Below are 72,089 nucleotides of genomic sequence, written 5' to 3' on the forward strand. Positions count from 1 at the left end.
CTGAAATCTCCTAGCCGGTTTTTTTTTGGGGGGGTTTAATGTTCAGCAGCGGCAGATGACAGCTGGGCGGACCGCCCAGCTAAAAGGCCCTAGGGAGAACACTGGAGAGGAAGGCTGATCGGCCCGTAGATCAGGACGGCAACACGAGTGCGATCGACTCGAGTTGCCTTCCTGAGCTACTGGTCGATCGCGATCGACGCGTTGGGCACCCCTGGTGTAGACTATCTGAAGTACTAATATATATTTTTTCCTCCTCTGCATTTGTTTTAGAGACATGTTGTAAATAATATGTATTGTATTTATAATATCTTTATAATCTAAAACAAACTGCAATATATCCTTAACATAAATCTTAGATAACTCCCTTGCAAAGAGAAAACGAGTAACTGGAAAGATCAGTCATGTCAAATTAACTGTCCCAGATGCATTCTCTAGCATCTTCATTTGTATATGAATCATCAAATTGTCTTTCACAGACTTTACTAAAACAGATTGACAAGTTTTAATATGAAATTCACATTTTCCAAGATTCTTCTTTATAGAGGCTATCCTCTTATCTTGTTCAATGAATTTTGTAGATACTTCCTCTGTAAACTTACTGACAGGTATTAAATTATTTTGCAATGGTTGATCCATCTTTGTTATAGCCAGCAACATGTTTTTTTAATGAGATCTCCTGTGGAATAGAGGAAGAGTCATGAATAGATTGATAAGTAAATTTAACAGGTGTTGGCACCTTAACTATCCTGTTTACTGCTTTTTCACTCATCTGAAGTAAGGGAGGATCTTGGCCCAAAGTAGTTTCCTGTAGATTCATTATGCTCTCATTCCTAGGAGTATGATTCTCTTCTCCAGGTTGCGGTGGAGGGTTAGGACACCTGAAGATAAGGAAGTGTCAGGGTGGGAGGGTAATTCTGCCACCAGCATGGAAGCAACTAAAATATATTTGTCCATAGGGCCTCTCACCACCACTGGAACATACATTCACTTCAACCCCCCTTTCCTCTTCCCCATTGGAGCAGAGCAGAGCTCTATTCTCCTCAGTGCTCCAGAGGACCAGTTGGAGGACCCCCTCTGATGTCACTGGGGATTTTGGTGTCTCCATGGAGGCCTGTTCCAACTAGCACACTCTTCCTTGGAGCACCTGCCAAACTGAGGAGCAAGCACACTGAAGAATCAGCTGAAGAGGACTCTTTCTGATGTAATCGGGGGTTCTGGTGTCTCCACAGGTACCTGTTCCAAATAAGACTGGACTATTGTAGTATCATTTACTCTGGTATAAATATCTCTTAAACAGATTCAAACATTCCAAAATATGGTGCGTCACAGGTAGGGGGCGTGTGTCCTGGTATCTGTTCCAAGATTCAGTCTACTATAGTGTCCCACAAACATTTTGGCTGGCAGCACACTAAACCCAGTGCCCAGGTCGGAAGGCACTTGTAAGTGTGCAGATGTCGATGCGATGATGTCATTTGCATGTGTGATATCATCACATCAATGTCCACGCATGCACAGAGGTTCTCTGGCTGTGACCCTGAAGCTATCACTTCGATGGTGGATCCTGGAGGAGGGGAGGTGGGAGAGGAGGAGAGCCATCGGTGAGACGTACGCAGTAAGCCAGTGCCGGCACCTCTCCTCCTTACTGACATTTCATTGGAGCATACCTGGAATCTTCTGCGGCACACAGTTTGTGATACACTGCTCTACTAGCTGGGCAACAATATCCTATACTGAAGCTAACATCACCCAGGGAGATGCTGCCTGAAGAGGGAGCTGTCTGTACTGCATCCTGCCTCCCCCTGCAGTGGTAGGTCCTCCCTCTTTTCTCCTCTCGCTACTACTCCAGAAGCTTCTTTGGAACTCAATAAAAGACCATGCTCTTAGCTTCAAAGATTCACCTTTTTATTCAGCTCAGATCAAAATCACAAACCTCTCTCTTTCACTCGGGTGTAAACATAAATTCCTTTTAGAAACAGTATTGACTCCTTCTATACCATTAAAAACATTTAACATAGAAACATGAAGGCAGATAAAGGCCAAATGGCCGGTCCAGTAGGCCCATTCATAGCATCCACTATCTCCTCCTCTCCCTAAGAGATCCCACATGCTTGTCCCACACTTTCTTGAATACAGGCACATCTTTGTTTTCATCACCTCTAACGGGAGACTATTCCAAGCATCTACCACCATGTTTGTAAAAAAGTATTTCCTTAGATTACTTCTGAGCCTTTTACCTCTTAAACTTCATACTATGCCCTCTCATTCCAGAGCTTCCTTTCAAATGAAAGAGACTTGCCTCATTCACATTTATGCCATATAGGTATTTAAATGTCTCCATCATATCTTCCCTCTCCCACCTTTCCTTTAAGTCTATTCCCATACATCTTATGATGAGGACCACACACCATTTTAGTAGGCTTACTCTGGACCGACTCCATCCTGTTTATATTTTTTTGAAGGTGTAGTCTCCAGAATTGTACACAATATTCTAAATGAGGTCTCACCAGAGTCTTATATAGGGACATCAATACCTTCTTTTTCCTACTGGCCATACCCCTCCCTATGCACCCTAGCATCTCTCTAGTTTTTGACATTGACTTTTCAACCTGTTTGGCCACCTTAAGGTCATCACATACTATTACACCCAAGTCCTGCTCTTCTGTCATGTACATAAGTTCTTCACCCCCTAAACTGTACCGTTCCCTCTGATTTTTGCAGCCCAAATGCATGGCCTTGCATTTCTTAGCATTAAATCTTAGCAGCCAAATTTCAGACCATTCTTCAAGCTTTGCTAGGTCTTTATTCATGTTATTCACACCATCCAGAGTGTCTACTCTATTGCAGATTTTGGTATCATAGGCAAAGAGGCAAATTTTACCTGACTGCCCTTCAGCAATATCATTTACAAAAATGTTAAAAAGAACATGCCCAAGAGCCAAACCTTAAGGCACACCACCAATTATATCTCTTCCCTCAGAGTGATTTCCATTGACCACTGCCCTCTGTTGCCTTCCACTCAACCAGTTCCTGACCCAGTCTGTCATTCTGGGGCCCATCCTGAGGGCACTCAGTTTATATATTAGATACCTGTGTGGAACATTGTCAAAGGTTTTGCTAAAATCTAAATATACCACATCTAGCACACTCCCTCTATCTGATTCTCTGGTCATCCAAATAAATTTATCAGATTTGTCTGAAAAGACCTGCTTCAAGTAGATCCATGTTGCCTTGAGTCCTGTCATCCACATGATTTCAGAATCATCACTATTCTCTTTTTTTAAAACTGTATCCATTAATTTACTTACCACAGAAGTCAAAAGCATAGCCAAACACCCCTCATGTGAACTTCCAATTAATCTTAGAATTCTCTAAGTTTTTTAGTTTGAACAGCAAGGCATGTATATAATAAACAGCACTAAACATTTTTTTTACCTAATTGCTCCAACATTAATGGTTTTACAACCCTTCATCCCTTTTCCCCTGTAACCTTGCCTCCAGATTTTAACTTGTAATAGGAGCTACTCTTCTTTCCAGAACCTCATTTCAAAATCACAAAGTTGCCCCCATTCATATACTTCCCTAGCCCAGGGTTTATCAGTGATTCTCATCTCATTTTTAGTAGGGCTTATCAGTGAATCTTTTTTCCTTCTTACAAGGGCTGAACCCCCACCTTTCAAGGACTCCGTGTAAGCTCCTGCTGGATTCTTTCTTTGCATAAAGTCAAACTCTATAAAAGGTACTCTTCCTTGCCAGCTTCCTCTGTACTGTAAGGATTAGCTTCCTCTAAACCAGAGCTGCTTAATTCTGGTTCCTTAGGCAGGCCATGTTTTCAGAATATCACCAATGAATATGCATTAGAGAGATTTGCATACCAAGGAGGCAGTGCATGCAAATCTCTCCAATGCATACTCATTGTGGATATCCTAAAAACCTGGCCTGTCTGTTGACCTCAAGGACCTGAAATGAGTACCCTGCTCTAAGCCCTTCTCCCTTTTTCTGTGCAATCAGAACACTTTTCTCTAAATATACATGGTTCCAACTTCATCAGGTTGTACCTTCCTTCTAGAGAATGACATGAGGACAAATTTTTTCCCATCCCCACAGGAACTCAATTTCCACGTCCCGCCCCTATAAGTTTTGTTGCTGTCCCTGTCCTTGCCCCATTCCTGTAAGCTCTGCCTTAACCGCACAAGCTTTGAATACTTATGATTTTAAAGTGTTTGAGGCTTGTGCAGATGAGGACAGAGCTTGCAGGAATGGGGCAGGGACAGAAAAAGAACTCTCCAAGATGGGATGGGAAAATGAGTTCCCGCAGGGACAGGGAAAAATTTGTCCCCGTGTCACTCTGTACTTCCTTCCCTCTGCCTTTGCCTCTGTGTAACTTCCTGGGGATTAGCTTCTCCTTCAAGCCATCTTCCCATTATGCAATGTATCTGTCAGTTTTTCCTGGCTTTCTGCAAACAACTTCATGTGGCCTGGTTCCCAATACTCTTCAGGCTGCACCTTTCTTCCCACTGCCTTTGCCTCTGTGTAGCTTCCTGGGGACTAGCTTCTCCTTCAAGCTCTCCTCCTCCTATACAAACAGTGTACCTGCCAGCTTTTTCTGGCTTTCAGCACACATCTGCTTCCTGGGGCCAGCTTCTCCTCTAAATCTCCTCCTTTAACATGCAGGATGCTTTACATCTCCTAGGACAGTGTTTCTCAACTCGGTCCTGGAGTACCTCATTGCCAGTCAGGTTTTCAGGATATCTACGATGAATATGAAATTTGCATACACTGCCTCCATTATATACAAATTTCTCTCATGTACCTGACTGGCAAAGGGGTACTCCAGGACCAAGTTGAGAAACACTGTCCTAGGATTCCTGCCTTCTGTGTGTCTCCTGCTCTCAAATACTGCTGGCTTTATGAACAATGTCTACTACGCCCCTTTCCCTCCCTGCAAACCAGGTAAGGACTCATTGTCACACCTGTAAGACAAAGTCCCTGCTAATACGGTTCTGAGGATCCTAATCTGCCTAAATTTGCCGCCACTGCCTTCGGGCCCGATGCTGCCCACCCCATCCTCACAAATATGGCAGGAGGGATGCCAACTCCCTCCTGCCATCGCGAACTCGCCATTGGCCCACCCTTCCCCGTACCTTACTCGGACTCTTTAAAATTATGGCAGGAGGGTTCCCATTCCCTCCTGCCATATCTACAACTACTAACCCTCCTTCTCAACAAGTACCCCTAACCCCCCTCCATCCAAGCCCTCCCCCCAAAAAATTGCCCTGTAGCCGCATTGAAAAAAATTATGGCAGGAGGGTTCCCACTCCCTCCTGCCATCGGTCCCACCCAAAAACTAACATAACAGCAGGAGGGATGCCATCTCCCTGATGCCACCCCCCGGATGCCCCCTCCCCACCCCTGGTCCCCTCCCCAACCCCCTCCCCATACTTTTAACTGAGCAGGAGGGGTGCTCAATCCCTCTTGCTCCAATGCCTCCCGCGAAGAGTCTGAGGCCTTAGGCCATGCCCTGGTGCATCATGTGATGCATGGCATGGAGCCTAAGGCCCTGATTGGCTGAGGTACCTCAGGCTCCTCCCTTGGGACTTCCTTAGGAAGGAGTCTAAGGAAATCCCTGATTGGCCAATCAGGGAATTCCTTAGTAACTCACTTACTGTTTCTCCTGTCACAACTGTCAGGGCTTTAGCGATCCATGCAATCAGTTGGAGGCGTGCCTCCTATGGCCCCCATTTGCATGCAGATGGTTGGCAAATTGGTCGGCCTGCTTCCAATCGCACACGGATCACACACGGATCGGAGGGTTAGTGAATGTAGCCCAAAGTGCCTTTTTCTGCTTATTGTCATTCCATTGGAACACCCTTCTAGCATCTATGAATTTAGAAGCCTCTTTCTTTAGATTCAAGCCTCCTCTTAAGATTTTTCGACCAAACCGTTGTTGCCTACTTGGAGAGTTGGATGATTCTAGCCTATGCCTGTGCCTGTACATATCTTTCTTTCCTTTTTTTCCCCACTCCTTGATTATCTTTTTTTCTTTTTATCCTCTGTCTTCACAGTTCCATGTAAAATGGAGTTCTTTTCCTCCTTTTTTTTTTTTCAAATTTTAATTATATACCACTTTGCCGACATGTCATGAAAGGTGGTTATCAACTTAAATAAACATAAACATTACTTTTACTGAGTAAAATTGAATGACAATCTGCTGGGAATATTTCAAAATTAAAACCATGGATGAATCAAGACCTTATTTAAGGGGTGATTCTATTCATATATTTAGTAGATTCCAGCTTTCAATTCATCTGTCTAGCTTCTTGTTACAAGCATATTTCCTTAACACATTTTCTTCGGCTTTACTGATGCTCAGATTCATTTAGAAAACTTTCATAGAATTTACTTAATATCTCATTAGGATATTGGACTTTTTTTAAGCTTTCCAGGGAATTGGTTGAATGATTAAACATCACATTCTGTCTTCATCATCATGATATATTTCACCTTACTTTGCCTGATTAATGTTCTCATTATTTTTAATGTATTTGAATGTTTCTTTCAGCGTATCACTGATAATGATGCAGAACCTTTGTACACTGTAACAGCTTCATGAAAAATGATCTATTTTCTTTGACTTGACAACAGGTGTTAGAGTTAGATAAATTTAAGATGCTATTTATGCAGAGCTTATTTGGCTGTTACGATTTAAAAAAAAAATCAACCACCCAAAAAACAAATCCTTATATGACTGTTTCTTTTTGTTTTCTGTTTCACTGATGAGGAAAGTATATGCTTTTAAGCATAAAGACACATTTTGCTGAGTGAGTGGATGGCTGGGGTGTGAGCATGTGATTAGGGAGCTAGAGAGTGCCTGGAAGGGAGAAGTGGTGGTGTGAGTAGCTGGGAGGATGGGGGCGGAGAGGGGGGGTGATGTATGAGTAGCTTGCAATGGCAAAGCGAGGGAGAGAGGCATCTGAGGCAGTGGCGCCCGGCATCACCATGACTTGCTCCCCCTTCCCCACATACATTTTTACCTGTCACTCAAGCACCCTCCCGCGTCCATCTTGAAATGTTCACCAGAGCGAGCAGCATCGTCCACCTCTTGCTCAGGCCGGCTTTGGCTGCATTCTGTCATGTCCTGGTCCCCAGGGGGGGAGGGGCGTGAGGAGGAGAGGTATGGGTGCTGGTGCCAGCCCCTTACTACGCCACTGGTGGCTGGAAGTGGGTGGCAAGTGAGAAACTATAGAGATGGCTGTTTATGTGTGGAAGTGGGTTGTGCATGAAAACAAGTCCTAGCCCCAAAGCAGAGAGGCCGCTGAGAAAAAAGCTCCTCTATGAATCCTTGAGAAAGCCCTTTTGGGCAAAACGGGTCCCGTCGGGGCATGCTAGAGACACTAAATAAAAGGATAAGTAATAAATGAAATATTGGCTATTTTGAGTCTTGCTTTTTGCTTTTTGAAAAAGAAAAAAAGACTAAGGTTTAACAGCAGTAAGCATACTAGCTACATTTAATCAGAAGGCTAGGATATGAGCCCAAGAAGAATAGTTACAATGAGTTGATGTACTGAGGGCAAGTGTGCCATTCTGAAAATGAACCCTAACCAGTGAGGTCTATATTCATTGTGGGAATTTCCAATTTGCCTCACATTTTCATCTTCACTATCTTTTAGTGTTTGATAATGCACATAGGCCTAAATTCTATATATGGTGCCACAAAATTGGCAAACTTCTCTTGCGGCAGTCACTTTTTCACTATTGAGACTGCCAGGCAGGAGCATAGAGGGATCGCTCCTACCCTGCCTCACTGGCAGGAGCGATTCCTTTATGCTCAGAATCATTCTTTGATGGTTCATAATAAAAAGCATGCGCCGACAAAGGCATGCCGAGACAATTGAGCGCAAGGCGGAAGCCCGTGCCGAAGAAAAACAGTGTTTTAAGGGACTCCGACGGGGGGTGTTGGTGGGGAACCCCTCCACTTTACTGAATACAGATTGCGCCAGTGTTGTGCGGCATTGTGGGAGGTTATCCCTGTTTTTTAGGGAAAAAGTGAAATTTCAGTATAATGTGGGGGGTTACAACCCCCCAAACCCTCCCCAACGCCGGCGCGATCTGTATTCAGTAAAGTGTGTGTGTGTGGGGGGGGGGTTTCCCCCTCACACACCCCGTCGGAGCCCCTTAAAACACTGTTTTTCTTCGGTGCGGGCTTCTGCCTTGCGCTCAGTTATCTCGGCGCGCCTTTGTCGGCGCGCGCTTTTGACCTGTCATCTTCTTTGATAGTCAACTTAATTTGAAATGGACACACAAAGAAATAATGTTTCTATATGCTTTGATGTCAGCCGTGCTTTTATTGTTAAGACACTACAAAGCTCCATTCTATTTTGTCTATTTGTTAATCAGAGAGTTTTAAGGACTTCTGATTCAGGCTCTGTGGCTGAAACAGTTTGTGGCGGGTCTGGTTTCATGTTCTGTTTTATATCATTGGCATTAAAGTACCATTTTTAGATTTGAAGATCTGGTTTTCTCTGCTCAGGGCCTTTTCTCTTTCGAGCAGAGGAGATTGAGAGGGGACATGATCGAAACATTCAAGATACTGAAGGGGATAGACTTAGTAGATAAGGACAGGTTGTTCACTCTCTCCAAGGTAGGGAGAACGAGAGGGCACTCTCTAAAGTTGAAAGGGGATAGATTCCGTACAAACGTAAGGAAGTTCTTCTTCACCCAGAGAGTGGTGAAAAACTGGAACACTCTTTGGCAGCGGTGTCACGGGTCAGTTGGGGGGGGGGGGCGATCAGGGGCTTGTGGGAGGCGGTCATTGGGGGGGTTGTGTCAAGGGCAGGTGGGCCTGGGATCCCTCCTGCCCGTATTGTAATGGGGGCAGGGGGTAGGGGGTCTGCCTGGGCAGGAGGGGTTGGCTCCCTCCTGTCCGGTCTTATAGGGGGTGGGGGCGAGAGGCCAGGAGGGCTTGGGCTTGGGCTCCCTCCTGCCCCAAAGTCGTCAGGGAGCTTGAGGGTGCCCGGGGCAGGAGGGCTTGGGCTCCTTCCTGCCCCGAATGTAATCGGAAAGTTGGGGTGCCACCGGATCAAGAGGGCTTGGGCTCCCTCTTGCCCCGAATGTAATTGGGGAGTCAGGGTGCCGCTTGTGCTCCCTCTTGCCCTGATCGATGTTGGGGGGGAGGGGAAGGGTGGATCGCAGCAGGGGAGATGAGCCATCTCTCCTGCTGCGATCATTGCTGTAGGGGGTAAACAGGTTGCTGGGGCCACTGAGCTGATCGCAGCAGCCATGATCAGCTCAGCGGCCACTTTTTTGGCACTTATACCTGTTTTGACTTAGTCTAAGTCAAAACGTATAAGTGCCGACTAGGCAACCTGTCAAATGTTTTGGTTATACCTGCTGCACGCCTAGGTCTAGGTCGGCTCACCTCCCGCCCTTTCCCCTCTTCTAAACACGCCTCTTTTCTCTCTGTGCATTTAGAGGCAGGGGAAAGGCCTAAGCTGGTTTTAGATACATCTAAAACCAGCTTTGATTATGGGTACTTAGACGATCAGGCTTTTTGATCATCCAAGTAGCCATTTAGGCTACTTTTTAGACGTTTTTTTCTTTTGATTATGAGCCCCATAGTGTTAATGTAAATCTCTATAGGAAGTAAATTCTAAATTGTTGCAGAGTCAAATTTTATTTTTCCTTTCCAGTCCAAACCTTGATCTTATATACCGATTCTTCCCAACAATGGGGCTCGATTCGGTTTACAAAAGATTATATAGGACAAAGAAAATCATGATAATAAAGCACAGGAATCCTTATTTGTTATCCTTATTTATATCGAAGAGCCTGTTAAGAATTTCTGAAATGTATGTACTTTATGAAGATTTTGTATGCACTTCTCTTCTTTTGTGAATCCATTCAGAAAATGTATGCACAGTTTATTAACAGAGGGATCTGGATAGTCCCTGCTGTCATCCATACACACACCCACTCTTTCACCAAAACGGTAAAGAAAAAACTGCCCTGGAGGACCCTAGAAAAATGAGTCCTCCAATGTCCCAAGTTTACAAACTAACCTGCGCCGTCAATCATCCCACTGGCTCAATCCTTTACATGCCTTTTGGCGTGCCGTGAACCACTCCCTCCCTATTTCTTCCTTAGCTCTCCCCTACAACTGTCAGTGCCCCCAACTTGCCTCATGGGTGACAGAGGGGCCTCCCAACCCCGGGTTACAATTCGCCCATCGAGACAAGCTCTCGGGCTACTTTAAATCATCTCAATAACAATTCCATATGTTATTTTTTTTCTTTGAAAAATTGAGCAAATAGATGATTTTCCTTAGGGAAATGTAATTAAATTTCCTTCAGGAATATCATGCAAATTATCTAGAACTTTGAGGAAAACATCTTCAAGCTTCAGACCAGTTTAGCAAAGACTTTTACAGGCACTAGGTAGCCCACATTAATGACCTCCCCCTTTAGTCTATTGGGAATATAGACATGAAACAGAATTCAATTACAATACCAGCAAAAATGGAATGGACTTTGTAATATTCACTGCAAACTGCATTAAATGCTTTTTTTTTTTTTTTATTACAGAATTAGAAACTAAAGCTGATTTATTTTTCTTCATTTACATTAACTCCTAAAAAATTAAATTAAATTGCAAGTTCATTTTTGAGTCAGTCTCCTAGGATACAATTTCTGAATTAAACAAAAAAGAAAAAGACAAGAAAGGGAGAAGGAAATCTCCTTTGTGTACTGATTTTTCCTATGTTGAATTACTGTCTTCCAATTCTAATTGTCAAATGGATACAACCTTAGCAAGTAGCAAGGCTACACTTTGGCAGATGCAGTCAGAAGAAACAATGTCTTGGCTGAATAAGAGAACAGTTTTGACACAGCGTTGATTAAATGTAGCTTTATGTTGTGCACCGACTAAAAGTACTGTCACAGTATGAGTATTTAATTCCCAACATGTTTTATCGTTGGAAAAGCAGATATTCATACAGCAAGGGTTTGCTGTGCATGATAAATATGGCCAAAAGTCAGGATCTGTTGGAAGGATGATAATTTTAGTTGTAGTGCTCTGACTACAAAGTAACATTTGCCTGTTTATATTCATTGCTTTTGCTTGAAATACCTCTTTTGGGACCTTGATGAACTATTTTGGAATGCATTTTCTGAGGTAATTTAGCTTTGCCAGAAATTTCCCTCAACTCAACAACACTTCAAGTTACTTCAGCTTGTGCAAATAATATGTTTTCTTTACAGCACAGTATTTAACGGTGCACCTAATATCTAACTTTTGCTTCTCAGACAACTTAATATTTCATACTGAAGTGATGTGTTAACTGTCCTGTCACGTTTTTATCTTCTACCCTAGCATTGGCCTGTTGGAAAACATTACTGTGACAGAGTAGGTATATCCTGTGGAACTCATAAAACTTAAACACGTCTAAAAACCCACCAAAGTCGGCACTTGGACGACCTAAAAGACAGATTGTTCAAGTGCTGACAATCAAACCGAATTTCTGGTCATATCCAGGGACATTTTTGGCCTCTGAATGCCGCTGTGTACCCAGAGCTAAAAGGGGTATATCTAGAGGAGTGGTTAGGGTGGTATATGGGGCAGGATGGGGGTTGACCAAGACTTAGGGCTCCTTTTATGAAGCCGCGTTAGTGGTTTTAGTGCACGCAGCTTTTTAGCGTGCGCTAAACCCGCGCTACGCTGCTAGAAATAATGCCAGCTCAATGCTGGTGTTAGCGTCTAGCACGGCCGTCAGTTTAGCGCGCGCTATTACGTGCGTTAAACAGCTAATGCGGCTTCGTAAAAGGAGCCCTTAGTCATCCTGCAGGGATAATCGAATGTTTCAGAAGACTTCCTGGATGAAACGTATACATTGTGAGTTAGACGATGTAAAAGCAAGTATAAGTGCCAAAAAGATATCTAAACTGACCAGAGAAACCACTGTAGAGACAATGTAAAGACCCCCCACACACTCCCCCAGTGATCACTGATCCCCTCACACCATCACAAATATCAGAATAAAAACGTATATACCTGTCTCCGGAACATCAGCACCTGCTATAGGAAAGCCTAGTAGAGCTGCATATAAGCAACACAGGAAAACACCTACAAATGTGAACAGTAATTGTAGTATGAATTTTTCAGAAATGCTAGCATCAACACACATACAGTAGATGTAAGATTTCAATCTATTCATCTGTGTTCTGATGGGTTTAGTCTGAATTTCTTCAAAAAACACTGACCTATCACAATGTTTACACAGAAAAATGCTTTCAAGTAAACAAAATTTTACTGAAGAACACTGGGAAATAAAATAGACCTTTATAGCCTTAGTTTCCTTAGCACACTTGCGAGATCTATAACTTCTGACTGGGTGTTCACAAACTTTTACTCCCCACTGTAGGTGTCTTAAGTAGCCTGGGGGGTGGGCTAGTGAACCATAGAGAGGAGGACCCAGACCCATAAGCCACTCTAACCAATATATTCATGGTGGAACATGTGACCCCTCCCCAAACTCCCCAAACCCTATTGCACTGTCATATAGGTGGCACCTGCAGACATAATGGCTATTAGGGTAGTAGACAGGTGGGTATAGTGGTTTCTTGGGGGGGGGGGGGAGGGAAATCACCATAACCAAAAAGGGAGTTCTGGCAAGATGTTTATGTGGCACCCTTTTTGTGAAGTTCATATCAGTGCCCTGTAAGGTGCTCCACTGCTCTGTTGCCATGTTTGGGTGGCCAGTACATCACAATGCTGGCCCCTTCCACATTCAAATGGTCTTTTTCTGGGCATTTGGGACTTAGACAAATTTATGGTTCAAAATGTGGTATAATACTGGTGGTCTGGATGCTCAATGGCGTGGAAGACCAGATAAACGATTTTTGAAATAAACATATTCTAGACATATTTTTCGAGAATGGACATTTTTCCACTACTGACTTTGGGCGTCTAGAATAGGACTTTGTTTTGATTATGCCCTTCCATGTCTTCAAGCCTGCACTCTAAGGGGTTAAATGAGTAATTGCTATGAGTTTACTGAAGATGCAATGTGTGCAAAAAGATGATTAATAATCCTAGGAAGAAGAAATCCAAGAAGAAGCAACGTTTTATTCATGCTGATTTATTGGTTTCCATATCACCCATTTTATGTGCATTTTTTAAAAAAGAAAGCTCCTGTTTTTGCTGGCATGTGTGCCCAAAGGGAATAGATTCTGAAAACTAGGCTGGGGGATGGACTGAGAAATCCGTTCTGATTTAAAGCCTCATGAGTGAGGATGCATATAAAATTATACAACATATGTGAAAGATATTGAAGAAGCAGCAGTAGATAGACTACCTGTATATGGTGTGTGCGAATGAAAGACAGTGGTACTTAGGACTAGATTTACTGAAGTACATTGCTAGAAATATAGGTTCAATTCCACAAATGGGACCTGTGGTAAATATAGCAATATTGTGTTAACAAATACTGTGAGGGCAAAACACAAAATATTATCAAATATACCTCAAAAATGTTGTCTGATCATGGCACTGAAGGACTTCCCTCTTCCAACCCAGCATGCACCAAAAAATAAAGGGAGAAAAAAGCCTCAGATTAATATAGCAGTGCAGGACAGAAGAGAAACTGCTTTCAGTACTTTCACAGGCAAAAAAACACTTCCTCACACAACAGCACAGGTTAAGAACATAAGAATTGCCGCTGCTGGGTCAGACCAGTGGTCCATCATGCCCAGCAGTCCACTCATGCGGCGGCCCTCTGGTCAAAGACCAGCGCCCTGACTGAGACTAATCCTACCAGCGTATGTCCTTGTTCAGCAGGAACTTTGTCTAACTTTGTCTTGAATCCCTTGAATCTTCCAGAGTCTATGACAGCCTCCGGAAGAGCGTTCCAGTTTTCCACCACTCTCTGTGTGAAGAAGAACTTCCTTACATTTGTACAGAATCTATCCACTTTCAACTTTAGAGAGTGCCCTCTCATTCTCCCTACCTTGGAGAGGGTGAACAACCTGTCCTTATCTACTAAGTCTATCCCCTTCAGTACCTTGAATGTTTCTATCATGTCCCCTCTCAATCTCCTCTGTTCAAGGGAGAAGAGGCCCAGTTTCTCTAATCTTTCACTGTACGGCAGCTCCTCCAACCCCTTAACCATCTTAGTCGCTCTTCTCTGGACTCTTTCAAGTAGTACTGTGTCCTTCTTCATGTACAGCGACCAGTGCTGTACGCAGTAGTCCAGGTGAGGGCGCACCATGGCCCGGTACAGCGGCATGATAACCTTCTCCGATCTGTTCATGATCCCCTTCTTTATCATTCCTAGCATTCTGTTCGCATATTGCGTGGACAGCTTCATCGACTTGTCAATCAGAACTCCCAAGTCCCTTTTCTGGGAGGTCTCTCCAAGTACTGCCCCGGACATCCTGTATTTGTGCATGAGATTTTTGCAACCAACATGCATCACTTTACACTTGTCCACATTGAACCTCATCTGCCATGTTATAGCCCATTCCTCGAGCCTGATAATGTGACGTTGTAGATCTTCGAAATCCCCCTGCATCTTCACTACTCTGAAAAAGGACAAAGCCACCCAGAAGCACGTTCAAGGACTTATCTGATAGAGATGACTTGCATTCCAACGCTGTCAGATCTCAACCATCATCCCAACAAACGACCTTGTTTCATCAACATTTCTGAAATATAGTAATATGCATTAATGTGTATTTTAGTGTTACTACTATTAATTATTTCGATAGCGCTACCAGATGTACGCAGTACTGTACAGAGTCACAAAGAAGACAGTCTCTGCTTGAAAGAGCTTACAATCTAAACAGACAAGACATACAAACCGTTAAGGGGAACGGTTAGGGTTGCCAGATTTTCCGGAATGAAAATCCAGACCCATTGCCCCAACTCCAGTCCTCCCAGTTCTGCCCAGCCCCACCCCATTCCACCCGATTCACGCTTTGTTTCTCCCCCCAACCCCACCCCTCAACCTGTTTGCTTGTTGGGAGGGCATCTGTGCATGAAATGGTGAGATGTGATGATGTCACTGATATATGGTAAAACAACAAAAATTTGAATGGTACTATATTGACAAAATACACAAATACCAAAAACCATTCACAAAAGTCAAAAAAGGAACACCGATTCCAAAACTACTTATTAAAATTTAATATAAACCTTAAATCTTATAAATATTTAGATACTCAATGATTTAAATTATTAATTAATTAATGCGGGGACAAGCCTCAGACTTAGGAGTAAATCTTCCCAGCTGGGACTCATTCAAGAGAAAAATGAATTAATCTCTTGCTTCCTTATAACATCACTAGCTAGTTCCCCATCTTCCTACCAAAATATTTATTTTATTACTTCAATTAAATAACATAACTTTTAATCTAATTTAAATTAATTTAGTTACCACTATTTAAATAATTTACTTCAGTTAAAACTTATTCTTAAATTAGAAAACTAAATTCTTTATTGCTAACATATTTAGGTATGGGATTCACATATAATTGAGAGAATTAGCATATCATTTTTTTTGAAACTCGAGACCAACTAATGTTAAAGTATCAATTTATCTATCTTCTTGCATTTCATTTTGTTTCATTCTGTTTCGAATATATCTTAATTCCTTATTTTAAATTTATCAATCCTTCATTTCGTTCAAGTTCATCAAAGTTGAAAGTGCTATAGCACTAAGGCATAGATTCTATAAAGTGCGCCTAACTTTAGGCGTGTTTTAGGCATCCATTTTAAGTGGATAATGAGTGATTTAAGGGTCTTAACAAGCGTTAATTGGAACTTAGACAGACTTAGCCGTCCTTTGAGCACAGACGTGAAATAGGCGCAGATTTAGGGAATAGTCGCATCTAAGTTTGTTGACATGGGCATGGTTAAGGATATGCACCACATAGATGCTAGTTAGTGAGTTTGAATATGGTTTTTTTTTCTTTCTTCTTTTTCCCTCCTAATAGATTTAATAAGCCACCATATCAATAGAGCACATCAATATAAACATAGTACTTTTCTGTTCAAATAGTAATATGATTTACTCATTACACCACCTTTGGCTTTACTGCTTAAAAAGAACCCCCTTTTTTCTCAACAGTGCTGCAATCAGCTCTTTCTTGAAAGCAAAGAAAGAACATGAAAAACATATCATTATTGCACACATCACTTCATTTCTCAGCGCTTAAAAAGAGAAAAACTAGATACAGACCTTAACATGCATTTTCCCTCATTGCAAAACGGAGCTCTTCAGCTACACAAAGCTGACCTCATTGTGAGATCATCAAGCTGCACCTTCAAGGTAGTATGCCACAATTAAAAGATGCACTGGGTGTTGAACTCACAACCTCTGTATGATTAGTACAGGACTTTAACCCGTAGAGCTATATCAACTTCTACTCAGGTGGATCTTAGTGCCCTTTCATATAATAGTTGACTGACCTGCATATGTATCATCTGATTAGCTACCATATCACAATCACCACAAAAAAAGCATTTCTGGCTCACCAGGTTAATGTGCCTTGTTGAACTCTGTCTATCTCAAACTTCCTGGTTCAAATCCCAACTTTCTAACAGCTTCCTATTAGCTGTCATAAGAGGGTCTAGAAGGTGGACTTTGCCATTTTTAGCAGCACATTTCTCTTTCCAGGCAAACTTATTTTCTCCTTTCCATGGCTAGGACATCCTAAGCTGTCTTGGGACGAAACATCTTTTCTGACAGAAAGATGCCATTTATGGCTCACCAGGTTAATGTGCCTTGTTGCACCTTATCCATCTTCTGAAGCTCCTTGGTTCAAATCCTACCCTCACCTTTACTCATTTGAACAGCATCTTAACAGCACTCATAAGTGGTGGACTTTGCTGTTTTTCATTAGCATTCTGCGGTTTGCAGGCACAGGTGCATCAGATACATTCATTTTCTCTCTGCTACAAGCCATTGTGGTAGGAATGGATTTCTTTCTATGCAATATCTGCACAGGGCAACAGATAGAAGAGTTTACTAAAAGTTCAGAGGGCTTGGACAGGTATTGAAGGAAGGTACATGTTTTTGAGATGTACCCTAGAAACATTCCTGTTGGTATATTCAACTTGGATGTTTGTGGTTTCATGCTTGAGGAGTGTGTGTTGGGGTGGCAGAGGGGGATTTAGGAAGAGAGAACAGGGGAAGGACAGAAAGGGAGGCAATGGTTCCCACAACAGGGGGAGGGCAGAGAGGGAGGAGATGGTGCACATGGATGGAGAAGAGGGTGAAAAAATGGAAAAGTAGACAGATTGAGAAGGAAGCAGAAAAATGTAAGAATATTTAATGGTAAAAGTTAATGCCAAAGATGGATATAGGGGCAGAAAATGATGGAGAGATAAAAAGCAACTGGATAAGAATGTCCTGGAAACAGTTAAGAACACAGACAGAAGGAAGTGCAGTCATAGCCTTGGAAAATGATTAAAAAACAACAACAATAAAATCACCAGAAAACAAAGGTTGGAAAATTGTTTTATTTTCAATTCAGTGATTGAAATGTGTCAGTTTTGAGAATTTACATCTGCTGTCTATATTTTGCACTGTTCATTGAAGAAATGTAAGTACAGTGGTACCTTGGAATCTGAACTTAATCTAGTCCAGAACCCCATTCGAGTTCCAAAATGTTTGAGTTCCAAGACAATTTTTCCCATTGAAAATAATAGAAACTGGATTAATCCGTTCCTTGATACCACAAATTCAGACAGCAAGACCGGCAAAGTCAACAAGATCAGGACCCCCACTGGCATAGGCAGCAAAAACGGGATGCTCACCAGCACAGACAGCAAGATCAGGACCTCCACCAGTGCAAACAGCAAGATTGGGACCCCTACCGGCATAGAAAGCAAAATAGGGACCCCCACTGGCACAGGCAGTAAGATTGGGACCCCTACCAGCACAGACAGCAAGATCAGGACCCCCACCAGCACAGGCAGCAAGATCGGGACCCCCACCGGCACAGACAGCAAGATCAGGATCTCCACCGGTATAGACAGCAAGATGAGGACCCCTACCGGCACAGACAGCAAGATCGGGACCCCCACCAGCACAGGCAATATGATTGGGACCCCACTAGCACAGACAGCAAGATCAGGACCTCCACTGGGGCAGACAGGAAGATTGGAACCCCACCGGCACAGGCAGCAAGATCAGGACCTCCACCGGCACAGACAGCAAGATCAGGACCCCACTGGCACAGACAGCAAGATCAGGACCTCCACCGGCACAGACAGCAAGATCAGGACCTCCACCGGCACAGACAGCAAGATCAGGACCCCCACCAGCACAGACAGCAAGATCGGCAATGGCAACTGCAAGCCCAAAGCTTCCTTCCCAGGCGGAAGCAAGAAGCTGCATAGAGGGGAAGCTTTGGGCTGAGCACTGCTTGCAGTTCGGATTCCAAAGCAGCGTTCGGATTCTGGGGAAAAAATTAAGGAAAAAGAAAACCAGTTTGGATTCCAAGGCGTTTGAGTTCTGGGGCGTTTGAATTCCAAGGTACCACCTGTATTGTTGACATGTACTGTATAGGCTATAGCACATGTGGGCAGGTGCATGAAGGAGGCAACATGTATGAACTTACAGGACTCTGCAGGCCTGTCTAAAACAGATAACAGCGGAAGAAAAGATTAGCTCTGGGCTGCAATGCTAGATAGACTGTGAGAATGATATCTGCAGATTGCAGCCTAGATCCCCTGTAGCTGACTCCCACAGAGTGGTGATGGAATGAGAGCTAAAGTAAAGCATGTACTTATCTAAAAGCCAGGCATTTGAAACTGCTCATGAGCAAAGTCCCTAGTAAGTCCAGACTATATAAGTGCATAAGCATCGCAGCAGGAGTCAACACGTCTGTTATTATACTCTTAATGCTGCATATTCATTGAGTGAAAAATCCTTCCTGTTCCTGTAAATCTTCTCATTACTCTTGAGCAACAAGCATGCATCGACAGTCCCCAGGATCAAGGGGGAATTGCCTGTTCTTGAGAGGAAAGGAAATGTGATCTCTGAACCTACAGAGGTAGATAGAAGACTGCTTAATCACTGTGGTGTCACCCACAATTGTTTGAAAGCCCCTATAGCAACCCCCCCCCCCCCCCACAAATAAACAAAGCCAAGGTCCTGTCAATTTAATATGTACAGGGAGGGAGTGACTTCTCTGAGAAGCGCTCTCCAAGGGGGTCTTTTATGAAAATTTAGTGCATGTTATCTACAACTGGACCCATTTTATTTCAGCGGGCCATCCTGCAGAGAGCATGCACTAATCTTAAATAAGAGACCCTGAAAATCAATTATAACATTTCACACAATTTTGTAAATGCCCATTTCCACAGTAAAACCAATGCTTTTCCCAGAGAAATTAACTCATCTAATCTTTCCTCTTTCTGTATATACCACATCATCCCCATTTCTTATTTAGCTCGACACAGTTTACAATAAGATATAGATTAGCCAATCTACTAATCAAATTGGGTTTTAAACAAATGATTTTGCACATACTCCTATTTAGATATGCACAAAGGTGGTGTTTGTTTGGATTGGTTTTTTTTTTTTTTTGCTTATTTCCTCACTTTTCAGATATTTTTTGATTGTTTCATACATTCATTTTAATAACATATTCTAACATGCACTAAAGCTTTTTAAAAGTGCACTAGTCAGCTTAAGTGCAGCTATATTCAGTGTGATTTAAGCAGTCATGAGAGGTTACTGCATGTTTAAATTATGCTGAGTTGTTTGATTACCAATATCACTATGAGGCTTATAATTAAAACTCTGAAACATCCAAAAACCAGTCCAAGTTGGCACTTGGACATCCTACTAGCCGGGACGTCCAAGTGCTGATAATCAAAACCGACTTTCTGGATATCCAGCAGCACTTCTAGGCCACTGTGTGTCCAGAACTCAAACGGGCATGTTGGGAGATGTGTTATGGGTGGACTTAGACCTGGATGTCCTGTAGCAATATTCAAAGCTTTCTCAGGACATCCTAGACGGAACTTAGATGCCAGCAGTTAGAGCTGTTTAGGTTATATCTAAGCGTGCCAAAGCTGCCCAAACTGACATAACCACTGGAGGGCTTAAGGCATGATCCCCCCCTTACTCCCCCAGTGGTCACCAACCCCCTCCTACCACCCAATGATGGAGGTAAAAACAGTACATTGAAGGCATGCAATCAGCTGATCGCGGTAGGGAGAGCCCCATCAACTGAGACAGTTTCGGGGATTCCTGCCGGCTCAGCTGATGGGAATTCCTCCTTCCAGGATCAGATGAACAGGCAGGGAGATTACTCTCTCCCTCTCAGGCACCAATCCCCTCCAGTACACTTTCAAACTAACCTCCCTGACATCCCTCAACATACCTGCCCATCCCACCTGACATCCCACAACACCCCCATGCATTTGGATGACAAATTGTCAGGAGGGAAGCTCACTCCCTCTTGCCTATAGGGCACATGCTTAGAATGACAGGCCTTTCCCTCCTAATGCATCTTGGGATGCAGTGGGAGGTGCACAAGTTTTTCATTGGCTCAAAACATAGAAACATGATGGCAGATAAAAGCTAAATGGCCTATCCAGTCTGCCCATCTGCAGTAACCATTATCTCTTCCTCTCTTTAAGAGATTTGATGTGCCTATCCCATGCTTTCTTGAATTCAGACACAGTCTCTGTCTCCACCACCTCTTCTGGGAGACTGTTCCACACATCTACTACCCTTTCCTTAAAAAAGTATTTCCTTAGATTGCTCCTGAGCCTATCACCTCTTAACTTCATTCTGTGCCATCTTATCCCAGAGCTTCCTTTCCAATGAGACTTGACTTATGCACATTTATGCCACGTAGATATTTAAACATCTCTATCATATCTCTCCTCTCCCACCTTTCCTCCAAATATACATATTGAGTTCTTAAATCTGTCCCTATATGCCTTATGATGAAGACCAAGCACCATTTTAGCAGCCTTCATCTGGACCGATTCCATCCTTTTTATATCTTTTTGAAGGTGTGGTCTCCAGAATTGTATACAATATTCTAAATGAGGTCTCACTAGAGTCTTATACAGAGGATTCAATACCTCCAATATCCTACTGGCCATACTTCTTCCTATGCACCCTAGCATCCTTTTAGCTTTTACTACTCAAAAGGGTCCAGAGAAGAGTGACTAAGATGGTTAAGGGGCTGGAGGAGTTGCTGTACAGCAAAAGATTAGAGAAACTGGACCTCTTCTCCCTCGAGCAGAGGAAATTGAGAGGGGACATGATCGAAACATTCAAGGTACTGAAGGGAATAGACTTAGTAGATAAGGACAGGTTGTTCACCCTCTCCAAGGTAGGGAGAACGAGAGGGCACTCTCTAAAATTGAAAGGGGATAGATTCCGTACGAACATAAGGAAGATCTTTTTCACCCAGAGAGTGGTAGAAAACTGGAACGATCTTGAGGATTCTGTTGTAGGGGAAAACACCCTCCAGGGATTCAAGACAAAGTTAGACAAGTTCCTGCTGAACCAGAACGTACGCAGGTAGAGTTAGTCTCAGTTAGGGCGCTGGTCTTTGACCAGAGGGCTGCTGCTTGAGCGGACTGCTGGGCACGATGGACCACTGGTTTGATCCAGCAGTGGCAATTCTTATGTTCTTATGTACTGTCCGCTTTTCAACTTGTTTGGCCACCTTAAGATCATCACATACAATCACACCCAAATTCCGCTCTTCTGTCGTGCACTTATGTTCTTTGCCCACTAAACTGTACTGTTCCCTCTGGTTTTTACAGCCCAAATACATGACCTTACATTTCTTAGCATTAAATTTTACCTGCAAAATTTTAGACCATTTTTCAAGCTTCACTAGGTCTTTCTTCAGGTACCTAATGGGTGTTCATTTTTGAAGCAGATGGACATCTCAAAATGGCCAAAATAAGTAAATCTGCCAAAAACATGGAAATCATGATTTTCAAAAGGCGAAATTTGGACATTTTACTCTGTAGTTTATTCAGATAGCAAAGGGATTTGTTGGCAGCATGTTTTGGGCGAGACTAGAGTGGACCCAAATTAGGATTGCTTTCAGTGATAATAGAACAGGAAGGAATGTCTAAGGTGAAAAAATAATGTTTTTATCTAGACCTATTTCAATCATGTCCTCGGTACAAAAAATTGCCCTGACTGACCACAGGAGGCATGAAGGTTTGACTCCTCCTTAATCTCCCAGTGTTTACTGATGCCCCTCTGATTGAACTCTTGATTTCACAGTTGTTACTGAGCCCCCCCCCCTTAATTGAGCTCTGGAAAATGGTCAATAATATCTTAACAGCAAGAGTGCATACTTAGGGCTCCTTTTACTAAGCTGCGCTAGCGTTTTTAGCACATGCTGCATTGCCGCGTGCGCTAACCCCGTGCTACATGCCAAAAACTAAAGCCAGCTCAATGCTGGCGTTAGCATCTAGTGCGCGTGGCAATTTAGTGTGCGCTAAGCACGCGCTAAAACCGCTAGCGCGGCTTAATAAAAGGAGCCCTTAGTTGAAAACCAAATCCAGTCCTTTATTTATTTATTTATTTTCAAAAATAATAAACTGCTTTAATCTAAGTGTACAAAATATCATACGTATACAAATTATAAACACAAACAAAACATCATAAAATACAATTGAATCAACTTAATCTTTCCAATTTCCCCTTAATACCAAAGTTTACTGAAATCCAGAATAAGCAAAACCCACTGAGTTTAGAGAAAGGCATCTACGAATGGTTGTTTTTTAATAATTTCTTAAATGACGTATGATCTTTGCATAATCTCATTGTTCCCGCAATGGAAAAGATAGATATTTTTGATTTCACATAACGAATACTATCTTTCTTTAAACTAGTTAGTAACATTCCCCCAGCAGATCTTGTGGGTTGATAAACTTCCAAGTTGATAAGCTTCTTGCGGGTTGATAAACTTCCAAGTTATGAAAACAAGTGGGAGCAATTAATCATCGTATTACCTTCAAAATTTTACTTTTATTATTCAAATCCTTTCTACTAATGAACCTGAATTTATTGATAAATTACTTACCCCTTATAGCACTTCGCGTTCTCTCTAGTCTCCTAATCAAAAGCTTATAGTAGTCCCCTCTTTGAAAGTTATTGGAACACGACGGCATGATATGATTTCAGTGATGGCACCGCAGCTTTGGAATGCCATACCTCAGCATGTAAGAGAGGAAAACGACTTGAGTCATTTTAAAAGTAATTTTAAAAGTTTTCTTTTTAAAAATGCTTTTAATCTTTAAATTATGGGGTCCTTTTATCAAGCCGCTCTAGTAGGGTTAGCGTGTCGGACATTTTCATCACGCGCTAACCCTGCGGCCAGCTAAAAATAATGCCTGCTCAATGCAGGCATTAGTGGCTAGCATGGCAGGCGGTTTAATGCGCAGTATTAGGCGCATTAAACCCCTACTGCAGCTTGATAAAAGGACCCCTATGTTTAAACTTTATATTAGTTTCCTTCTTTGATTGCACTTTTCCCTCCTTATTGTTTTTTCCATATATGGTTCTCCTCTGTACCTTAAAACACTGAATTGTAGTTCTGTTCCCTCTTACCTTGTGTATTAGTCGGTCTGTAAGTCTATTTATCTAACCCAGTATTCTAAATTTTAAATTGTATGTCTAAATATATGTTTATATTTTTATCAATTTTGTACCTCGCTTAGTAAAACTAAATAAGCAATTCATCAAACTAAAATAAAACTTTAACTTGAATACAATGTTTGATGAACAGCTTACAGTACTTTGTAACATATACGCTGGTGAATAGGTAGCCAATGTAAAGATTTTAGAACTGGAGTGATATCAGCAATCCTAGGAAAGCCCATTACCAATCTAGCAGCTGAATTCATTAAAAGCATATCTTATTTTGTGTGTGTATGTATGTGTATGATTTTGTATGTGTGTGTGTGTGTGTGTAGCATACAATAATTTTCATAATTTTTTTTTTTCTAAAACCTCAGTGGTGACTCATTTCACACATGGTGCATTTGTCCAATGATTCACCAATCTCATCATCAGTCTATTCTTTATGCTTAATTCTTAAATCTAATTTAACAATCGTACAAACTTTTAGTGATAGCAGCACTTATCATAAACATAGAACCCACAGCTAATTTGGGCCATATTTCACCAAGGGCTGCCTAAGGGTGTGGTCCTCTGCAACACAAGCACATTGGACAACAAAGATGTAATCATTCGCATAAAATGCTCACAAATGCTGTCTGTTAAATCCACTAAACGCTGCTACCTTATAGCTGACTGAATTTTGGATTGCTCAAAACTGGTGGCTGTGTAAAAGCTGTCCTATAAATGAATCACATGCTAGTCAATAAGATGTCAGACTTAAATCAAAGAGGCCCAATCTATCTCTTCCTTGAGGTCCGGTGGTGAATAAGAGTGAAGAGCCTTCTATTGAACCATTTTAAACTTCCTTCACAAGGTTGTAATTGTATATCTACCGGTTTAAAGTAAAAAATAAATTGTTGCTTCTTGTAATTTAATAACTATTCCAAATGGAGTTTGTATTTTGTCTGGTTGTGACCTTTTTCACTTTCAATAAAAATATATTCAAAAGATGGCACCTGGCTAGAGAAGAAGCATCATATTGCTGATATATGTTGGAGGATTCTAGATGAAAACAAGCTGGGTTGGGAAGGAGGGGGGATCTCAAATAGTTATTAAATTACAAGGAGAAAGGTGTTCACATCAGATTGCGGAGCTATATTTCAGAGGACTGCATATAGGCGTTCCATTTTTGTCAAAGGATAGGTGAAAGTATAATACATTGAAAAAAACTTTCAGACTCCTGAGGCAAGCCCAGATAGGGATGAAACACGATCGTGTCAAGTCTTGAGCTACAATAAAAGTAAAAGGAAATTATGGCCATTTTAGAGAGACACTAAAAAGTGGCTTCAGCATGAGGGCAAACCAAGTGCAAACACTAGATAGAAGGACACTTTTTAGGGCAGCTTAGTAAAAGGGCCCCATAGTAAATAGCTCTCTCTCCTGGAGTACTGTGTTCAATTCTGGTCGCCGTACCTCAAGAAGGACATGGAGGTACTTGAGAGTTCAAAGAAGAGCAACTAAGCTAATAAAAGGTATGGAGGACCTCTCATATACTGACAGACTGAAAAGGCTAGGGCTTTTCTCCCTGGTAAAGCGGAGACTTAGAGGAGACATGATAGAAACCTTCAAGATCATGAAGGGCATAGAAAAAATAGACAGGGACAGATTTTTCAAATTAAGGGGATCAACAAGTATAAGGGGGCACTCAGAAAAATTGAAAGGGGAGAAGTTTAGAACAAACACTAGGAAGTTCTTTTTCACACAGAGGGTGGTGGATACATGGAACACGCTACCGGAGGTTCAAAGAAGCTTTGGATAGGTACTTGGAAGACAAAGGGATTGAGGGGTACAGAGAAGAGTAGAGGTAGATTATAGGGATGGGATTAGAGGTAAGTTATAAAATTAATCAGGGATCACTGTTCAGGCACTAGGCCTGATGGGCCGCCGCGGGAGCGGACCGCTGAGCAAGATGGACCTCTGGTCTGACTCAGCGGGGGCAACTTCTTATGTTCTTAAACCACTTTATTTATTCTAATTAGTAAAACACAAGCCTGAATTGATGCAGTCCTGCAAATGCAAGAAAATAAATTCTGTTTCAGAAATATTTCCACTTGTGATAAGTACAGGTTGTGATAAGAATTGGCTGGTCTAGGCATCTTGCTTGAAGTCTACTCTACAGCAAATTAAGCATCATCAAGGCCTAAGGGAAGATAATGCAGTTGTAGATTCATGGTTGAATAGTTCAAATGAAGCTCATTATAATCCTCACACTATGTAGCATTTTAATGAATTGAAGACTAACTAGGAGTTATGACAATGCAGGCATTCAATTGAGACTTAGTAAAGAATTAATGTCTGTTTTTCAGGTTCTTGTTTCTTGTTCCTGTTGGCATAAAACTAATCATGACTGACATGAGAAATCTGAAAATATATAGAAACATTTATTTGTGAATGCAATTCTATGTATGAAAAATTAAAATACAAATATGTTTTCATAGAATACACTACAGGACAAATTATAACATTAAAAGAAAGAAAATATGCATTAAGGCTCATTCCTAAAATGTACTCTAATTGAGTAAACCAAAAAAACTCTGTGGAGTGACGATGTTCCTAAATGGACTTTATTTGAAAGTATCAAAGTTCCAAAGGTACACTAAAATCATCCACATAAAATAATTCCATCCACATAAAAGTAAATCATCCACATAAGAGCCTTAAAGGACCTAGTCCGCTAGGGATACAGGACCCAACACGGTCCGCGTTTCGACAAAAAGTCTTCTTCAGGGGTCCTATAAATAATGAGGGGTACAATAAGAATGCATGTAAGTTATGAATAGTAGTGGTGATAAAATGTGAAACTGTGAATGATATCTGGCATGCAAAGAGTATGAAAGATGTGTGATAAAAGGACACAGTGATGTAAATGGCACTAATAAAAATGAGTTGGTGAAAAAGGTGATAAATGTCATAAAAATGTGAAAACAGAAAATATTTGGATCTATGCAAAATGCAGAGTGGAGTGAAAAACTTAATTGCATTATAAAAATGGTGAACGTGCGAAGACCATGCTCAACAAATGATCAGTGAATACTTATGTTTAAACTAGAAAGACACAAAGGGAACTGTAAAGGACAAAAAAGGAAGAGGAATACATACCCTGGGGGTCCTATAAAGGTGTGTACGTGGGAAACTAAAATAATATTGAATTTAAAATTTCAGAAGTTAAAACCATATGTAAAACTCTATATTACTACCAAGTTTAAGATTAAACATATTAGCAAGGCCATATAGAATGTTTTTAACAAAGCTATGTAGAATATTTTAAAACCCTAAACCAGATACAGATGATAGCAAAAAGGGGGCCATGCAGTAAAAAAGAGGGGGTGAAATCTTCCAATAAAGAGGCTAAATTGAAAACCTAATTGAAAAACTAACAGGTCAAAAGCCATACAAGTTAGCATACCCAATAAGCTGTGATTAAAAGAAAAACGGTGAGGAGCCACAGAAAAGTGATAGTGGGGGATGGGCTCAGAAAAGGAACCATGCTGCACATTACTAAATGTGTATGTCAGAAAATGTCCAGATTGTGTTGGTTTTAACAAACCTGACGCCTCAGCCCCACCACTCCACCGCAATGTTAAATTCAAAGAGCGGGAGATTTACTATGGGTACCTCATCATTGGCTGTCGGGTTTTTATCATTATATTTATTTATTTTATATTTTTAATAAATTTTTTGTATGTTTTTTCCAATCATTAAACTTAGACTTTAAGAAGTTTTTAAGAAATAAATATTCAAAGACTCTTCAGTTTATGAATGTCATGATTCTAAAAGTACTTGATACTTATCTCAGCGTTAAACCCAGGGAGTCAGACCCGACATGTTTCACAGAATTGTGTTTTATCAAGGGTCTCCCTGCAAGATATTAAAAGAGAAAAGTGGTCACATACAGTTGTGTAAACCACTCCCTCCAATCTATAATTCATTAAGCAACAATAGTAGTTTAGTTCAATAGTGTACTCACCGAGGGCGCCGCTGCCATCCGACTCCACTACTTTCATGGGAAAAGATGGCGCCGGCGTCCTCGGAGTGAAATTTAAATCCTCCCTCGCTGTCATACAAAACTCCGCCCCCTGCATTCTATTGGTCCTCACAAGATTATACCGTCCCCCACTCTATCCCGATGTTTAGTCCGTGGGGTTCAACCGTGTCCAAAGAAAAAATATATCTTTGCTCAAATTCGTTAAGTTTAACAGAATCCCCCCCTCCATCCCGCCCCGTTACTTTCTTAATGACCCGCCACCTCAACTCTGTCACTGTGTGCTTGAATCTTAAACAATGCTCGACCAAAGGAGCCTGCATGATCTTGTTTACAATTCGTGATTTGTGCTCCGTTAACCTAGTTTTAATTTTTCTGCTCGTGCGACCAACGTATATAAGTTCACACGGGCATACTATGACATAAATCACCCCCTCCGAATCGCAGTTGGTGATATGTTGTGCCTTCAAAATGTCTGGGCGGCCCGGAACTTTCCATGTTTTTCCCTGAATGGCTAAGGGACACCATTGACATCTACCACATATGCCATGGTTTCCCTCCTCCCCCTCTCTATCCGGGCGAATGCCATACTTCAGAAAGTTAGATTGTTGACCAAGTGTGTTTCCACGAGTGTATGCTATCCTAGGAAAAGAACACAAGACTGGATGGGGTTGGACAATAAACCAGTATTTTCTAAATATTTGCTCTACCATTTGTACCACTCTAGAGTAAGGGAGGACACAGATAAGGTTGTCTTCTTTATCCTGTGTGATAGATGATTCTTGCAATAGAAGCTCCCTCTGTGCATATTTGCCCCTATTAAATGCTTGTTTAATGGATCGTGCTGGGTAACCCCTATAAAGTAAGCGTTGTTTTAATTCCTTAGCTTGTTGTTTGTATTCTTCTGTTGTAGAACAAATTCTGCGCAATCGCAGAAACTGACCCACAGGCAAATTAAATCTAAGCTTGAATGGATGAAAGCTGCTAAAGTGTAAAATGGTATTGCGGGTTACTGGTTTTCTGTATAGGGACGTGTTGATTCTGTCCCCTTGTATTTGTACAGTAATGTCCAAGAAATCTATTTTGGTCTTGTGGCAGGTCATTGTGAATTTTATGTTCGAATCAACCGAATTCAAAAATTCTACAAAGGAATTTAGTTCTTGTATAGTGCCGTGCCAGATGAAAAAAATGTCGTCTAAAAATCTGCCCCAAAGTTGAATGTAGGGCATCCATGGAGAAGTGTAAACCCAAGTCTCCTCGAATCTGGCCATGTATAGAGCAGCTACAGAGGGAGCGAGGGTTGCGCCCATAGCCACCCCCTGTATTTGTTGGCGCCGGCGCCATCTTTTCCCATGAAAGTAGTGGAGTTGGATGGCAGCGGCGCCCTCGGTGAGTACACTATTGAACTAAACTACTATTGTTGCTTAATGAATTATAGATTGGAGGGAGTGGTTTACACAACTGTATGTGACCACTTTTCTCTTTTAATATCTTGCAGGGAGACCCTTGATAAAACACAATTCTGTGAAACATGTCGGGTCTGACTCCCTGGGTTTAACGCTGAGATAAGTATCAAGTACTTTTAGAATCATGACATTCATAAACTGAAGAGTCTTTGAATATTTATTTCTTAAAAACTTCTTAAAGTCTAAGTTTAATGATTGGAAAAAACATACAAAAAATTTATTAAAAATATAAAATAAATAAATATAATGATAAAAACCCGACAGCCAATGATGAGGTACCCATAGTAAATCTCCCGCTCTTTGAATTTAACATTGCGGTGGAGTGGTGGGGCTGAGGCGTCAGGTTTGTTAAAACCAACACAATCTGGACATTTTCTGACATACACATTGATTATTATCTGTCTGGATTACACCAACCTAACTCTTGGGGCCACAGATTTAATGCACATTACTAAATGACACTAAAAAAAATAATAAGGGATATAAAAATACATAGCTGAATACTGCTAATTAAGAGAAAAAGAAAAAGCCAGAGGAAAAAACCAAAAGAGAGTCATCCAATAAACAATATGGAAAACATCAAGTGAAAGTTAAGAGGAAAAATAAAAGCAGAGAAAAACGAAATCTAGAAGAAATCATCAGAGACCCATGACATCCTTGAAAAGTGCAGTGTAAAAGAGTTGTGCAGGTTTAAACAAAACAGAAGCAGAAACCAAAATAAGAACCAAAGTTAAAAAACAAAATAAAAAACAAGTGAGAAACACTTACCAATTGTGTGGTGAACCCAAAGTGAGACACTGCTTGCATTTGCAATGGAAAGGGAGTGCATTGAAGGAGGAGCAATTAAATATGCAATCTGATTGGTGGATTGTGCCACAAAACAAAAAGAAAGAGGGGGGGGAAAAGGAAACTAACAGAACTGAAGTAAGTGAATGCTAGTTAAAGTAAATTGTTTCAAACACATATTAAAAGTTAGGTGGATCGATAGAAAAAAGAAGGATTACTAGAAAAAGGATAAACATCAAAAAAAGAACATCAAAGTAGACTATGAATTGCATTACAGAAATTAAAACGGACCCTAATTAATGGAACATTCCATGTAACAGGAGAAGAGAAGAAATGGGAATTGCTGAAATGAATTAAATTAGTCAGGTTCTTGTTTCTTGTTCCTGTTGGCATAAAACTAATCTTGACTGACATGAGAAATCTGAAAATATATAGAAACATTTATTTGTGAATGCAATTCTATGTATGAAAAATTAAAATACAAATATGTTTTCATAGAATACACTACAGGACAAATTATAACATTAAAAGAAAGAAAATATGCATTAAGGCTCATTCCTAAAATGTACTCTTAGTAAAACATACCCAACCACCATAAGGGTGAAGTCTACATTCAAACATATGTGGATTCTTGGAGTGTTGTTTTATGTGTCTGCTTTGATTTATACAATTTTTATAGTGGCGGTTAGACAATATATCTGCTGTGATGGTCTGATTGGGCAGCCTATGTTTGGTTCACTTCACTTGAACTTTAATAGGTTATGGGTCTGAGCACTACATAATTATTCATATATATTATTTGGACTGTGATTTGAGTTTTGAATGTATAAGTTATTATCACAGATTACTACAGATTTGCTCCCTTAATATATTTGATTCTTGGATTGTGCCATATTTTTATTGACCGAATAAAATCCTGCGTCAAGGACATTGTTTCCACAGTTTTCTCTTGTTCTTTTTGGCTGCAACCCTATCATTGTGGTATCATTGGGTTCTTCTTTTGTTTGCTGATGTTGCCTCTATCTTTCAAATTCTATTAAGATGGGCTCCTAATTCCCCCCTCCCCCTTTTACAAAACTGTGTGAGACTTTTTTAAATCCCCGACTGTGGTGGTTTTAGCTTCAACGCTCATAGGAATTCTGTGACCATCGGAGCAAATACCGCCACAGCTGGTGATAAAAAAAAGGTCTAACGCAGCTTTGTAAAAAGAGTCCTTTATGCGTAATGCACATTGTTCCACCTGCAATTTATAGAATAAAGTCAGTTGTACAAACAACTTAATTCAATAATTGGATCTTCATTGATGTTAATTGGCATGAGACCCCATCTGGAGTATTGTGTGCAATTCTGGAGGCCGCATTATCAAAAGGATGTGCGGAGAGTTGAGTCGGTTCAGCGAATGGCCACCAGAATGGTTTCAGGACTCAAGGATCTCCCGTATGAGGAACAGCTGGATAAGTTGCAGCTATACTCACTCGAAGAACGCAGAGAGAGGGGAGACATGATCGAGACGTTCAAATATGTCACAGGCCATATCGAGGTGGAAGAAGATCTCTTTTTTCTTAAAGGACCCACGGCGACAAGAGGGCATCCGTTGAAAATCAAGGGTGGCAAATTTCATGGTGATACCAGAAAATACTTCTTCACCGAAAGGGTGGTTGATCGCTGGAATAGTCTTCCACAACAGGTAACTGAGGCCAGCAGTGTGCCAGATTTTAAGAAAAGATGGGATTGGCATGTCGGATCTCTTCATGGAGGTAGATAGGAGGTGGGTCTTGGTGCAGGCAAACTGGATGGGCCGTGGACCTTTTCTGCCGTCATTTCTATGTTTCTATGTTTCTATGACTTCATATGGAGACTCATTTTCAAAGCACTTAGACACACAAAACTAGGATTACCAGATTTTCCTGATGACGCAATGATGTCATAAGCACGTGCACTTGTGCGTGATGTCACAGCGTTGCATCCATGCATGCGTGGATGCCCCTTTCCGATGCGATTTTGAGGTAAGCTTTTCAAAATCCAGACAAAGTGCTGGATTTTGAAAAGCAGTCTGGAGAAATCCGGACATCTGGTAGCCCTACACAAAACACCATAAGTTTCTATGGCACTTTGTATGTCTAAGTGCTTTGAAAATGAGTCCCTTAGTTGATATTCTGTATGTTATACACTCATATCCCAGAATGTGCAACTTCAAGGGGAATGTGGGTAAGGGAGGAGCATGAGTGGGTCAGGCAGTTCAGCATGCATTTTATAAAATACTTTATATAGTAAAAATATCTTTACCTTAAAGCTTTCACAAGATCTCAGCAGCTGAACTCTAAACATCAGTTTTAGTTCTGAGATTTTCCATAGGCAGCCTCATCATTGATCCTATAATGCTTTAACTCCTCCTGTTATGTCAAATTCATTGTACCACATATTTTCTTCAAAATCTCTCTTAAATAGAACTATAACTTAAAAATTGATTCCAAAAAGTACTCATCTTTAATCAATCTTTGGGGCTCCAACATAAATCCATGTTTCACCTTATGCTGTGTCAAGGGACATCCCCTACAAAATATCAAAAATCTCCAAATTAATCATAGTAACATAATAGATGACAGCAGATAAAGACCCGAATGGTCCATCTAGCCTGCCCAACCTGATTCAATCTAACAATTTTTTTTTTTTTCCTTCTTCTTCATAGCTATTTATGGGCAAGAATCCAAAGCTCTGCCCGGTACTGTTCTTAGGTTCCAACTACTGAAGTCTCCGTCCAGCCCATCTATACCCTCCCAGCCATTAACACCCCTACCCTTCATCAAACACCACATACTTTAACCACACCAACCTTTTTGAAACATTACTGTCACCATCTCTGTGCTATAAAGATGGTGGTGGCACCCCATTTCCTCCCTTTTATATCATTACATCACCTGATTACTCCAACGAATCAGAGACAGCACATCCATTTTTTCAAATCAGCATCATCCACTCTAGTTACACATTCAAACCATAACTATGGGCTCCTTTTACAAAACCGCGCTAACGGGGTTAACGCGCGTGACTTTTCATCACACGCTAACCCCCACGCTGGCCAAAAACTACCGCCTGCTCAAGAGGAGCTAGCGCGTCCGGCGGTTTAGCATGCACTATTACGCACATTAAACCGCTAGTGCGCCTTTGTAAAATGAGCCCTATGTTTAACTCGTATAAATCCATTGGTAAACAAAAAAATAAAAGAACAAAGTCTCCACAAAAATAGCCAAGAAAGAAAACAAAAAATGAAGTCCCAAGGATGTTTTCAACCAGGGAAATGAAGAGAGCTGAAGTTCATCATTAACTTGGACAAAGTCTTTATTAATTTCAAACAAAATAACCAGTCTTAATTTATACAGTCCAAAAGATTCCATTTTTCTTACTCGACTAATTTATAAAGCCACTTCTGCTCTCTTTAATTAAGAAATCTTTCATAATGGTCACCCTCCTACCCTACCTGAACCTGATCTATCCTAAAGAACATAAGAATTGCCGCTGCTGAGTCAGACCAGTGGTCCATCGTACCCAGTGCCCTATTTGAATCTAGCTTTACCTGCGTATGTTCTGGTCCAGCAGGAACTTATGTAACCTTTTCTACAATCCCTGAAGGGTGCTTTCTCCTATAACAGCCTCTGGAAGAGCATTCCAGATTTCTACCACTATCTGGGTGAAGAAGAACTTCCTTACGTTTGTACGGAATCTATCCCCTTTTAACTTTAGAGAGTGCCCTCTCATTCTCTCCACCTCAGAGAGAGTGAAAAATCTCTCTTTCTCTATTAAGTCTATTCCCTTCAATATTTTGAATGTCTCGATCATGTCCCCTCTCTGTCATCTCTAAGATCAGCCACAGTATCCTTTTTCTCGAGGCAGTGCTGAATCAAGAGAGCTTGCATAGTTGTAATTTGTGATTTATGTTCTGTAAGTCTCAATTTAATCTGCCTACAACTTCTACCAACATACACCAGCTCACAGGGACATAAAACAATATACGAGGGGCACTGAATAATTTCTCTACCTGAGAATGAAAAAAACGTAGCAAACGTGTTGAAACATGTCTGCATGTTGTGACATATCTCAAGGTTACTCATGCACAGTCTTTGCCAGCATGAGCAACTTCTCCAGCCTGCTGCTTGTGCTGGCATTGGCTTTCCCTCTGATGTCACTTTCTGGCCCCCTGACCTGGAAGTGATTTCAAAAGGAGCTAGGCCAGTGCAAGCAGCAGGTCAGAGTAGTTGCTTGCACTGGCAAGATTTTAAACAGGCACGGAGGGCTGGGAAGGGAGGGTGCGAGTGTGGCATAGGGGACAGAGAGGTGCCAGTGCCCCCACCAAGATAGCACCTAGGGCGGTCCACCCCTCTGCCCCCCCCCTCCCCATACTACGCCACTGGATGGAATCCAAGACAAATTTGGCAGGCAAAACAGGGAGCTTATAACACATAGGAGGGAGGTAACTGCTGCCATCAGGTCCTTCTTCAAATGATCATAAATCCTCCTATTGTTAATTCAGCTTCCAGAGGATTCTACCCTCTCTGGAAACTTCTAGTGAGAACATGTGACTTCCTGACAGGTGCTAGACAGGAAAACCAACAGATTCACAAAAAGGGCATAATTTGAAGCCAGCTCCAAGCTGTCTATCAGCTCAGAGACAGAAGCCTAGAGATGAGAGATGGAATACAATGCAGGCAGCCTCTTCCTATTGGCTGTCAGGGCTGACATAGACTAGCAATGGAATCATTAACTTACAATGGAATGCTGAACTGTATATAGCATGGAGAATTAAATACAGCACGAACAGCTTTTAAAATTCTCATGTTATAATAAAAAGCATGTTTCACACGGTGGAGAAAAGTTTCTTACTAGTTTTCTGTTGCAGACAGGATTAGAATAGGCTCTATGCAACATTCCAATAGTTATTAATGTGAATAGTAGACTGTATATTCCATTTCTGAGAAGGTCAGGCAGCATTCTCCAATCTATGATGAGCTGAAATTGGAAACGGTTTTAATATTTTTCACAAGCAGTATTTCCAAGCAAGTTCTATATTCCCATATGGCATTTATCAAAAGCAAAGCAAAATGAAACAAAAGAGAGAAATACACATGGAAAATTACTTTGTACTGGCTGTTTTTATTTGCAGGTCTGAAATAGAAGGCTGTGAAGCTATTGCAGTTGTAACAGTTCCTTCACTCTTCTTGAAAAAAAAATGAGTATGCTTATTGTACTCAAGTGTATACTTTCAATCTATGCAATGGAACACAGTACTCAGGGATGCTCTTTTTCATAATCCAAAAAAGCATCTGGCTTTTACATTTTGTACCTCTTCATCAAGAAACACTGTGAGACTTAATTAAATGTTAAATGCCTACAGAACTTTTAACTAGAGTACTAACGCAGTCAAAGGAGATGAAAATTTCTACCTAATGAATACTGAATACATTTACACATCTGAACTGCCCAAGCAAAGGTTTGTTTTGTATGATATAACTGTGTTTTCTTTTTTCCTGGTTATCCTGTAGACACCTGCCATGAATGTTTATCTGGAATTTGAAAAATCTATATATATGAAACTAAGGGCCTCTTCTATTAAACTGCGCTTGCAGTTTCTAGCGCGGGGAGCCGCGCTGAATGGCCCCCGCTGCTCCCGCTGCTCATAGAGTTCCTATGAGCGTCGGGAGCAGCGCAGGCCTTTCAGCGCAGCTCTCTGCGCTAAAAACTGCTAGTGCAGTTTAATAAAAGAGGGGGTAAGTTGCTATAAAATCACAGTACCATCTTCATCAAGACCTAAACCTACAAAACTCTTAAGTGATCACACAAAAGCAGATTTCTCAATATGTTTTCTGCATTGACTAAAATATTGTCAGTCGAAAATCTCAGTGGTGGTAAAAAACAGCAGGTCAGTCAAAGTACAGTAACCAAGGCTAATTTTATTGTAGTGCAGACATTATATATATATACATATATATATATACAAAAAAATATATATACATATATGTATATATATCAAAACCCGACACAGACCGTGTTTTGCCCATGTCAAGGGCTGCATCAGTAGTTAATAGAACTATAAAACAATAACAAAATAAAATTATGAAAATCATAATAAAAAGAACACATTTTGAACCAAAGCATAATTAAATGCAATTGTTCAAATAATTACAGATGGACACTGTGAAGTGGGGGGGGGGGGGGGGGGAGGGGAGGAGGGAAAACCACACTATAAAGTTTTTTGTTATATCTTCCACAGAACTTGGCCAGTTCTTATGAAATTTACCTCCCCCCCCCCCCATTTTACAAAAATGCGCTAGTGTTTTTTAGCGCTGGCCACAGTGTACTCAGATGTTCATAGTAATTCTATGAGTGTCGGACCAGTGACAAAAAACACTAGCGCAGTTTTGTAAATCACAGTTAGGGTTCCTTTTACTAATGTGCGCTAGCGGTTTTAGCGCGCGCTTTAGTATTTTTTTTGTTTTAGCATGTGGTTTGTGCGCGCTAATCTTAAGCGCGCGCTAAAAACACTAGCGCACTTTAGATAAAGGAGCCCTTAGTGTGTTGTGTCCTGAATGAAGTTGATGTAAAATGTTGTAAATATTTCCCATTGTACCACAACAATAGCTTGTGAAAATGAACTGTGGACTGAATAAAAACATATCAGAAAGTTTTAATAATAATAATAACAGTTTATATACCGCAGGACCGTGAAGTTTTATGTGGTTTATAATGATTAGAAATGGAGTGGAACATGCATAGTTAGAGATTAGTGGCTAACAGTTTACGGGATCAGATTTATGGGAGAGATTGTGATGGGAGAGATTGTACAGATTCGTTACCTAGGTACTTCAAGGACATAGTATGTTTTTAGGTGTTTCCTAAATTCACCATCGTTTAATGGCATATCTTGCAGAAAAATATAAAGTCAAAAAGTGATGTTTCATTTAAGCAGGTGGCCACTACTGATCTATGGATTTGTCAACCATGCTCTGTTTTAGCTCTGCCCAAACGGAGATGAGGCACTGTTTAAGGTCTTCTATTTGTTTTAAATCTACTACTTAGTAGCTTCATCACATGCACCCTGGTCCTAATATTTTTGGAAAGAGGAAATAAGTGATTCAAATCTACCCTTTCCACTCTACTCAGTATTTTATAGACCACTATCATATCACCCCTGAACTGTCTCTTCTCCAAGCTGAAGAGCCCTAGATGCTTTAGCCTCTCCTCATAGGGAAGTCAACCCATCCTTTTTTAAAAAAAATAATTCTTCGCTGTACCTTTTCTAATTCTGCTATATCTTTTTTGAGATGTGGTGCCCAGATATTTAATTTCAGCTTTTTTTTTTTTTATTTTTAGTTCAACAAATTTTGTCAGGTTTAAAAATACTGATTTAAGAACATAAGAACATAAGAATTGCCGCTGCTGTGTCAGACCAGTGGTCCATCGTGCCCAGCAGTCCGCTCACGCGGACCCTAGGCCAAAGACCAGTGCCCTAACTGAGACCAGCCCTACCTGCGTACGTTACAGTTCAGCAGGAGCTCATCTAACTTTGTCTTGAATCCCTGGAGGGTGTTTTCCCCTATGACAGCCTCCGGAAGAGCGTTCCAGTTTTCTACCACTCTCTGGGTGAAGAAGAACTTCTTTACGTTTGTACGGAATCTATCCCCTTTTAACTTTAGAGAGTGCCCTCTCATTCTCCCTACCTTGGAGAGGGTGAACAACCTGTCTTTATCTACTAAGGGCTGCTCTTTCAAGCCGCGCTAGCAGATTAACGCGCGTAATACCGTGTGCTAAACCACCAGCCGCGCCAGCTGCTAATGCCTCCCTTGAGCAGGCAGTAGTTTTTAGGCTAGCGCGGGGGTTAATGCATGATGAAAAGTCACGCGCATTAACCCCGCTAGCGTGGCTTGATAAAAGAAGCCCTAAGTCTATTCCCTTCATTATCTTGAATGTTTCAATCATGTCCCCTCTCAGTTTCCTCTTTTCAAGGGAAAAGAGGCCCAGTTTCTCTAATCTCTCACTGTACGGCAACTCCTCCAAACCCTTAACCATTTTGGTCGCTCTTCTCTGGACCCCTTCGAGTAATACCGTGTCCTTCTTCATATACGGTGACCAGTGCTGGACGTAGTATTCTAGGTGGGATCACACCATGGCCCGGTACAGCGGCATGATACCTTCTCTAATCTGTTCGTGATCCCCTTCTTAATCATAACAAGCATTTCTTCTGGCTGAATATTGACCAGTGAAAATATTGGTGCCTTCATAGATAAGGTGGGATAGTAACATAGCAAATGACGGCAGATAAAGACCCAAATGGTCCATTCAGTCTGTCCAACCAGACATGCTCCACAAATTAGCCATTTAATTTAAATGGTCCTTTTAATTTGATATTTCTGGGCCAGAAACCCAGAGAAGATATCTGAGAAGATAGTTTGTGGGATTATTTAGAGACAATTCTCAAATATACATGAAAATCCCATTACAGGGAGCTAAAATACATAGTGCACCTTAGTAAAAAAGGGGGTTAGCCTTTACCCTCCCTTTTGTTTTTTTCCTTCATTGTTTCTTTCCTATTACAATTGTAGTTCTACCCTCCTTCCACTTGTTCGTGTTAGTGACAGTCTTGTTTTAGTCCTGAATGACATAAGTGTTCTTCCCCTGGGTTTTTTTATTTATTATACATTGCTTAGACAGTTGTATAAGCGTTTAATCAAATTTTAAATAAAACTTGGAGAACATGGTCCGCTCTCTTCTCCACCTCCCCCTGCTTCTTCTTGGCCACCCATGTGTGTGCCTCTTCCCTTTTTCTGTACCTCTTTAGTTTTCCCGGCGCAAGCAACATCGCAAACTTGCTCTCTCTGATATCACTTCCGAGTCCCATGCCTAGGAAGTGATGTCAGAGGGACAGCCAACACTGACACGGGCAGCAAGTTCATGATACTGCTTGTGCCAGGAAAATTAAAGATGTACGGGGAAGGGGTACATGTGCGCAGAAAGGGGGGGGGTTTGGGATGGAGCGGTGTTCGGAGAAGAGGACAGGGAAGGGGCACCACTGCCCCGGGCACCACACACTCTCAATACACCACTGCCTAACCAAATGGATCTACTAAAAGACAGTAAGGACTGAATTCTATACATTGTGCCTAAAAATTTGTTGTTTATTTTATACCTATAAAATCAATAAAATATTTTGAACTAAAAAAAGAACATAAGAATAGCCTTACTGGGTCAGACCAATAGTCCATCAAGCCCAGTAGTCTGTTCTCATGGTGGCCAATCCAAGTCACTAGTACCTGGCCAAAACTCAAGGAGTAGCAATATCCATGCTACTGATCCAGGGCAAGCAGTGGCTTCCCCCATGTCTTTCTCAATAACAGACTATGGACTTTTCCTCCAGGAACTTGTCCAAACCTTTCTTAAAACCAGCTACACTATCCACTCTTACCACATCTTCTGGCAATGCGCTCCAGAGCTTAACTATTCTCTGAGTGAAAAAAAATTTCCTCCTATTGGTTTTTAAGAGTATTTCCCTGTAACTTCATCTAGTGCCCTCTAGTCTTTATAATTTTTGACGGAGTGAAAAAGCAATCCACTTGTACCCGTTCTACTCGACTCAGGATTTCGTAGCCTTCAATCATATCTCCTCTCAGCTGTCTCTTTTCCTAGCTGAAGAGCCCTAACCATTTTAGTCTTTCTTCATATGAGAGGAGTTCCATCCCCTTTATCATCTTGGGAAGTAACATCTGTGTACCATGGTGAGCAGAACTGGATTTGAGTGTTGATTTCTTAGTCATTTGCAGCCCGGTATCTCTTCTTTTTATTGGTGCCTGTGGACCATCCCTTCTTTTTGTGGACTGGTTTTCCTGATGTAGTGTATTTCTGTTGTTTTTTTATACTTCCTGAATGATGTCATTTTAAAAACAGGGAGTTTTTACAGTATCTTGCAGTAACACCTGTCATTAATAGTAATGATTTTTTAAATAATAGAACATTGGGGTGGGGGGGTGGGGTTTATTTGGAAACATGTTGGGGGGGGGGTCCCAATTTTTTCCAGACACCACGAAGATAAATAAAGAATCCAATAATTCCTTACACCAGGTTTATTGAAAGAGTGATAGTATTTATTATTATAAAACTGGATTTCATGGGCAATGAAATCTCTCATCCTAATAAGGTTCTCACCATTTCCTAATGCTTGCAAGTGGTGAAATAAACAAGATTAAATTGTCCTAGGGAGGAAAAGCAAGATAAGGCTATGGTAGCTAATTATTCAGTCTTAAAGGTGGGTAGCAGCTGAGTTAGATAAGTTAAAATTACATTGGTTTGAATGGCCACAATTTGTTTATGTATGTTTATTTATATAAGCAGCCTATTTTTAATGGAAAAATAGTTCATTATTGCAACTAACAGCATGTAATATTCTTGCTGGGGCAATTACCAAGATTTCTATAATACAGGTCATTCACGGCTAGGATAGAATGAAAATGCAAATAATATTCTAGAATTTTGTTCTCTAACCAAACAACATAAAAGAAAGAAGATTAAAATCCATGGAATTAGAAACTACATTTGCAAGTATATGACTCATGCTTCCAACCTCATTTTCTAGTAACGAAAGGTTAAAATCTTGAATTGAGTGTATGAAATTATTGTAATAGTTGCAGGATAATTGAAATAAATTGTCTGGTCTTCTGATAAGTTGTTAAGGTTTCTAAAATCTGCTATAACTCACCTTTTACAATTTGGAATTAATTTAACCATATGAGGGAGCTGCTGAAAAGTTCTCAGCCCAACCAAGAAGAGAATGATGTGGAACTTTGAAACTTACAAGTTGTTCCACACTTTTATTGGCACTTTTTGTTTCAATGATATGAAATGAGAAGCATCAAGAAAAGTATGAAATAACTTGTAAGTTTCATTATCTCTTCTCGACTGGGCTGAGATCTTTTCAGCGGCCCCTCGTATATGCATTAGTTATCACAAAAATAAAATAAGAAGTGGAAAATAGCAGCAAGAACAAAACACACATTGACAAAATAGATATTCTCTACTATGTAAAATACAGAATAAAATCAATTTATTTTTTGCAGGTATTTTTATGCACTGTGTAGCACAGCGTCAAGTACATAAGAATATAAGAATAGCCCTACTGGGTCAGACCAATGGTTCATCAAGCCTAGTAGCCCATCCTCACGGTGGCCAATCCAGGTCACTAGTACCTGGCCAAAAACCAAAGGTGTAGCAACATTCCATACAGAATCTCAAAGAATAGCAAGATTCCAGAATCCCAAACAGTAGCAACATTCCATGCTACCGATCCAGGGCACGCAGTGGCTTCCCCCATGTCTGTCTCAATAACAGACTGTGGATTTTTCCTCCAGGAAATTGTCCAAACTTTTGTTAAAACCAGCTACATTAACCACTTACCACAACCTCTGGCAATGGGTTCCAGACAGTGGCGTAGTGAGGATGAGAGGTGCCCAGGAAGGTGGTGCCCTCCCCCACCCTCCTCTTCAACCCCCTCCTCCCTCCCCGCCTCCTCCGCCGTGCCTACGCTCCCCTTTCTTTTTCCCATACCTCTTTAATTTCCCCAGCATGATCAGTATCATCAACCTGCTGTCCGCACCGGCATCGGCTCTGCCTCCGACACCACTTCCTTGGCACAGGACCTGGAAGTGACATCAAAGGGTGAGCCGGATGCCGGTGCGAGCAGCAGGCTGGAGTCGCCGGCCAAGTATTCAGTCATTGCCAAGTCTATAACCTATGTGATGAACAGAAGAAAAATCCTTTAAAGATATTTAAAGTAGACAGTAGTCTGACATGGCCATATTTTACCCCTTCTGGGAGCTGCTTCAGGGGCTTTTCAGACCACTAAGGGGGGAATTCATGAAAAGGCATTATGCACATTAGCACATGCTAACTCATTAGCATGCATAGTCATATTAACAGTAGAAGAAAGAAGGTATAGATGCCTCTATAAAGGTTGTTGGTGAAGCCCCACTTGGAGTATTGTGTTCAGTTTTGGAGCTCGTATCTGGCAAAGGACATAAAAAGACTTGAAGCAGTCCAGATGAGGGCGATGAAAATGTAGGAGGTTTGCACCAAAAGACGTATGAGGAAAGACTTGAAGCTCTGAAAATCTTACCCTAGAGGAAAGGAGGGACAGGGGTGATATGATTCAGACGTTCAAATACTTGAAAGGTATTAACATAGAACAAATCTTTTCCAGAGAAAGGAAAATGGTAAAACCAGAGGGCATAATTTGAGGTCTCCCTTCCCCTTCTTTCCTATTGGCTCATATCTGTCAAGTCTGTCTGTCAATTCCCATTTATGTAATAGAATATTTTACTTAATTTTACTACCACCATATTAATTTCTCTGTAAACCATCTAGATTCTTGAGATAGATGGTATATCAAGAATTTAATAAACTTGGAAACTTGGGTGATAGACTCAAGATTAATGCAAGGTGTTTGATGCCTGGAATGCGCTCCCGAGAGAGGTAGTGGAGAGAAAAACAGTAGAGTTCAAAAAAGTGTGGGATGAACACAGAGGATCTCGAATCAGACATTGAAGAATTAAGGCCAGTACTGGCAGACTTGCACAGTCTGTGTCCTGTATATGGACATTCAGTTGATAACGGGCGGGAGGGCTTCGATGGCTAGGATGGTTTATATGGTTTATATGAGTGAGCTTTGATGGAGACTTCAGTAGATAGAACCTAAGCACAGTACCGGGCAGAGCTTTGGGTTCTGGCCCAGAAATACCTAAGAAGAAGAACAATTTTAAAATTGAAACAGTAATTTAAAGAGAGGGTTAAGGTTGGGCAGATTGGATGTACCATTCGGGTCTTTATCTGACATCGTCTACTATGTTACTAACTTCTACAGACACTCATAGGAATATAATGGACATCTTTTGCAGTTAGTGCATGCTTTTTTTAAAAAATATTATCTTTATTAGCAATTGCAAAGGGAACAAACAACCAGGATCACAACAAGCAGAACAAACAGATCAGGCATAGATACCAACTCTAGAAACCCATGACAGCTAAGGAGTCACAAAACAGGAACCCGATGGTCAGATGCTTAACGCCCTTTGATGAATTCCCTCCTAAGTATAAAAAGTCAGTTATCATTTCTGTGTATGCATGTGGGTCAATGATTGGAGTTGGAGCGATTGTACTACGCTGATTTTCCTCAGTTGGTGATTGTCACTGCTGCGCGTAGGCTACCGTTTCTGAGACCCGAGCCCTTCCAGCTGTCTGGGCTTATATTTAGAAGTGTATTGCTGGGTAATAGCAGTATTTGGATTGGTTTTCTATGCTATATAAAGTTATCATCGCAAGGATTTGTGGACTTTGGAAAACATCCAGACTCAGCGATAGAATATATGCGTCAAGGTTTATGATGGGACTTCCATTTGTGCATTTGTATTGTGATTATTGCACATGTTTTGTAGAATAGCTGCTAAGAGGGTACCCTCGGGTTGTTTGCACTTTATTACATTACATTACATTACATTAGGATTTCTATTCCGCCATTACCTTGCGGTTCAAGGCGGATTACAAAAGGTTAATTAAAAAAAAAAAACAGAGTTACAATGATTAGCAAGAGAGGTAAGTTGTAGATCTTATAAACATTTAGCGGGTTGTTGAGGGTGAGGTGGTTTGTAAAAGAGTTAATAGGTGGTCATAGTGGAAGTTCTTTTGTTATTATTAGTGCAGTTTAATAATAACAATGTGAATGTTTGCACAATGATGAATTAGAATTCATAAAAACATGAATTTATCTATAGTGGTATTTTGTTATCGCTTCAATATATATTGAATATTAGATGGTGAAGTTGAAGTGTTTCTAAATTGTTTCCCATTTTTATATATTTGGACATTTTTCTGCCATAATCAAACATTTAAGAATATGTCCGGGGCACAATTTGGGTGTCTGGGGCCAGACCTGTTTAATAACAAATAAGTGCCAAAAAGATGTCCAAACTGGCTAGATGACTATTGGTGGTCACTGACCCCTTCCCTTCCCTTCCCCAAATATATTAATGAAATGGTACATACCTGCCTGTATGACAGCTTCATATGTAATGTCCATTCCTAGTAGAGTAGCAAGCAGGCTCCTTGGGTGGTCTAGTGGGTGGTGTAATCAATCACAGAGATGGGGACACAGGCCCATATCCTACTCTAACTACTACACTTATGGTGGAGTATTTTAGCCTTCCAGTATCTACCCAAATCCCACTGTACCTACATATATGTGGCACCTGCAGACATAAGGACTTTTGTGGCAGTGTACGATTGGGTCCAGTAGGTTTTGGATGAGTTTTGAAAGGTTCACCATACACCATAAAGGGGTTATGGTGAGATGTGTACCTGGGATCTTTTATGTGAAGTTCACTGCAATGCTCCCTAAGGTGCTCCAGTGTTCTGCTTGGATGTCTGTGTGGCCAGTCTGCCTCAAATGCTGGCTCCTCCTACATCCCAAATGTCTTGTTTATTTTTTAGGTGGTTTTTTTTTTCTCCCAAAAATGGTTCAAAAAGATAGACGCAATAGGACACAAACACATCCATTAAAAAAACCAAAACCAAAATATGATAGGCATTTTGCAGATTTGAAAATGGGCATATTTGATACTGGAGTTTTGCACATCTTCCACAAAGGCCTATATTCTATAATGGTGCCTTAACTTAGGCACCCTACCAGTGCCTAAGTTAAATTCAAAACGCCATTTAAAGTGGACTTAAAAGAAAATTCAAGGCGCCTACCGGTGCCTAAAAACATGGCACTGGAATTGAGCCTCCAGAGGCGCTGTATTGCATGTAGGTGTGGCTGATGTTGGAAATGGTGTTAGGGTCTGCAAAGCGCCTACCTAGGCATGATTCACATCAAAGGTAGGTACTGGAAATGTAGGCCTTGAAAACCTGGCCTACATTTCTGGTGCCCACTCTAAAAGGTGCCATTGCATGATTGACATGCAACTGGTGATGCTTGTAAGGCTGTTGCCAACAGCACTGATCAGAGAATCCAGGCAGGAATGTCTAATCTCAGATTTAGATGTCATATCAAAAAGGCCCTCCACCTCAACGCCTTGATTAGCCAGATTTTTGTATTCTTTCTATATACGTTTTTGAAACACATTTTCCCAAAAATCTATGCAAGCTTATAATAGTTCCATTGAGTCTCTCATATTTCTAAATGAATGGGAAAAATAAATAACATTTTCCCATTAATAAGTTGCAATATATTTTATATTTTATAAGTCTTTTTCATCACTCCTCTCAGCCTTTTCTTCTTCATCCTAAAAAGAGCTCTAACCACATAAGAATGTGTCATACAAATCTTTTCATTCTCAATCCCCCTTCTTTGAAGGCTCAGATACGATTTTTAAGGGAAAAAACATGTGATGATATTTGTTCAAGTGTAATTGAAATTGCCCTTAACAATTTACAGAGAATTGCTTTGATGGCAATAGAAAATTTGCTAGAATGAGAGTGATCTAGTTCTACAAACCAGACAATTTTGCAATACAGTCAGGTTATTGCATTCCTAAGCTTTAGCCTAAGACGGAAACTAGTGTAACTTTGCACATTACAGGAGAATTCATTTATTTTTATTTATTCAATTTTCTATACTGTTCTCCCTGGGGAGTTCTGAATGGTTTTACATGAATTTATTCAGGTATTCAAGTAAATTTCCCTGTCTGGCTCACAATCTATCTAATGTACCTGGGACTAAGTGACTTTGCCCAGGGTCACAAGGAGCAGTGTGGGTTTTGAACCACAATCTCAGGGTACTGAGGCTGTAGCTTTAACCACAGCACCACACTCTCCCCCCAGCTTTGATATTTTGCTGCACTGCAGATCTCCAACCAGCTTTCACAAGAAAGAACATTCAGCGCCATTAACCCTGCTCAGTGTTCCAGAACTAGAATTGCTTAATAGATGTCTTGCATGCTAAGATTTTGTCAGCAAATAACACCCATAATGGTTGACCTTGCAAATATAATTTACAGGGCAGAGATTTTGGTACTGTAAAATGTGTGTTTGCTCATTTTAAAGTTTAGTCACATCTGTGGGTATGTGCATATTTAGGCACAGTTTTAAACATTACCTTCTTGAATAACATACAGTGGATGATAACATTTGCACCTCAATGTGGTTTACACTCCAGTTCACTCTTAGGTTTTAGAAATTAATTCCAGTTAGAGCCGGAAAATCTAAAAGCACTCTGTCAGAAATCAACTGCTCTATTCATGTAAAAAATAACTTATTTTGAAAAGGGAAAACATTCATTTGTTTAAAAAAATGTTAAAGAACAAGATAATTTAAAGTGGAACTTTTGGTATGAACAAAGGACAAGCTCCCTCTGTATAGGAGGGGAAGCAGCGACAAAATGGGCTAAGACCATTGTGCAAGGGGGTTGGGAGGGAGGGTACAGGGTGAGGGCAGAACAAGGCAGGAAGGGGAACGGCTCATCAGGAGTGGAGGACGTAGGCACAGCTGGTGAGGAGAGGGAGACCAGGTGGGCAGGGCTAGATGGGAGCCACCAGATTGGTCCCACTTTTGATAAGACCAAATTACCCATTAAGAAGGAGAATAATGGTAAAATAAACTGTAGAAATCATAATGCCCTTTTTACTAATGTGTAGTAAGCTATTACCATATTTATTAACATAGCAACATAGTAAATGACAGCAAATAAAGACCTGAACGGTCCATCCAGTCTGCCCTTTAGTTATACCCATTAAAAATACATGATTAAATTAACTTGGCTCCTTTTGATATTTTTGGGTCATAGACTGTAAAGTCCACCTGGTATTGTCCTAGGTTTCAAATGCTGAAGCCGTACAAGCTCACTTCAGCCTATCCACCATCCTGTTTGCAGGATATCTATCATAAAGTCTGGCCAGTAACATCCTCATGTTCCAAGTTAGTGGAGTTCCAATTGATGCCCTCCCTAGCCCATCCTATACCAAATCACCACAAATGGGACACAGACCATGTAAGTCTGTCCAGTACCAGCCTTAGTTCTTTAATTTACATCCTTCATTCTCTTCAGTGATCCTCTAGGTTTATCCTACTCTTTTTAAAATCCCATCACCATTTTCCTCTCCAACTACTTCCCTTGGGAGGGCATTCCAAGCATCTACCACCGTCTCAGTGAAAAATAATTTCTTAATATTGCCTCCTGAGTCTTCCTCCCTGCAACCTCAAATCGTGTCCTCTAGTTTTACCATTTTCTCTTCTCTGGAAAAGATTTGCTTCTATATTAATACCTTTCAAGTATTTTAACATTCATATCTCCCCTGTCCCTCCTCTTTTCCAGAGTATACATATTTAGGTCTTCCAGTCTCTTCTCATACTTCTTTTGATTCAAACTCCTTACCATTTTCATTGCCTTCCTCTGGACCGCTTCAAGTCTTTTTATATCCTTCACCAGATATGGCCTCCAAACTGAACACAATACTCCAAGTGCGGCCAATGACCTATATAGGAGCATCAACACATCCCTTCTTCTGCAGGTTATTCCTCTTTCTATGCATCCTAGCATCCTTCTGGCTCAGCCACTACCTTATCACTCTGTTTAGATGCCTTTAGATCCTCAGACACAATCACCCCAAGGTCCCTCTCTCCATCAGTGCTTATCAGCCTCTCACCTCACCAGCACATACGATTCCCTCAGATTCTACCCATCCCCCCTACCCAAATGCATCACTCTGCACTTCTCCACATTTAACTTTAGTTGCCAGACATTAGACCAGGGGTGTCCAATGTCGGTCCTCGAGGGCCGCAATCCAGTCGGGTTTTCAGGATTTCCCCAATGAATATGCATGAGATCTATTAGCATACAATGAAAGCAGTGCATGCAAATAGACCTCATGTATATTCATTGGGAAATCCTGAAAACCCGACTGGACTGCGGCCCTCGAGGACCGACATTGGACACCCCTGCATTAGACCATTCTTCTAATTTTGCAGATCCTTTTTCATGTTTTCCACTCCCTTCCGGAGTGTTCACTCTATTAAAAATCTTGGTATCATTCACAAAAATGATAACCTTGCCTTCTAACCCTTCAGCAATGTCGCTCACAAACATATTGAGCAGAAGTGGTTCCCAGCACCAATCACTGAGGCACTCCACTACTCATGTTTCCCTCCTTCGAGCAAATTCCATTAACCACCACCCTCTGGCGTCTCTCCGTCAACCAGATTTTAATCCAGTTCACCACTTTGGGCCCTACCTTCAACCCATGGAGTTTGTTTAAGAGCCTCCTATGAGGAATCATGTCAAAGGCTTGCTGAAATCTAAGTAAATTATTAGTGCATAAGAACATAAGAATAGCCTTACTGGGTCAGACCTATGGTCCATCTAGCCCAGTATCTCATCTTCATGGAGGCCAATTCAAGTCACAAGTACCTGGCAAAAACCCAAATAGTAGCAGCATTCTGTGCCACCGATCCAGGGCAAGCAGTGGCTTCCCCCATATCTGTCTCAACAGCAGTTTATGGACTTTTTCCTCCAGGAACTTGTCCAAACCTTTTTTTAAAAAAAAATCAGCTACATTAATTAAAAAAAAAAAGCTAAACTATTAGCCCAAATACAAATGCAAAAGAATCTTGTATACAGCTAACACCTAACAATCTGATTTTATGTAGTTCAACAAATCATAAAGGGCTAAATATTGTCCTTTGGCACCAAACAAACTGGCATTGAAAACAATGGGTACTAGCTGCTATTCTATAAAGGATACTCTGAGTTGGGTGGTGTTTATAGAATAGTATTTCACACCAATGCAAAAATCCCAGAGGGGTGAATAATCAATAAAACTTAACAATCCCTCTATTCCAATTTAGAATGGTGGGCAACGATGGTTGTATAGCCAACCAAGGTCAAATAGCCCCTGTATCTTAATCTAAAAAGTTAAATTTTTTTATGTGTAAATGTTCCTCAGTGCAAGAGTAGAAGCTATCGGGACTCAGGAAAACCAGATTCCAGGCTTAAACCTGTGTACAAGGGCTCTGTCTCAAGCCTCTTTAGCACTATCTCAGGTGCACATCTTGTGCTTGCAAATAATAATAGCGAGCCCACTAATAAGTGTTTCAGTGACCATTAATAGACATACAAACTGAAATCCACCAAACTAAATAGGTGCTCAAAGCAGCGATTTCACACTACTTATCTCAGGCATTCCTCAAATTATAGCATTCCTTCAAGTGGAGACTTTTCCTGTGCTTGTTCCTGGCTTATATTCACATCCAGGTGCTGTGGCTCTACTGTGCCCAGTTCAGGATAATTCCCTTCTTTGGGAGCCTTCTTGTCAGGATCTGTTTTAATAATGCCTCAGCAGGACAAATGAGGAAGAAATGCCTCGGAGAAAATCTTTGGCGCCGCCAGCGAGTCAGAGAGGCCGGTTGGCTAACAACCTTGTTACCCACCATTCTAAAATTGGAAATAGAGGGATTGTTAAAGATCCAACATCAACTACAATAACGCTAATTTGCTGTTTATCTTTTCTTATGCATAACCAGTAATGCCAATACCTTAGGGGAGTTCAGATCTCCACCCGAGTCGTTTTAACTCATTGTGGTGTTATTCTTCATAATTCCAGGTTTAGCATTATTTCACAATTAATTTTTCATATATAACTTTTTTCTTAATTCATATTTCTTAATTTATATTCCAATAAGTTAAATAACTTAGCTTTTTAGCAGATTTGTCCCCTTTCCGATACGTTTCGCATGCCTTTACCAAGGTTGGGGGAGCTGCCAAAAAGAAAACAACATTCGAATAGTTTATGCATTATCCTCTAATTTCCAGTAAAATTACTTATACCTTTATAATAAGCCCCAGACCACCGAGTTGGCATGATATGGCCTACTTAAATTTATCTTTGCCTGTTTTAGTCTGCCGCTGGTGATCAAAGATGGCCGCTGCGTTCTTTCAAGCACTAAAGTAGATACTACCATTATGACTTCATCCCAACGCTGAAGTGTCAGGCACCCAACTGTTACATAATTAAAGTGGAATAGTTCTAACCCACATACCCATACAGAGTTATATGTCACTTGAGCCATCCAATCAGATGTTTCCTTCAGGCCATTCAGGGCCATTGTTCGGAGCTCAAACATCCACCTCAATTCTCTGAGGTTTAACTTACATTCAATATTACCTCCCTCCCACCCTACAGTAATACATCTAAACTCCTCCATTTTAGATCATGTAATTTGTGGCCGCTAATTTCCAATGCGGACCAATGGTGAAACTTCATTTGGATCTCTAGATTTTGATATTCTTGTAACCTGATTTTATATCGCTCGGATCGTTTGTCCCACCTACAATTTAGGCAGGGGCATTGGATAAGATAGATAACATGATCCGAATTACAATTAGTTTGATGTCTGGCGGAGTATAATTTACCAGTTTTGGCATCGGGGTGAAGTCATGCAAATCTTAATTGGTGCTAATTATTTTCAATAATTGGCTGTTGACACCCAATTTTTGGCACTTAAGAACTTGTTACTCAATTATTTTGCATGTGCATCCTTGGGCACAACCCACATTTGGATGAATCCAAGGTTTATTGTGCAGTAAGTGCAAATTTGCAAGTCTTAGTAAAAGGGTTCCAATGAGGTGGTAGATTTCTGTGAAAAAAAATGCAGGGAGGGAAGCTTTTATTAAAAAAAAAAAAGGCAAATAAAAGAACATTTTATCTGTTCTGTGGATAAATGAGGCTTTGGATATGGGCCAGCATGTCTGCAGATAAAAGAATGTGTTAAGTACCAATGTGCATTATTGTATTCATGGAAGGGAGAGAATTTCCATCAAGAAAACAAGCACAAATCCCAGGATACATTTTATTACAAGTAAGCAAGGTTACCTGTAATACTATGCTTGATTATAGTGCATGCGTATGGGTAAAAAGTACCAGCAGAGTTTATATTTAGCTGCCCAATTTGATTATTTTACCTCGTATGCTTGATTCAAAAACCTTACTTCAGTATTTTTGCAAACATTCATTGCAATAAGTGAAATAAACTTTGCTGATACATACACTGCTTTTCATGTTCATTGACAGAGTATGATGCATAGATTTATTTTTTTTAAGTTCTATCCTTAATCCTGCTGCCTTCTAATGACTACAGTGGAATAAGCTACACTAATCTGCTTTCCATGCCAGATGCCTGTTTATATTTGATTGAAGTTTCCCTGAAATTCTAATCAGCTGTATGGAAAATGATACTTTATTTTCTTGTCATACTGAGACACCTTGTGGTTATTGCTAGCAAAACATATTACGAAAAGGGACATTGCTCCTGTGATAACCAAAGTAAGAATATTATAGGACAATTTGTATAATATCCCTAATCAACCATCCTTTGGCAATATATGGCAAAGTTGCATGAATGTCTCACTGAGTCAGCAAACATCAATTGAAAGATTAAAAACACCAGAAGAAAAATCTCTTGTAATGAATTTCAAACTTTCTAAAATATTCATAGTCCTAGATATGTTTATACAATAATTATGCATTTAAGCAGTCAGAATCAGTCCTTAAACATCTAAATAATGTCTGGTGGGCTACAGGTATAATTTGGATTATCCAATTTGGATATTCTAGTCCAGTGTTTTTCAACCACCGGTCCATGGACCGGTGCCAGTCCGCAGAAATTTACTGCCGGTTCACAGGGCCGGCACGTGCATCGGGCCGCAGACAGCGCTCTTCAGCTGCCAGTCCACGGTGCGATCGATGCGGCGTTGTCTTTCGGGCCGGCTCCCTCTTCTCAGTGCTGCAGTGCACAAAGCCATGGGCAGATGCTCTTATGCGCGTCCTGCGCCTGAACCGGAAGCCTTCTCTCTGACATCAGAACGTCAGAGGGAAGGCTTCCAGATGAGACGTGGGACACGTGAAGAGCCATGCCCATGGCTTGTGCACTGCAGCACTGAGGAAGAGCGATCCGGACCGAAGATTAATACCAGGGGGGGGGGGAAGAGAGGGATAGGCCAGAAGGCAAAGCACAACATGAAGGGAGGGAGACAACAGCGGTAGGGGGAATGATTTTATTTTTTAGTTTAGTTATTGATTTACATCATACTGTCTGTTCAGGAAGAAATGCATTGTTTCTTTTCCTCTGGAGTTGTACTGCATGCAGTCTTGCACCTTAGGGTTTGTTTGTATATATTGTACTTTTAGTATTTTGGTCCTGTATTTGCATGGGGTTATCTGTGTTCTGGTAGGAATGAATGTTGAGAAGCGTGCAGTGTGCTTTGTGTAGTTTAATTTTGTAGTTAACCAGTATGTGTTGTTATATGAATATATTGTGTGTGTATATATGAAAAATGAATGGAAAAAATGGTGTTACAATTAGTACTATTATGGGGGTGGGGTCTTGGTGGAGATTGGGTGGGGATGGGTGGGGTCAGGCCCACGACTTAGCCCAGTGTTCTTCAACTGCTGGTTTGCGGACCGATGCCGGTCCACAAAATAATTATTTTATTTCCGCTGGTCCATTGGTGTCAAAAGGGTTGAAGAACACTGTTCTAGTCTATATATGTATATTCATGCTGCATATACAGCTTGGCTTCCATGTCTACATTACAGTATGTCCCTGTGAACTATGCTAAGAGAGATGTGCAATCATGACTGCTGTAAGTGATCCATTGTCTTCAGTCTCATTGCAGAATTTATTTTCTGTAGTATTTATATCTCAAGCTCTGTACCGGTGGCCTCACACTCTGTCTAATGTACCAGGGTCACAAGGAGCAGCATGGGATTTGAACCCACAGCCTAAATATTGGGGCCAACGGAGTCTTAGGCAATGCTCATTCTATCCCAAGATGCACTGGGAAGGAGGCCTAAGGCTCTGATTGGCCTAGGTGCCTAAGGCCCCTCTTATTTGCTTAAGGCAGTTTCTTCAATTTTTATTGAATTATTAACTCATTGGCTAAATAATCATCTAAGAAATGGTATTTTTCCAAAATCAGGGGGTTGAATTCCTAAAAATGTCAGCGATTTCCACTTGGTGGCATCAATTCCATTATTTGTTAAAGTCATAGAGGGTTATGCTATAGAACAACTCTGTGGACTTTCTTAGAGATCAGACTCCACAGGTGACCCTTGAGGTTAATGCCCTCATGCTCACCTCAAGGTGGAGCTTTTTTGGCTCTTCAGTCAATCAATACAGGGCATTGCTTTGGAATGATTTTTCTGCTCATTCTTTTTTCTTCCAGGTGTAAAAACCTCTGCAACCACAGTATGGCTGGGAAACATTGTGTCAGCAGCACTGCTGTTCAGGTTACAGCTTTTGTCTTTGTGCAGACAGAAAATGTTACCCAAGCAGAGGGAGTGGTTCCATGTGCAAGCTGTCTTCAACTTCAATCCCTCATGAAGGAAGTAAAGGAACTGAGAGAGGAGGTGGCAAGACTGAGAAGCATCCATGAGAATGAGAGGTACATCGATGAAATGGTTCATGAGGCATGAAAGATTTCCAATAGTGAGGAAGAAGAGGTTGTGCTGAGGGAAGACAGATGGACTCAAATTACAGAACCCTACAAGATTGTTGTATATTTGTATATTTGAGTTGCTCTTAACTCTATAGTATCCTTCTCCTCAATATTGTGGTCTAAGAAAGATGTAAGCTGTTTTGCTTTATCGATTAAATTTACTGAGTTTCTTCTAAGAATGTTTTCCATCTGTTTTGCCTGTAAGATTATGTAAAAATTGCAATAAATAGAAATTTTTTTAAAAAAGATTGATACTGTGACTCTACCCGCCCTTGAACTGAAGAATCGGTTTGTTGCCTTGGAAGCGGAAGAGATGAGAGCATACCAGGGAGATGAAGGAACAAAGCTTGAAATCCCAAAAATTGCTGGATCAATGACCACTAGGAGGCCTAAGGTACTGGTGGTTGGCGATTCCCTTCTGAGCAGTACAGAAGTGTCCATCTGTAGACTATACATGATGTCCCAGGAGGTATGCTGTCTATCTGGTGCCAAAATCCAAGGTGTTACTGAAAGATTGCCAAGACTCATCAAACCTGATGACTATTATCCAACACTGCTCTCCATGTTGGCACTAATGATACTGTCAGGTATCCCTGCGTACATATCAAAAGTGACTTTGTGGCTCTGGGAGAGAAGGTGAAGCACTCAGGTGCGCAGGGAGTATTATTATCCATTCTCCCTGTTGAGGGTAAGGGCCAGATCAGAGAAGCATCTATCCTGGAGACGAATGTGTGCTACTTGGATGGTGTAATCAAGACTATTTTGGCTTCCTGGACCATGGGATGATTTCCCAAGGGCTGATGAGCAGGGATGGTATAATCTATCAAAGAAGGGAAAAACTGTCTTTGGTGACAGGCTGGCTAACCTACATGAGAGGACTTTAAACTAGATGTGATGGGTGTAGGATGATCAAAGCCCCTAGGTGAGTGTAAGACCTCAAGTAAATCACTGAAAACCTCTACAAGGATGGGAAAAAGGGGGCAATGTCTGGAAAGCAGTATATACTAATGCTTGAAATATGGGAAACAGGATTCTGGATTTAGAAGCTGTGATGGAAGAAGATGAGTTGTATATGGTGGCAATCACAGGGACGTTGTTCAAGGAGAACCATGACTAGGATGCAGTTATACTGGGCTACAATCTCTTCAGGAAAGATAGGGTAGGAAGAAAAGGAGGGGGTGTAGTGTTATATTTTAAAGATCATATTAAAGTTACACAATTTCAGGATCTGCAGGGCAAGGAAGAGGCACTGTGGGTTTGGCTTTCTGTTCCTGTTGGATGGACTTGGAGAGGAGTTCCAGTGATATATAGAGTATGTAGTGAAAAATATTCAGTGAGTCAGTGAATCCCCAGCTCTACAGCTCTGCATTTTTAAATTTGTTTGCTTACTTTTTGCTTGATGCAATTGATTTGTTCAGCGGGCAACCTGTTCAATGAGTGAGCATGGAATCACACGTGTACTAAGCAGCTGTAAGCGGCTAGCTTTCACTCATAGGTGTGTAAACAGTACATGAAAAAATAACACATGATGCAAATTTCATTAAAATAGTTTATTTCCGTTTATTAATTGTCAGAATGGACCTCAAAAGGGTTATTGCGTCATCTGGGAAATCTTACAGACGCCAAACGCTGGCCTTCCTGACAAAGATTTCAACTCGATAATTCGTTGCTCCCCAATATATACCTTTTGTCCTGCATGACATCATTACTTGTCAGCAAATCCATTAACAGAGGCTGTCCTTAAATTTGGACAAAGAACTCTTTTTTAACATGGAATAAAAGTTTCAGAAATCATATTTTTGTTTACATTCATTTCTGAATATACATTATTACATTTTACTACATATCTAATATTCTTTTTGTCAGACAGTTCATTTATGTAAGACAATCTGCTGAAAATTTCTTGGCCCTATCAGCATCAGAGAAAGGAGGGGCTGTTCCCCCTTGCTCTGAAACACTGACAGCTTCAAATTTCATTGATACACACACAGAAGCCTTCCTATACTGGAGACTAGTACACCATCTCAGATTCTAACTATTCCCAGATGTTGCCTTCCAGGCTCCCTTTAAATTTCTTTAGGTTGCAAATATATAAAATATTGGAAATTAAGTACATACCATTCTTTCACATATCTTTCAGTCGTTCGTTCGTTCAGTCGGGGCCCCTTCATCCATCCAACACACTTAATACATGTTATATCTCAGTTTGGAATATAGAATCTAATATGTTCTTCCTAACCAGCCTTAAGCACATCTGGTATCAATTAGAACCACGAGGTTTAAAGCAGGAAACTGAACAAAGAGAACAAAGAACATACAGAGAGAGAGAGAGAAAAAGAAAGAAAGAAAAACATGGAGGCAGTTTTATACCTCTAGAAATGTGTCCTGATTTCCCTTATGGTCTTGCTTCACCGAACAAGTCACATAAATATGAAATTCCCATTTTCCTACGCTACACATCGATTTCCTGGTCTTTTGTTACTTATCCTGACTTTTCAAAGTTTGAAATGTGTTTGCATGTATATAAGACCCTCTGATCAAAACTAGGCAAGTCTCTGCCACGCCCTGCTAACACTTCTGCGTAGTATGCGCCAACCCAGGCCTCTTCATGAGTCAAACTGTATTAAGCAAAAAGTAAACAACAGCTGCAACAACAACAAAAAAAAACCCAGGACTCTAGGGCTGGAGATTCACCCAATTCCCTGAAGGCCCAGATAGTACTGATCTCAATTTGATTGGTTGAGCATCTTCTGCTTGCTCTCTGCTTAACCAATCAAATTCAGAGCAGTGTTCTCGGGGCCTTCAGGGCATTGGGTGAATCCTCTGAAGGCCCTGACCACATGCCACTGCTACAAAAGGATTCATTATATTTGCATTGACCCAGAATCAATGCAATTTTGTATAGTAAATCCCATGTTTCCTTTTTTTTTTAAATAAAACATCTGAAAAAATTAATAAAGTGTACCTTTGCTTATGGATGTTGGTTTAACTCTCTGTCAAGTAATTTGGCCATTATATGATGGAAGACAGAACTGACTGAACAATATTCAGCAGCCTTGCTAGGTATATTTATTATTTTAAAATATCTAAGTCAGATGTTTCAAATTATATACTGACCTCACCACTGAAAATCATTCCTTTAATATTTGTAGTGGAAATGACTTCAATATTTATAGGTCTATAAAAAAGCCTGAATATTAAGTATATTTTGAATGGAATAAATATCAAGTAATATTTTGAATGGAATAAAGGATAACAAAAAATGATCTCATGCAATGTTCCCTCTAAGGGCCGAGTTCATATGAGCAAACATTTTTTTTTTTTTTGTGAGCAAAGGACTGAGCCGATGTAAGCAAAAAATTTTCATTAAATTATCCTGAAGGTATTATACATGCTGTAAATTACAAATTAAGAATTACAAATGTATAGGTCCTTTTACCAAGGTGCGGTAGCCAATTTAGCGCATGCTAAACATTAATGTGCGCTAAACATTAACGTGCCCATTATAATCTATGGATGCATTAGTGATTAGCGCGTGCTAATCTTAGCGTGCGCTAAATCAGTTAGTGCGCGCTAAATCGGCTACCACACCTTAGTAAAAGGACCTAATAATAAACAAACAATAGAAAATAAGATGATTTTTTTGTTGAAAGGACTTAAAACATTTTTCAGTTAGCTCTTAGAGGCCAACACCTCCTTCCCCAGGTCAAGATAGTAGGCTGTCCTGACCTGAGAAAGGAGGTGTTGGTCTCTGACAGTTCATAGAAAATGTATTAAAATTAGTTGAATAAAAATATATAATCTTAATTCTATTTTCTATTTCTATTTATTAATATTTATAACACGGGTACCATACTACTTTATCCTGAATTTAAAATAAAATTATTTTTTCTACCTTTATGTTTTCACCATTCATGTCTCTGGTTTCTGCTTTCCTTCGTCTTAAGTCTCTTTCCAGGATTTTTCTCTCCTCCTTTTTCTTTCATCAATTTATTTTTCTACTTCTATTTCCAGATTTAACTCGTTCTTATTATCTGGTCTTCAAGTTCCATCTTTTTTATGGTCTACCGGCAACTTTCAATCTCTTTCACTTACCCTGGCTCTTCTATTTTACTTCCCCTTATTTCCAGTATTTCACTAACTCTGCCCTCTTTCTCTTCCCCTTCTATACAGTATTTGCCCATATATCTGCCCGTTCTTTTCCTTCTGTCATTATCTTCCTACTTTCTGTCTCTCCCTCCAAATATCTGCTCATTTTTTTCTCCTCTTTCATCTAGCATCTACCCCCTTCTATACAGCGTCTGCCTCCTCTCCCCTTCCATCAGTATCTTCCTCCTTTGTATTTTACCCCTTCGATACAGCCTGCCCCCTCTCTCCCCTTTTACTTTCCCTTTCTATCATTTCCCTCCCATCTCTTCTCTCTTCTAGCCAGGCTTCAGTCTGCCTCCTTCTATATAGATTATTCCCCCTCCTCTTTCCATCCAGCATCCCTCTGTCCCCTTCATCAATATTTTCATACTTGTATCTCTCCCCTTCCATACAATGTCTGCTCCTTCTATCCCCCTCACCTTCAATCCAGAAATTCCACTTTCATTTCCCACATTCCATCATCTCCCTCCTCTCTGTACCCCACCTCCAACATCTGGACTGTCTTTTCCCTTTTCTATCTAGAATCTGTCTTCTCACTTCTATACAAAATCTACCCCATTCCAAACCATTTTCATCAGCTTCTGCCCCTTCTCTCTCCTCTCAATCCACATTTACCAAAGTCTACCTCTCTCTCCCCCACCCCTTTTCCACCATTGTCTGACCCTCTCTCCCACCCAACCCACATCCACCAGTACCTGCCTCCTCTCTCTCCCCAACCCACATCCACCAACATCTGCTCCTCTCTCTTCCACCCACCCACCCCACATCCACCAGCATCTCCCCTCTCTCTCTCCTCCCTATCCCAAATCCAGCAGTTTACCCCTAGCATCGCCAACACTGATGCTGCTTTCCCAAAGCATCAGCAGCCGTGGCATACAGAAACAAACTGGCTACGGGACTGGTGGATTTACCCCCAGAAGAAGTGACTTCAGAGAGATTGAGCCGACAGACATGGGTATATATTGTGTGTTTTCCTTCCCTCAGCCGCAATTCTTCCTCTTGATAAAGAGTGATATCGAAACACGACTTGTGTTGAGGGAGTCGAAATCTGTTATGGAAGAATATTCAATATCTTACACTGGATGGATTTATAGTAGAACAAAATCTTTTCCAGAGAAAGGAAAATGGTAAAACCAGAGGACATAATTTGAGGTTGAGGGGTGGTAGATTCAGGGGCAATGTTAGGAAATTCTACTTTACCGGAGAGGGTAGTGGATGCCTGGAATGTGCTCCCGAGAGAGGTGGTGGAGAGTAAACTGTGACTGAGTTCAAAGAAGCGTGGGATGAACACAGAGGATTTAGAATCAGAAAATAATATTAAATATTGAACTAAGGCCAGAACTGGGCAGACTTGCATGGTCTGTGTCTGTATATGGCCGTTTGGTGAAGGATGGGCAGGGGAGGGCTTCAATGGCTGGGAGGGTGTAGATGGGCTGGAGTAAGTCTTAACAGAGATTTTGGCAGTTGGAACCCAAGCACAGTACCGGGTAAAGCTTTGGATTCTTGTCCAGAAATAGCTAAGAAGAAAAAATTAAAAAAAATAAAATAAAATAAAAATTTAAATTGAATCAGGTTGGTAGACTGGATGGACCATTCGGGTCTTAACTGCCGTCATCTTCTATGTTAAGTAGATGTGTTTTGAACATGATCTTGAACACGTGACTGTTGCACTTGCACTTTGTTGTTGCACAAATTGGGACTTGGCTACACATAGACTTTTGAACATTTACATTCTTCAGATGGTTAAGGACCTACATTTTGCTTTTCAACATTCCTTGGACTTTAAAGTGTAGAAGTCTCTACAAGGCTCTGACTGTTTTCAAAGATAAGTGAACTTGAAGGGCTGAAGTTAGGAACCCAAAGTAATAAACTGGGTCAGAAAACTGGCTGTCGAACAGACGCCAGTGGGTGGGTGGTTAATGGAAGTCGCTTGAAGGAAGGAAAGGTGACTAGTGGAGTCCCTCAGGGTTCGTGTGCTGGGCCAATCCTGTTCAATATGTTGTGAGTGACATTGCTGAAGGGTTAGAAGGAAAAGTGTGCCTTTTTGCAGATGATACCAATATTTGTAACAGAGTAGACACCGAAGAGGGAGTAGAAAATATGAAAAAGGATCTGCAAAAGTTAGAGGAATGGTCTAATGCCTGGCAACTAAAATTCAATGCAAAGAAATGCAGAGTAATACATTTGGGATTAATAATAGGAAGGAACCGTATATGCTGGGAGGAGAGAAGCTGGATATGCCACGGATGGGGAGAGGGACCTTGGGGTTATAGTGTCTGAAGATCTAAAGGCGAAAAAACAGTGTGACAAGGCAGTGGCTGCTGCCAGAAGGATGCTGGGCTGTATAAAGAGAGGCGTAGTCAGTAGAAGGAAGAAGGTGTTGATGCCCCTATACAGGTCATTGGTGAGGCCCCACTTGGAGTATTGTGTTCAGTTTTGGAGACCGTATCTGGCGAAAGACGTAAGAAGACTTGAGGCGGTCCAGAAGAGGGCGACGAAAATGATAGGAGGGCTGCGCCAGAAGACGTATGAGGAGAGAGACTGGAAGCCCTGAATATGTATACCCAGAGCAGGGGGTGTCCAATGTCGGTCCTCGAGGGCCGCAATCCAGTTGGTTTTCAGGATTTCCCCAATGAATATGCATGAGATCTATGTGCATGCACTGCTTTCAATGCATATTCATTGGGGAAATCCTGAAAACCCGACTGGACTGCGGCCCTCGAGGACCGACATGGACACCCCTGCCCTAGAGGAAAAGGAGAGACAGGGGAGATATGATTGCAGACGTTCAAATACTTGAAGGGTATTAACATAGAACAAAATATTTTCCAGAGAAAGGAAAATGGTAAAACCAGAGGACATAATTTGAGGTGAGGGGTGTAGATTCAGGGGCAATGTTAGGAAATTTCTACTTTATGGAGAGGGTAGTAGATGCCTGGAATGCGCTCTCCGAGAGAGGTGGTGGAGAGTAAAACTGTGAATGAGTTCAAAGAAGCGTGGATGAACACAGAAGATTTAGAATCAGAAAAATAATATTAAATATTGAACTAGGCTAGTACTGGGCAGACTTGCACGGTCTGTGTCTGTGTATGGCCGTTTGGTGGAGGATGGCTGGGGAGGGCTTCAATGGCTGGGAGGGTGTAGATGGGCTGGAGTAAGTCTTAACAGAGATTTCGGCAGTTGGAATCCAAGCACAGTACCGGGTAAAGCTTTGGATTCTTGCCCAGAAATAGCTAAGAAGAAAAAAAAAAAAAAAAAAAATTTTAAATTGAATCAGGTTGGTAAGACTGGATGGACCATTTGGTCTTTATCTGCTGGCATCTACTATGTTACTATGTTAACTATTTATTAATTAATTATCTATTTGTAAGTGTCTTAATGGAGATTTGCAAATGTTATGAAATTTCTCTGATCCTTCCTCTGAGTTTTTTTACTGTCTAATGTATTACCAATGCATTAAATTGTGCTTGAATGAATTGATATGACTATATTTGAATAGTGGATTCTCTTGATTTATTATATATTGGAAGGTCCCACAGTCTGTTTGTTTCAGTTTACCACTGCTGCTTTGGGAAAGCAGCATCAGCGGCACAAGATGGAGGAGTGATACCAGAGGGGTGCTGGTTGTGACTCCAACAGTTGTGCAGTACGGCTTCCATTTAAAAGGTGCACAGCCATGCAGCTGTGTACCTAAGAGGGAGCATTGATCCCATGGGTATTGAGGTAATGTGTGTCAAATAGAGTCATTTGACTATGCTATAAAACTTGGTAACTTAATTCTTCACTCTTCCTAGGATAAACCTGTACTGTGCAGAGCCACCTAAAATTAGACGGGTGGAAAGGTGGTTTTCTACCTTACACGATAAAGTCAAAGACTAGGGGACACCGATGAAGTTACAGAGAAATACTTTTAAAACCAATAGAAGGAAATATTTTTTCACTCAAAGAATAGTTAAGCTCTGGAACACATTGCCAGAGGTTGTGTTAAGAGTGGATAGCATAGCTGGTTTTAAGAAAGGTTTGGACAATTTCCTGGAGAAAAAGTCCATAGTCTAGATCGGTAGCATGGAATGCTGCTACTCCTTGGGTTATGGCCAGTTACTAGTGACCTAGATTGGTCACCATGAGTAGAGAATGACACGGGGAAAAATTTGTCCCTGTCCCCACCCCATCCCCGTGCCCACTGTACCTGTACCACTGTCCACGCCCCATCCCCGTCCCCATGACCACTGTCCACGCAGCTTCCATACAAGCCTCAGTACTGCAATATTTAGCTTATTCCTTCATTATAAATCAAAGTTCTAGCTGCTGAACTAGAGAAAGAGATGTTCAGCTGGCAGGACTTTGTTTATAAATTTTTATCGTCACAACTAATATACTACTTTATCTTAAAGCATAAAAATAAAATAAAATAAATATAATTTTTTTCTACCTTTGTTTTCTGGTTTCTGCTTTCCTCATCTTCTCCTCATTAATTTCCTTCCATCCACTGTCTGCCTTCTCTGTTTCTTCCATATGCTCTGTTACTGTGCCTCTCTCTTCCATCTCTCCCTCTACCCCCCACCCCCAATTGGTCTGGCATCCATCTTCTTCCCTCCGCTCCCCCCATAGTCTGGAATCTCTCTCTTCCCCATTTCCCTTCAGGTCTGTTCTCTCTACTTCACCTTCCCCAGTTCCCTTCAACGTCTGTTCCTCTCTACCCCACCTTCCCCAGTTCCCTTCAGCGTCTGTTCCTCCGCACCTCACCTTCCCTAGTTTCCTTCAGCATCTGTTCCTCTCTACCCCACCTTTCCCAGTTCATTCAGCATCTGTTCTTCTCCACCCCACCTTTCCTCCCTTTCTCCCTCCCTGCCCCTTAACTTTGCGGCAGGCAATTTCTAAATGTGCTTCCTACCAGCAGCTGGAGTGTTGAAATCGCGTGTGGCTGCAGGAAAGGTCATCTCTGATGCAACTTCTGATGGCAGCCACATGCGATTTCAACGCTCCAGCTGCTCATAGGAAGCACATTTAGAGAAATTGTCTGCTGTGAAGGTAAGGGGCAGGGAGGGAGATGCTCAGGCGGTGGCGGCAATCGGGCACCGGTGGCTATCAGTAAGGAGGGAGGGTGCGCGATCGGTGATCGCGCGAATTCCCTCCCTTAACTATGGAGATAAGGCAATTCACCGCTCCATGGGGTGGTGAATGGCCTTGTCTCTGTAGCCGTGGTGAACACTGTTTTCCTCCTACCGTTTCAGCGGGTTACCCGCAGTCACCCGCAGCTTACTGTGGGTAACAGCCACCGTGTCATTCTCTAACCATGAGAACAGGCTACTGGATTGATGGACCATTGGTCTGACCCAGTAAGGCTATTCTTATGTTCTTATATTCAGCCATTAAGGCCCTGATTCTATGAAGTCCGCCTAAAGTTAGTTGCTGATATTGGCACTGAGAGACAGATTTTATAAACGGTGCTTAGGTTAGGTGCCATAATTGCAGACGCCTAGCCTAACTAAATTCCACACGCAACCCAAATTGATTTAACAAGCTTAATTCATAAATAATGTATCATTATTATAATCCCCCCTAAATATAGCAGTAAAAAGGGGACATATTATTAATAGGTGATTTTAATATGTCAGATATTGATTGGGGTATGCCTATTGAGGCGTGTCCTAGAAGTAGAGAGATCCTGGATTTTCAAGAGAGAGAGAGAACCTCAGGGGTATGTGGCTGACTTGACTAGTACGCTCCACTCTTTGAACCTTTTCTAATTCTGTAGTGTTGTCCTTTTCCTTATATTTTTGAATAATTCAGTTGATATTATTCTTTATGTGTGATATAACACTTTGGGGTCCTTTAACTAAGGCGCGTTAACCGATTTATCGCACACTAATTGGATTTAGTGCGTGCTAAAACATTAGCATGTGCTAAATGCTAAGGCGCCCATTATATTCTCAAGTTTCAAGTTTCAAGTTTTTATTGGTATTTAATGATCGCTTATTTAATTTACTAAGCGATGTACAATTTAATAAATCAAAACAGACAAACAGGGAGTGCTGACGAACAAAATAACTTCAAAGTTATTGGGTAAAACTTATATGAGTCGTGAGGAAAAGGGGGAAAAGTTACAGGTTCTGTGATAGAGAAGAGAAAAAACAGTGATGGGAAGAACAAAAGGAAGGTTGAGTTTGATTTAAAACTTGAGACGTCATATATTGGATGGAAGGTAAAAGATTGAATGCGTCTTTAAAAAGGTGAGTTTTAAAATTTTTTTTAAAGAATGATAAGTCTTTTTCTTCTCTGATATACTGTGTGGTAAAAAAATTCCACAGTTGAGGGGCCATAACTAAGAACTACTTTGGCTCGCCCAGAAATTAGATCAGCTACCCACCCTCATCCCTCTATCCTCTGGCACCAAATCTGCAGCTTGAGCACTCTAGCAAAGTTCTGGGAATCACCATTGACTCCGCATTGTCCTTCAACGACCACATCAACTCCCTAGTAAAAAAATACTTTTTCAATCTTCACATGCTAAGAAAAGTCAGATCCTGCTTTCACCAACAACATTTCGCTGTCCTTGTTCAATCCATTATTCTATCCAGACTAGATTACTGCAAACTCCATCTACCTAAGCCTAACAAAAGAAAAGTCTTCTCAGACTACAAAGGATTCAGAACACCGCAGCTAAACTAATCTTCGCAAAAAGCAAATTCGACCATGTCTCCCCGCTTCTGTCTAAGCTTCATTGGCTCCCAGTCATCCTCAGGGTTCACTACAAATGCGCCTGTCTAGCCTTCAAATCTCTCCACGGCATCCTTCCTCCCCTCTTTCCACTATCTTGGCTCTCCTCGAGTTCGGACTCTTCCAGATCCACTCAAAATTTCAAACTATCCTTCCCCTCTTTAAAAGGCATATCCCAAACAGGAAAACTTGGAACATCCCTCCTCTTCAGGATCACCGAGCTTTGGAACAGCTTACTGCCCATCTCCGGAGTTCGACCTCACATCCAAAGATAAAATTTGAAAACTTGGCTTTTCTCCAAAATGTAACTCCCTCCCCTCTCCATTATTCTAAGTCCCCCTTTTTCCGTCTGTTTACCAATTTCCCTTCCTCTTTCCATTGGAGTTCCCTTCTTTTTTTAATTCCTGTAAACCGTGTCGAGCCCCACTTCTGTGGAGATGATGCGGTATATAAACTTAAGGTTTAGTTTAGTTTACCAGTTTAGTTTAGTCTTCTGGTGCCTATGATTTTCAGGGAAGGAATAGAAAGAAGGTTATGGGAAGTTGAACGGAAAAACCGAGAGGAGTTATACGGTATTAGCATCCTGGTGATAAATTGAGGCTCATTAAATCTCAGAGATTTAAAAAATTAGAATAATATTTTAAAAGTGATGCGATGGCTGATTGGGAGCCAATGGGAATTAATCAATAAAGGCGTAATGTGATCATAGTTTTTAGCATTGTAGATCATTCTATGGTCGCCTTAGCATTTAGTCCGTTCTAATCATTAGCGCGTGCTAAATCAATTAGCGTGTCTTAGTAAAAGGACCCCTTTGTTATTATTGTAATGCTTGTGTTTGCTGATGCTGTTAGATAAGTGTTTGAAAGAATATTTAAATGAGGTATGACTGTGATTGAAGTGTGGGCAAACAGTTTTTTTGGCTTCTTGACCTTAGATTATGCTGACAATACTCCTTAAGCTTGCCCCATCTGTTTTCTCTGCCATTTCCTATGAGAGGCTAATGTCATCAGAGTGATTTTGCATGTCTGAAAAGGAATAATGAGGTTCATGCATATTTCACCGAGGCAGCTATTATATTCTACATTGTAGAGAAAGGCCTTCATAATACCCTCTAAAACGTATAGATCAATCCTAGTGTTTCTTATGTTTCCAAAGTGATTATTTAAATTTCTTAGCATAGACAAAATTTCAAAATAAGAGAGGCTTGACCCCGGATGAAAAGGAGGAAAAAAGAGAATTTATATGCTAATTTGTATGCTAATTTCTAAGACCTATGGACATAGCACAGTTCTGCTGAAAGTCAGGATCTGATAAAATAAGAAGAAAATGCACAGACTGTGTTAAATAATGTATCATTTATAGGGCTGTTTAGCAAAATATTATAGTTCTACTATTACATATGAGGAAAAATCTTAAAGTATTTAATATAGCAAGAGTCAGAAAAAAAATAACAGGAAAGGGTGTGCAGAAGGAAAAGAATTTCAGAATTCTGGTAGACACCTGTCAGTAGATAGACAGCTATTTGATTTGTTGACAAGTTTTTTTTATAGTTGGCACGGTGGTTAAAGCTACAGCCTCAGCACCCTGAGATTGAGGGTTCAAACCCACGCTGCTGACAAGAGCTGACAAGGGGGGAGCTGTGGTCATCTGCTCCAGAGAAAACTACATTGGTGAAGCTCAACGTCAATTAAATCAAACTCAATTCTATGAAAAACTTGAAGAGGATCCAGTTGTGGAACTTAAACAATCTATATCCAAGTTGATATCCAAAGCATATAAAGCTAAGATGCTTACTTTACGAGAAGCGAATTTTTTAAATCCGAAATGGTATGTTACTCCTAAGTTATACTTTCTTCCGAAAATACATAAAAACTTGACAAACCCTCCAGGTCGACCCATCATATCGATGAAAAACTCTCCCCTGGAGCCTTTGTCAAAATTTTTTAGATATTTTTCTTCAACCAGAAGTACAGAAAGTTAAATCGTATATTAAAGACACTACTCACATGTTGAGAATACTTACAGAAATTCAAGATGTACAAGATCAATGGCTGTTGGCTTCGTTTGATGTCACGGCCTTATATACGATGATCCCGACTGACCAAGCTCTCACGCTGCTTAATGAAATATTCAACCGTCAGACTATACGTCCGCACCTATCCACTGATATTTTAATGGAAATGGCAACCTTAGTTTTGACTAGGAGCTACTTTTGGTTCCATGAGGAGTTCTATCTACAACGACACGGCATTGCCATGGGGGCTTCTTTGGCTCCATCTTTAGCTACCCTCTTCATGGCTCGTATGGAGGAAGAGAAAATCTATTGCATGCCACTGTTCAAATATGTGGTGGTTTGGAAACGATATCTGGATGATATTTTTTGCATCTGGTCATCGTCTGTAGCTAACTTTCATAAGTTCGTGGAGGATCTCAATGTATTAGATGTCAACATTCAATTTACAGTTACCCAGGACCTCCATGAGCTTGCTTTTTTAGATCTTCGAATCATCAAAGATCAAGGGAAATTAATCACTACCCTCCATCGAAAAAATACTGACCGTAATAGCTTGCTTCGTTTTCATAGCTTCTATCCCATTGGTCTGCGGCGAAGCTTGCCTATTAGCCAATTTTTACGGTTACGTAGGATTTGCCATTCCACAGAAGAATTCCGTATGCAAGCCAAAATTATGAAGAAACGTTTTCATCAACGTGGCTATCCTCATGATGTGGTCAAAAGAGCCTACATTCGGGCAAAGTATGCCCATCGTGAATGGCTGCTACAAGAGAAGAGTGACTTGCCCATTTCTGATATGACGAATGGATTTTCTAGCCCTGATGAGAATATTGCTTTCATCCAACAATATTCTACTTTGGCTTCCAAAATTTCTCAAATTATTAAAAAACACTGGCACGTTGCTAGATTAGCTAATCCTCTGTTGAAAAATCATCCGATTTGTTCTTACAAGAGACAAAAAAACATAGGAGAATATGTGAATCACAGCATCATTAGAAACCCGACACCTAGGATTGAGGGGCTGTCATCTCCCATGTGGTCGGTGCCAATGGTGCCCGTTCACGATCCCTGGAGAATCGTGGGTCCATCCCATTACAGGGGTTATGTATCACTCTAGGTTTTCAACTAACTGTAATTCCAGTCAGGTTATTTACTGTATTCAGTGCCCGTGCCCAAAACTTTATGTTGGTCGGACTTTAAGGCCCATAAAAGTAAGGTTGGCTGAACATAAGTCCAGGGTCCATACTCGAAATGAGACATCTCCTTTAGTTCATCATTGGAAACTGTGCAATCACACTTTAAAAGATCTCAAGTGGTGAGTGTTGGATTGCATTATAGCAGGGTGGGAGGGAGGCAATATAGAAAAGAATCTTAACTTAAAAGAACTTAGATGGATGTTTATGCTAAACTCCATGGCTCCAATAGGGTTAAATGAAACAGCTGACTGGCTTGCTCAAGTTGACCTCAATTACTAACGTCATGCTTGACGTCAGAAATAACCTCTATTTCAGTGAGAAAATAATGCCGCGGCCATCTTTTTGATGCCGCTGATACGCAAACTAGGTACATTTTATGCATCAGGTATGTGCCGTAGTTTCCTTTTTAATCTTAGCTTTATGTTTTATTTAAATGATAGGTTTTCAAAATATATCCTGTAATTTCTCCTCAGAACCCCATGCCTTGAGAAAGACTGGCGAAACGCGTTGGCAGAGGGGAGTGTTCTATGTATAACATCGGAGAAAATACTTCAAACCAGTATGACTTATATACTCACAGAAATAAGCTAAGTCACCTTTAATATTGTTCTTATTACTAATTTATTATGAAAAACGTCAAAAATGAAAGTTCACAAATATATATATATATAAAAAGCATATAAAAAAAGATATAAAAAATACTGTCTGTAGGGGATGAATGAGGAATTGACAGACCTGCTGATATGGTCAATCTGACACCCCGCAGTCAATAGAATCCACCTCACTGGATTTTGGTTAGTGTGTATTTTGAATTAGTCTTTGTCTACTTTACAATTTTGAAGAATGGCTCAGAACCTTGTGACCCTGGGCACACATAATCCACCCATTGCCCCAGGTACATTAGATAGATTGTGAGCCCACCAGGATAAATGCTTGAATACTTGAATAAATTCATGTAAACTGTTCTGAGCTCCCTTGAGAGAACGGTATGAATAAATAAATAAATAATTACATATGCCCAACTCCATACAGAGGTTTGCAGTCAGAGTCCCATGCTTTCTTTGTAGAGTTATATGCAGTCTAGCCCGACACAGAGCTGTGTTTCCCTATAAAACATCTTCAGGAGCTACAACTGGAAGGGGTTCCCAATCTTCTCTTGTAATAAATCATGTTTTTCATCTGTAGCTGCCCGGAGAGGGTTTCAGGTCTCTTTCATAAAATCACTTGTTCCTGAGAATGATGAAGTAAGGAACAAGTGATTTTATGAAAGAGAGGTGAAAACTCCTCTGGACAGCTGCGGATGAAAAGCATGATTTAATATAAGAACATAAAAATAGCCTTACTGGGTCAGACTAATGGTTCATCAAGCCCAGTAGCCCATTCTTATGGTGGCCAATCCAGGACACTAGTACCTGGCCAAAACCCAAGGAGTAGCAATATTCCATGCTATCGATCCAGGACAAGCAGTGGTTTCCCCCATGTCTTTCTCAATAACAGATTATGGACTTTTCCTCCAGGAACTTGTCCAAAACCTTCTTAAAACCAGCTATGCTATCCGCTTTTACCACAACCTCTGGCAATGCATTCCAGAGCTTAACTATTCTCTGAGTGAAAAAAATGTCCTCTTATTGGTTTTAAAAGTATTTCCCTGTAACTTCATCGAGTGTCCCCTAGTCTTTGTAATTTTTGTCGGAGTGAAAAATCGATCCACTTAGACCCGTTCTACTCCATTCAAGATTTTGTAGACTTCAATCATATCTCCCCTCAGCTGTCTCTTTTCAAAGCTGAAGAGCCCTAACCTTTTTAGTCTTTCCTCATATAAGAGACGTTCCATCCCCTTTATCATCTTCACTCTTCTTTGAACCTTTTCTAGTGCCACTATATCTTTCTTGAGATATGGAGACATGACTTGAACGCAGTACTCCAGATGAGATTACACCATGGAGCGATACAGGGGCATTATAACATTCTTAGTCTTGTTAACCATCCCTTTTACAAGAGAAGATTGAGAACCCCTTCCAGTTGTACTGTAGCTCCTGAAGATGCTTTACAGCGAAACACAGCTCTGTGTCAGGCTAGACTGCATACAACTCTTCAAAGAAAGCATGTGACTCTGATGGGATTTATTGGTTAAACACAGATCATCTTGGAGCCTTAAATACTCGACTATTTCATTAGGAAGAAGGACTGCAGAAGATTGGGAGCCCCTTCCAGTTGTAGCTCCTGAAGATGCTTTATAGCAAAACACAGCTCTGTGTCAGGCTAGACTGCATACAACTCTCCAAAGAAAGCAAGGGACTCCGATGGGATTTATTGGTTAAACACAGATCATCTTGGAGCCTTAAAAACTCGACTATTTCAGTAAGAAGGACTGTGTATGTAGTTAGACTTGATGAATTGGTGATATGAGACTGATAATGAACAATTGCTAGCTATGATGGTATAGTGATCACTGTTAAGTAGTGTGATTGTGGGGTTCTCATATATGTAAATATATTTTTGCATTTTGTTTATATGGAGTGATAGACTGTACATTTATATTATGATGCAAAGGAAGATTAAGAATTAAAGCTCTTTTAGATACACAAATATGATATCTTCCATATCGGCACAATATTGCAAGTGTGTCCCACAAAACTTGTGTTAAGGAGTTTAGTCTGAAAACAAACACAAAGACACTAAGGAAACATGTTACAATATATATTTATGCCTTTCTTAACTCACACAAAAAGTGATGTCAGCATGTTTAGAAATGTTTGAGACACTTGCTTTTATATTTGTCTCTCTTTGCAAGAACCAACAATAGTCTCCTATCATACTGGGATTGAACTTTCCCTGATATCTGCTTTCCATCACTTTGATATCTTCATGAAATCTTTCCCCACGCTCATCTCTGACATCACCAAGATTGGGTGGGAAGAAGTCAAAGTGAGAATGTAAAAAGTACATTTTAAGTGACATTCTGGCTGTCAGCATGTTCTCCACAAGCTCAGCATAATTCTCTGATCTGTGATTACCAAGACAATTCTGAACAACCAGCACAAATGCTTCCCATGCTGCTGATTCAGCTCAGTTCACTTTCTGTTTGAACACATCATCAAGGATGCGTTCACAGATAAGTTCAAGGATAAGTTCATGGATTTCGGGTCCAACAAAAGCACCTTCTTTGATTTTGGCTTTACTTTTCTTGAAACCAAACGTACTTCTTAGGTGCTGAAACGCATCACCACTTCTGTCCATCACCTTGACAAAATTTTTCAGCAGACCCAATTTTATGTGAAATGCTGGAAGATAGATTTTCTCACGATTGTACTAATGGCAGGTGCTTCACGTTGTATCTGCCAGGTACGGATTCATCTCAGGTTGGCCATTGTTTCTGCCTGTAGTGGTTGGCATCATCATGATTGGCATCATCACATTCTCTGGCAGCCACTTAGTTGCCTTTGTGGATCTTTTGCAGTATATCCAACATTAGAAATAAAATACAAATACTTTCCAGAGTTTAATTACACATTGAGTGAATACATATTTCCTCTGGTTTGTTTTATATTTACCACTTATCATATTTTCCCACAAATAGACCGCCTCAATGTATAGGTCGCTCCAGTGTATAATCTGCAAAAAATGCCTATACATGTTTTAAAACTCTTAGATAAGCCGCCCCATGTTACAAGCTGCAGCTTATATAAGAGTTTTAAAACCACATGGGGGTGGCCTATACATCCCTCCCCCCTGGTAAATATCATACCTCTGCAATCTGCCTCCTATCTCCTGCAATGTTGCGGCCACGGTGCAGGGCAGGAGCGATCTTTTCAGCGTCCAGCCACCACCGCGCTGCTTCCTCAATGCTTGCATCAGTTCTCGTGAGAACTGACGCAGGCATTGAGGAAGTAGCGTGGTGGTGGCTGGATGCTGAAATGATTGCTCCTGCCCTGTACCGCGGCTGCGACATTGCAGGAGGCAGGAGGTCAGCGAGGAAGCTGCATTATTTTAAAAGGTACGGGGATCTACTAATGGGGCAGCTTATCTACGATATTGTTAGATAGGCCACCCCATATAAGGAAGCAGCACCCACTGTGTGGATTGCAAAATCCGTATATAGCTTCATTGCATGCCCCTTAGTCCTACTATTTTTGGAGAGAGTAAACAAGCAATTCACATCTACCCATTCCACTCCAATTCATGCTGTCCCAAAACTTGGCTCTTTGAAAACTAAGGCCCTCTTTTAAAAAGTCGATTACTGCATCAGCCCACGATAATCATACTGAAGCCCATTGGGAATTAATGGGCTTTAGTGCCATTGAAAAAGAGGGGGGGGGGGGCGGTAAATATAAGCATACATGCTTCAGCAACTTTTCTTTTCTAAAATTGCTTCTTAGGGTGCATTGCATCATTTATACCATGAACCCATTATTTGCATGTTAACACCATACAAGTGATCTAAAGCCTTGAACACTTTTAGCTTCTGTCTATCAGTAGCAGGCACATAAGCTTCAGAAATCTGTTATGACACACTTGAATTAAAGATATACAGTGGTACCTTGGATTACAAACATAATCCGTTCCAGGAGCATGCTCATTTATCAA

The 72,089-nt window shown here is 40.9% G+C and overlaps 1 long non-coding RNA gene across 1 annotated transcript; it reads right to left on the reverse strand.

Annotated features, from left to right (window-relative positions):
- Positions 1-12,046: 12,046 nt before the first annotated feature.
- LOC117356557 lies at positions 12,047-21,944 on the reverse strand. Its single transcript, XR_004538668.1, has 3 exons — positions 21,834-21,944; positions 13,514-13,554; positions 12,047-12,114 (listed from the first exon to the last, which is right to left on the reverse strand). It is a non-coding gene; the product is annotated as an uncharacterized LOC117356557 (long non-coding RNA).
- Between the last annotated feature and the right edge of the window lie 50,145 nt (positions 21,945-72,089).

The sequence above is a fragment of the Geotrypetes seraphini genome, chromosome 3, assembly GCF_902459505.1.
Source record: "Geotrypetes seraphini chromosome 3, aGeoSer1.1, whole genome shotgun sequence".
NCBI lineage: Eukaryota > Metazoa > Chordata > Amphibia > Gymnophiona > Dermophiidae > Geotrypetes > Geotrypetes seraphini.